At 46.6% G+C, this 71,862-nt stretch overlaps 1 protein-coding gene across 1 annotated transcript; it reads left to right on the top strand.

Annotated features, from left to right (window-relative positions):
- Positions 1-21,909: 21,909 nt before the first annotated feature.
- On the top strand, positions 21,910-44,398 carry LOC123376183 (flavin-containing monooxygenase 5-like). The gene is made up of 8 exons (XM_045028002.1): positions 21,910-22,041; positions 30,129-30,317; positions 32,639-32,801; positions 34,217-34,359; positions 35,851-36,050; positions 38,225-38,580; positions 40,351-40,423; positions 44,044-44,398. The coding sequence occupies exons 1-8, from the start codon at positions 21,910-21,912 to the stop codon at positions 44,396-44,398; spliced, it is 1,611 nt and encodes a 536-aa protein (XP_044883937.1).
- Positions 44,399-71,862: the final 27,464 nt, after the last annotated feature.

The raw sequence follows: 71,862 nt of genomic DNA on the forward strand, positions 1-71,862 counted from the left end.
ACAATTTCCTGGTGCAAGTGCTGGAGGAACCAACTAGGGGAAAAGCTCTTCTTGACCTGCTGCTCACAAACAGGGAAGAAATAGTAGAGGAAGCAATAGTGGATGGGAACCTGGGAGGCAGTGACCATGAGATGGTTGAGTTCAGGATCCTGACACAAGGAAAAAAGGACAGCAGTAGAACAGAGACCCTGGACTTCAGAAAAGCAGACTTCGACTCCCTCAGGGAACTGATGGGCAAGGTCCCCTGGGAGAATAACATGACGGGGAAAGGAGTCGAGGAAAGCTGGCTGTATTTTAAAGAAACCTTATTGAGGTTGCAGGAACAAACCATCCCGATGTGTAGGAAGAAAAGTAAATATGGCAGGCGACCAGCTTGGCTTAACAGTGAAATCCTTGCTCGTCTTAAACACAAAAAAACAGCTTACAAGAAGTGGAAGATTGGACAAATAACCAGGGAGGAGTATAAAAGTATTGCTCAGGCATGCAGGTGTGAAATTAGGAAGGCCAAATCACACTTGGAGTTGCAGCTAGCTGGAGATGTTAGGAGTAACAAGAAGAGTTTCTTCAGGTATGTTAGCAACAGGAAGAAAGTCAAGGAAAGTGTGGGCCCCTTGCTGAATGAGGGAGGGAACCTAGTTGTTGCCGGCACAGAATGCTCGAGGCAGCAACAGTGGTTCGTTGCCCGGTGTGCTTCGCTCCAATAAACACACCAAGGTGGAGAAGCAGACAAAGTTTATTTGAGCCCAAATAAGGTGCAAGGGAGACATAGCAATCTCAAATCCTGCACACCGATACAAGCCGTTTTTCCCTTCTTATACATGATTTCAGCTAAGCATTCCCATTACCCCCCACACTCCTCCCCCTTACCCCCCCTTCTTCCCCCTCCCGTCTATTTTTCTATAGCAAATACATCATGCAAGTAGCAATTACACTAAGCAGGTTAAATCATACTTGGCAAAAACCACTTTAGCTCGTTAGTAACTCTTCTGTGAACAGTTATCTTGTTTTACTTCTTTGAGCAAGCAGGCCTCATTATAGCAGGCCTCATTATTACCTTCTGGTACAGGTGTTGTAACTGATAACCATTCTTTGTTGCTGGCCTGTTAGGTCAATTAAAGTTCAAACATAAACATGGAAGCGCTTTGGTCAGACATGGAGTGACTTTAGTTCATTCAGGCCTAATACAGATGCCTGATGACACCAACAATTCCCCCCTTTGAGAATACTCAACAAACTTTTGGCTGAGTTTTCTCATACTTTGAGGCCAAAAAGCAATTAAGCTCTAGGGAGCTGGGGTTATTAATGAGGGGGTATTCAGTTCCACATGCATCCTCCCCATGGACCCAGCAGGATTTGGTATGTGGGAGCCCACACCCACCCTAACCGGTCCAAATGCTTGGAAGGAGCACTGTGAATGTCCACACTTCCACCCAGGAAGTGTCCAAGTATGTCTTCATGACCACAGATCAGATGGTACTCCTGATATGTCTGTAAGGGCAGTGGGCCAAGTCTGGTGCTCAAGATCACTCCGAATGGCCATCAGCTGGTCATTCAGGAAATCCTGAATTTCTAAACATACTAGATCCCACTGCAATGCCTTCCCAGCCTCAGTGATATTTAATACCATCTCTGTCAGTAACTTCTGGGTCATAGAACTAAGGGTGGAAATGACATGTAACTCACCAACTCCAGCCTGTACTTGGGATAGCTGAGCTTCAGAAATAAGGCTAGTGGCCCTTGCTAGTTGGCCCAATTTCTTATCATGTTCTTGGCCTTTAAGAATATTCCAAATGGCTGCTACACTATTGGCCCCAGCCCACAGGGATCTGCTCAATTTCCTCTTTTTTCAGAGGAAATAACCCAGGTTCTCTGTTGTGCTAATCTAATGTCAGCCCCTTGTGAGCAATTTGGGTATGTAGAAGTGATCTGAAAACTGGATAAGGGCAATGTCATTTAAAATTCAATTAGGGAGGGCAATACATGCTGAAAGATTTATCCAGAACACAGGGCGCAGCCTGTAGAATAAACCCCCAAATCCAATTAATACCACATTCCCAAGCATGGATCCCACAAGTTTCTTCCTGCCAGAGTATAATTCCTTGGGTTTCTTCACCAGGGTCAGTTCTCAATGTCCTTTCTGGTCAGGAATTCCTGGACTTTGGCAATGTTAGTGGAGTGAGTGTTCCTTCTAGAAAAGTTCAAAGGCACAGTAGATCTGTCAGTGGACAAGGAAGAGGTTAACAAGCATGTCACCTTGTCCTTTTTCCCTGCTGTCCAGAAGGCACAGTAAAACTAGAAAAAGGAATAGGCTAATCATGAGTAGGAGAATTCTTCTGAGGTGGAGGGGTCTTTTTGCAGTGAGAATCCTGGGTCCAGGCAATCAGTCTTTGGCACTTCACAGCGGTGTTGGTAGTCAGCAGGCCTTTCCAGCGTGGAGCCAAAGCAGTCTTTCGTTGGTGGACTTTTACATTGATCCGGTCTCCTGGTTTCAAGGAGTGGCAGGGCTGCTAGGGACTTCGGGTAGTGCTTCTTTTCCTGTGAGAAAAGAAACCTAACACATTTCATTAGTGTCTTTGCAGATTTTACAGCTGCTTGGGTATATTCAAGCCCCCCCTTTTCTTGGTTGTTAGCCAAGTCTTAGCTGTGAGCAGTGTCCTTGAACGGAGTCAGCGCCTTATCCTTAGACTGAGCATGTTAACTATTTTTTTTTCTCAGTTAACTTGTTCTTTTTCCTTTTCCCTTCTTGGCCCCCTTTTTTTTTAACCTACAAAGGAAACTTTTACTTTTTACTTATACACCTTTTGTTAACAATGAACACATACACATTGCCGTTATACAGTACATTAATCTTATTAGTTAATGTATGCCACATATACCCTTCTACTAAAATAACCTTATTACAGAGCTTTGGAACAACAAGCCAGGACAAGCACACCCACTTTGATGAGTTTATTCAATACAACCTCTAGTCCAATAGCTTCCCACCATCCCCAGCCCACTGGCTAGAAGTCTGAGGTAGCCAGAAGGATCCCATGCACAATATGGGGAGTGGGTTAACTCTTCATGTCCTTGCTTCCAAAGACTGTTAGTATGCAAATTTTAATAACAATTTTCAATTAAAAGATTTGGCCAATAAAGTTTCTCTTTCTCTTAAGGAAATATACTAGACTTTAGTATATCACATTTTTCCTGATGTATTCAAAAACTTTGTATTCTAAGTTGACCAAAACAAGTATCTGCATTCCAATCCAACCCTTTTACTTGATTTCAAACCAGACCATCCCATGAAAATATTAAACACAACAATTCTGGCCACGAGACAAACACCACAAGACAGAACATAGAACACAAAATATAATTTTTACTGTGCCAGCAAATCATGGTACGTTGAATGCTGTTCAGCTGGCATTAGTGTTCTCTGATTATCTGAAAGACAAAAACAGAGGTCTACCCCTTCTGGGCAGTCAATCATTGCTTAAAATATGCAAATACCCTTGTTGATTTCAGGCAAAACAGGGGAATTACCCCATATTTTCTTGTATTTTCCTATAACACATAGGCAGCCCAGGTTTCAGTGGCTTCTACCTTATCAGTTAGATAACTTGCATTAATACAGCTGCTTTCTGGCTTGCTTTTAAACACTGAAAGAAAACATCACCACTTATAATGCCTTAGAGCCTAATAAAATTCCAATTACATAGCACTATATACATTCTCTAGATAATTCAACAAAATTGTTCATAGCCAAATGATTGCAATCTAATAATTTCTTTGCCTGAATTTATTTACAAACATTTCAAAGACACCAAGAACTTTTCTCTTTAGCATTTTTACAAGGTTCAACTGCTGTTCCCTCCAGCAACTACAGAGTTAACTTTGCACTCTGCCTTAAATCACTTACTTGTTTCAACCTGTTTTCCAATCTTTCTGTCTGTTGCCTGCCCTCCTGGGCCCGATCCTGCTTTTCTCACTGAACCGTCCCTTCCATGGGTACTAACTTATTCCACTACCAGTTCAGCTAGGAGGGTGGGCTTTTCAACTAGCCCCCACCCTTCTGGTCTTTTCCCTAAAACATTTTTACTCACAAGACTATCCGAGTCCTCCCTTTTCTCCAACCACTTTATTGCCCAGTCCCGCTACGACTGGGGGTAGATCCACATGCCACCCTTCCCGGTCAACCAGGGTGGAGAGAGGAATGCTAAACCCCTCTCCAGTTCTCAGACTTACTGCGGCTGAGAGTGGGCACACCTTTAATCATACAATCCTCAACATATAACACCAACAGTACCAAACAAAGCAAACATAAAATAACAAGGGTAAAACAGATAGATGGTGTAAATTCTGCAGGGCTCCCCCATTCTCTATTGCTCACCAAACTGTGACAAATTTCTGTTACCAATCAATCCCTTATGTCAGGTGATCAGGCTGACACTGCAGGACGTTGGGGGAAGATAAAACACACCATATAACCGAATTTTAAAGCTTCATTAAAAATAATAAAACAACAATGGAGAGTGTTGGGAACGCTCCCACATCTCTCAAAAAAAGTATAAATGCCCCAAGCCTTAAGCCACTTTAATACTCACACATATCCAGACTGTTCACGTCTGTATATAACATTTAGAGAAGGGCAATAGCCGGACGGAAGATTATCCTGTATACAGCTTGTCCAGAATTTCCAACATGCTTCCGCTCTTGGGAGGGCTGTTCTTTTACACCCTGGAATCTCCTGCGGCGTCTTTTTCAGAGATTCCAGTTCAGGTCAGCTGCCTGTGGCTTCTCCAGTGTCACCAAGCCACACCGGCTTCGGGGTTGCAAAGACTGTTGGATCTCACTGAACAGTTAAGCTTTGCAAATGCAATCTCAGTTCTGTAACTTGTATTGCCTTTGGTTTGCCTCTGTCTCTATTTTTCCACAGCCAGCTGGGGCCGAAAGCAGTTTTTCTTTGTACTTAGCATAGTCTGCGTTGATTCTTGACCTTGTACGCAGAGCAGCTTTCTCTTTATCTCTGGGCTTAGCCGAGTTTCAAATTAACCTGTTCCTAGACAAATTGCTCACACTGTGTCAGAGGCTTTTCTTTGGTGATTAAAAGCTCCTCTGAGATGTATGATCTTATTTAGATTGAAGGTACCTTCTAATGGGCATTGTTTAGATGTAAAGATTCCAATTCTCTAAATACCTGCAGGTTTTAGGACCATAATGTACGTACATGTAACATGCTGGGGTACCCTTAGGGGGTGAGGTGAAATGTTTAGACTGTCCCTCCCCCATTTTCCACTTACACACACAGAGAGGGTGCCCTGTCCGCGTTAGCGGCACATAAACTAAGGATCTCTCCCTACAGGGCACTCACACAGGAGAGACTAACGAGGATGACCACGACTCTCCTACACCTCCATTCAGCAAAGAGCATCGGCTAGTCTCTGGGAGACGGCGCCGCTTACTCTGATTGCGTCCAGTGAGATGATCAGACTGTCAGTAGCCCACACAGAAAGGAGAGGGGAGGGAAGAAGGGTTCACACACTCCTAGACCCAGGAAGCTTCCTCGCCGGACGATGCCAGGCCGAGTCAGCCCACCGTGGGTCGCATCTCCTAAAGATCCACTAGTTACCAGGCTTGCGTTAGAGTAGTCCTGATCACGAGCTTTCGCTTCACAGGGTACTCTGGGCGTCTTCCGGTAACAGTCACTCACACTGGTATACACACACACACACACACACACACACCAAGGCCATTATTTCCTATTACCACGATGCATCTTATCTTGCTGCACAGTCAATAAGTTCAGATTGCGTGAGCCCAACAGAGACAGACGTCCCCATGGACAGTTCTCCTCCCAGTGCAGCCCTGGGGCATATGATGGGGGATTTTTACAAGAGCTCTCCATACAAACAGCTTCAAAAGCTACCTGTTCGCTGACAAAACAGGAGTAATTGAAGAATCGTGTTATAATTAAGTGATCCTTCCAGTGGCCACCTTTCCTGGCTCTCTAGCTGATATTGAGGCCAGTCAACTGTACAGAACCTCTTTAGTTTAGTCTTAGTCAATGGATTTGATTCAAACACTTTCCAATTCATCAGAATGCATTCTAAGGGTGTACACCGTGCCCTGCCTATACTCTGTTCCTGCCCCATACCTATGGGAAGACACTGGGCGTCCCCAGATCTTAACAGGCAAACAAAAGGTTAACAGCACTGGACTGTTCCTACCTTATCCACGGGACCGGTTCCTCACCGTCGCCCACAACAGCTTCTCCACTACTCGAGCGCGTTGCACCGTTGTGTCTTCCAAGGTCGGCCTGACGCGTCTCTGCCGAGGCCCCCGGTAAAGGCACTGGTGCGCGCTGGGCTTCGGCTGTGACCATCGTCCGCCGCCATTGGAGGAGTCTGGGCAAGGCACAATTTTGCCTCGAGCCCACCCAGGGACGCCAAAACTGTTGCCGGCACAGAATGCTCGAGGCAGCAACAGTGGTTCGTTGCCCGGTGTGCTTCGCTCCAATAAACACACCAACGTGGAGAAGCAGACAACGTTTATTTGAGCCCAAATAAGGTGCAAGGGAGACATAGCAATCTCAAATCCTGCACACCGATACAAGCCGTTTTTCCCTTCTTATACATTATTTCAGCTAAGCATTCCCATTACCCCCCACACTCCTCCCCCTTACCCCCCCCTTCTTCCCCCTCCCGTCTATTTTTCTATAGCAAATACATCATGCAAGTAGCAATTACACTAAGCAGGTTAAATCATACTTGGCAAAAACCACTTTAGCTCCTTAGTAACTCTTCTGTGAACAGTTATCTTGTTTTACTTCTTTGAGCAAGCAGGCCTCATTATAGTAGGCCTCATTATTACCTTCTGGTACAGGTATTGTAACTGATAACCATTCTTTGTTGCCGGCCTGTTAGGTCAATTAAAGTTCAAACATAAACATGGAAGCGCTTTGGTCAGACATGGAGTGACTTTAGTTCATTCAGGCCTAATACAGATGCCTGATGACACCAACATAGTGACAGAGGATGTGGAGAAAGCTAGTGTACTCAATGCTTTTTTTGCCTCTGTCTTCACAGACAAGGTCAGCTCCCAGACAGCTGCACTCTGCAGCATGGTATGGGGAGGAGGTGACCAGCTCTCTGTGGAGAAAGAAGTAGTTCGGGACTATTTAGAAAAGCTGGACGAGCACAAGTCCATGGGGCCGGATGCGCTGCATCCGAGGGTGCTAAAGGAGTTGGCCGATGAGATTGCAGAGCCATTGGCCATTATCTTTGAAAAATCATGGCGATCGGGGGAGGTCCTGGATGACTGGAAAAAAGTTAATGTAGTGCCCATCTTTAAAAAAGGGAAGAAGGAAGATCCAGGGAACTACAGGCCAGTCAGTCTCACCTCAGTCCCTGGAAAAATCATGGAACAAGTCTTCAAGGAATCAATCCTGAACCACTTAAAGGAGGGGAAAGTGATCAGGAACAGTCAGCATGGATTCACCAAGGGCAAGTCATGCCTGACTAACCTAATTACCTTCTATGAGGAGATAACCGGCTCTGTGGATGAGGGGAAAGCAGTGGATGTGCTATTTCTGGACATTAGCAAAGCTTTTGATACAGTCTCCCACAGTATTCTTGCCAGCAAGTTAAATAAGTATGGGCTGGATGAATGGACAGTAAGGTGGATAGAAAACTGGCTAGATGGTCGGGCTCAACGGGTAGTGATCAATGGTTTCATGTCTAGTTGGCAGCCAGTATCAAGTGGAGTGCCCCAAGGGTCGGTGCTGGGGCCGGTTTTATTCAATATCTTCATTAACGTTCTGGAGGATGGTGTGGACTGCACCCTTAGCAAGTTTGCAGATAACACTAAACTGGGAGGAGTGGTTGATATGCTGGAGGGTAGGGATAGGATACAGAGGGACCTAGACAAATTAGAGGATTGGGCTAAAAGAAATATGATGAGGTTCAACAAGGATAAGTGCAGAGTCCTGCACTTAGGACGGAAGAATCCCATGCACTGCTACAGACTAGGGACCGAATGGCTGGGCAGCAGTTCTGCAGAAAAGGACCTAGGGGTTACGGTGGACGAAAAGCTGAATATGAGTCAACAGTGTGCCCTTGTTGCCAAGAAGGCTAATGGCATTTTGGGTTGTATAAGTAGGGGCATTTCCAGCAGATCGAGGGATGTGATCATTCCCCTCTACTCAGCACTGGTAAGGCCTCATTTGGAGTACTGTGTCCAGTTTTGGGCCCCACACTACAAGAAGGATGTGGATAAATTGGAGAGAGTCCAGCGGAGGGCAACAAAGATGATTAGGGGGCTGGAGCACATGACTTATGAGGAGAGGCTGAGGGAACTGGGATTGTTTAGTCTGCAGAAGAGAAGAATGAGGGGGGATTTGATAGCTGCTTTCAACTACCTCAAAGGGGGTTCCAAAGAGGATGGATCTAGACTGTTCTCAGTGGTAGAAGATGACAGAACAAGGAGTAATGGTCTCAAGTTGCAGAGGGGGAGGTTTAGGTTGGACATTAGGAGAAACTTTTTCACTAGTAGGGTGGTGAAGAACTGGAATGGGTTACCTAGGGAGGTAGTGGAATCTCCTTCCTTAGAGGTTTTTAAGGTCAGGCTTGACAAAGCCCTGACTGGGATGATTTAGTTGGGTTTGGTCCTGCTTTGAGCAGGGGGTTGGACTACATGACCTCCTGAGGTCCCTTCCAACTCTGAGATTCTATGATTCTATGATACTTTAGTGGAAATACATTGCCAAAATGGCTTAAAATAAGTGTCCGAAATATTTTAAATTGAGAGGTCTGATCCACTAAAAGGATTTGCTTTTGCTGTATGATGTAAAACTTGTTAAAGCAACACAGATGCTGTATGCGATCAAGGCTGAAAGCAAGTAGTAAAAGCCGGACAACAATTCTCTCTTACACACCTGTCTGAATCCGGCCCAGGTTGATACCAAAAGCTGAGTGCTGTATGGAGGCCTAGGTGAAATGAATTCTCTCTCCAGTTTCTAATGGTGAATTATCCCTGTCATAAGAAAGAGGATTGTATAATTAGCTATAAGGGAGACCTGTAGGACATACAGACCAATAGTAATGTATACATCACATACAAACTTTAAATTGCCAAATTTTAATAAGTTTGTTAATGGATTTAACAAGTAGTTTGGAAGCAGCTTGGGGCTGAATTTTGATAAAGTGAAAGAACCTTTCATGCACTTCCCCAATTTTTCAAACGGGGTGACAGTTCTGAAATTTCTAACTGTGGTCATGAGGTATCATAGACCCTGAGAAAACGTGAACATGAAAAGTGAGAATGGATAGGGAACAATCTTTCTAAGTCACAGGACAATGGGTCATAAGTTATGACCTGGAAAAGTACCAGGCCCTAGTAGTCAAGAAGCCATTTAGGAGCCTTGACTGTTCACCCAAATAAGGAGGGTTGAGATTGTTTTGGTGGAGTCATGACCTCCTGTTATTCCCCTAATATTGCTTGCTTGGGAAAAAATCATGGACTTGTGAACGTGACAAAGAACCAGTATCCTAGGAAGGAGGGCCCTATGAGTGGACCAAAAGTCAGACTGACCTCACTTGATCAGGATTGGATGATTCAGTTGGGATGCAGAACCTGTGATCTCCTGATTCGGTGAGAAGGTCACCAGGGAGGTCTTGTGGAATGATACCAGCCTGAGTTTCATCCATAAAAGACCAGGTAAACGAGGAAGAAAGTGTGCTCTTCCTGAGGTCGCCTGGACGACAGCCAGATGGCTGATACTCCTACTTTCCCTCCCACAGAAAGTAGAGACAAAGACATTGTAGACTGGCCAGTTGACTGGAGGATGATGCCCTCTAGCGTGATGGTACCTCAGCCAGAAGACATCACCTGGTTCCCGAGAATGCAGTTCCTGACCAACTCTGAGGTTCCAAAGGCCAAGCAAGCTGAAGAGCAGAACCTTTTTCTCTTTCTAATTAACTTATTTTTGTTTCCTTGATGGGATATTTGCATACCTGTGTAGGGATGCTGTTCAGGAAAGACTTGTCCTAGCCTTTTGTGGGGAGGGGATGCACGTGTGTGTGTGTATGTAGTACCAATAATAGCATCTGCACATAAGCCCATATATAGGTTGCCAGTTGGCATTAATCTAGGTTCTAAGCAAACCTTGCCACAGCTCACTAAAGGTCCAATTCTTAACCCCTTGTTTCCACAAGGGAAAGTATAAGCTGCTAAGTAAGGTGCATAGAGATAGAAAGACTAAGTAAGCCATTCAATCATTTGTGATTTGATTACTGATACTGCTCATACAATGGTTTGACAAATTGTTGGTCTCAAATGGTTCTCTTCGTAGCTGACCAATTCTAATTTGTATTATTGTTAACTCCTTGAATTGAGAAGCTTGATTTACCTTGTAATTTCAATTGAATTTTCATCTTGTTTAGCACTTAATGGAAATGTAAGAAAATAGTTAACTTTCTAGTTGCTTATGCTCTTGAATAAAAGTTATAAAAATAACCCAAATTGGTTTTCTCTGCTCAAATGATGACAAGGTAAAAACAACCTTAATTAAAGAGACTTTTTAGTTAACTAATAATAAAACATTTGACTCAAGTCCTGAAACTCTTATTACTGTTACAGAGCCTTGTTGGCAATCTTGCGTAAGGCGGTATGAAGGATGGGCATGGATGATGATTGCAGAGGATGAACTACAGGAAATAAAATCCCGAACAACTTTAAAAGCACTGAGTTCTCTGGGAGTCTCTTAGTGAGTTCTCAGAAATTGTTCAGCTATTTCCTAGCCCATTGCAGAAAAATACGCCGTAGAGTTGGGGGCAAGAACAGGAAGAAGCAGTGAAGGAGTTTAAAAGAAAAGCATACCCCAGGTTTGCCTGGCATGTCCCAAGAGAGGGAAACCCTTTCCTAGTGAAGTGGATCACACCAACTGCTGTGTCAGTGCTGTACAGTACGTAAAGCATGAAACTGAAGAGAAAGTGATTGCTTATGTCAGCAAGAACTTCTGTGTAGTCGAGAGGAAGTATCTGGATTATGAGCTGTTTGCTGCTGCCTGGGCTGTTCAACTTTTTCAGGGATATTTTCAAGGGCATCATTTCAGAAAAATTCAGGGGAGAGGGGGCAAAAATGCATTGGCATCTCCACTTCTTTCTCTCCAGTGAGGCTGTAGCTGCTCATGGCAGGTTAGTAGGCCAGGCCAAACCCAGAGGAGAGCTGGGGAAGTGGCAGGTCAGTCCTTTTCAGGGAGGTGGAGATGGAGGGCCACGGATGTGCATCTCTCATTGGTGGCTGGTTGAGGACAGAGATTGGAGCCTGACTTACTCCACACTCAGCTCTGGCCCAGGCTGCCGCCATTGATCCCTGTCTGGCTGGCAGGGATAGGGGCACAGCACTGACAATGCAACAATTAGGAGCCCTGGCTTCACAGCCCTGGGAAGACCCTTCAGAACCAGCTGGCAAGGAGCTATGAAAGTCTGGGGGAGGCAAACCAAAGTCTCGGGGGAGGCAACGAACCCCCCCATCCCATAGCAAATGATGCCTCTGGGTATGATGGAGGAGAAAGAGTTGTAGTAGAAACCTGCCACTAGCCTACTAGTAGTCTGGTTAGTGATAAAATAGAGTGGAAAGGTTTCCAGAAGTTGTATTGGAACCTGGACATTAGCCCTTAGAGATCCACTTCACCAGAAGCAAGAAACTGCAAGTGGCATAGGATGGAGCTGAAGTTTGATTGCTGACGGCACAGGGGTTAACTGAAGTTCATGGCTACAGAGCAGACCCTCAGAGGCGAGGAAATAACCCTCATGTCTGAACTGCCTGCAACACTGACCAGACACTTCTATTATGATACGGAATCTGTGAGAAATTTCCTATACCTTATATAGACAGTTGTTCATACCTGCCTGGTGGTAAACCAGTTGCAGGAGTAGGCCTGGTATGGGCGAATCAGGGCACAGTCCCTGACTCTCAGTACACACTGGGCCAGCATGCAGAGATGGCTGGAGTTCTGATTCCACTACAGTTTATTGCAAGTCACTTCCTTAACAGCCTAGTTGTCTGTTCCAATTCCACCTACATGACACATTTTTAGCATAATTAGCTGAATGGAAAAAGTGTGACATGAAAAGGGCTCATGGCAAGGAAATTATGCACATTGAGTTAATAGAGGTTTAATGCAAGAAGCACACCTAACAATGACCTGGGAAAGGTCATTCTAAGGAGCAGGATCCTGTTGCACTAGGAAATAATCCAGCTGACCAATTGTACAGGCAACTGGCCCTGCAGACTCCGACTGATGCTGCCAGCCTGATTCTTTACTGGACAAGCTGGTGTCAACTTCCCTTGCAAATATGGCAAAGTTGACTAGAGGGTGCACAGATCGTGCTTGGTGGCAGCTTGTTTTAAACTGGTCATCAGAGTCGACCTCCAGGATTCCTTATCTTTCCTACACAATGTCTTGATGATGTTGCAAAGTCAAACCCATTCAGTCTTTGCTTTTTCTCTTGACAATTGTGTCTTTTTACCATCAGATGAGAGAAAATTAACACCAAGTGTCATATAATTACATTGCTAATAGTGTTGTCAGTTGCGTAATTGTTACTAATAACTTTATAATTAAGTGTTAGACTAACTATTAGTTTAAGAATGAGACATTAATCATGCAATTTGAAATACTAATGTGTTGCGTTTGAAGTTTATCTTGTCTGATGTAATGAGAAATTCTCAAAGTAGCCTCCTTATTCCACCAGTGAAGACCTATGGTAATATAAACATTAAGTATACATTTTTTCACATTTTCAGATGTTTATGTTAATAGATTTTACAAGTGGTTTTGAAGCAGCTTGGCTTTGAGCTGTGATAGAGTGAAACAACTTTTCATGCAGTTCCCACAGTTTTCCGGACAGGGTGATAGTTCCGTAATTTGTCACTGTGGTCATGAATTCTCATAGGCCTTGAGGAAATGTGAATGTGAGATGTGTGAATGGGTAGGGAACAACCTCTCTAAGTAAAAGGACAATGGGTCATAAGTTTATGACCAGGAAAGCAACACACCCTAACAGTCAAGAAGCCATGTGGAAGCATTGAGTGTTCGCCAACATAAGAGGGGAATGAGGTTACTTTGGTGTAGTCATGACCTCCTCTTATTCCCCTAATATTGCTTGCTTGACAAAAACACATGGATTGTGGATGTGACAAAGAAACAGTACACTAGGAAGGAGGGTCCTAAGAGTGGACCAAAAGTCAGACTAACATCATTTGATCATGATTGGATGACGCAGTTTGGGTGTGAAACCTGTGAGCCCCTGATTTGATGAGCAGATCACCAGAGGGGTCTTGTAGGATGATACCATTCTGAGTTTCATCAATAAAAGACCAGTCAAATGAGGAAGAAAGTGTGCTTCTCCCGAGGTCACCACGACAACGGCCAGGTGATTGATACACCTACTTCTCTTTCAGGGAAAGTAGAGACAAAGACATCGCAGACCAGCCGGTTGACCAGAGGACAGCACCCACTTGTGTGACGGTACCTCAGGCAGAAGACATCAGTCGGTTCCTACACTGCAGTTCCTGACCGACTCTGCGGCTCCACAGATCAAGCAAGCTGAAAAACCGATCTGCTTTCTCTTTCTAAGTAAATTTCTTCTTTTGGTTTCCTTAGCAGGTTATTTGAATTCCTGTGCAGAGACACCTGAGAGGAAAGACTTATCTGAGCCTTTTTAAGGTGGGTGGGCGGGTGGACAGAAATAGCACATTCACATAAGCCCATAGTATAAATTGCATTGGGCATTAATTAACTTAGGTTCAAAGCAAACCTTGCCACATATCACTAAAGTTCACTGAGGGATTGTAAAGATCCAAACCTTAACCTATTGTTTCCACAAGGGAAGGTAGAATTAGATAAGAAAATGGCATAGACATAGACTGAGTGTAGGTCCACACTTACAGTGGCATATAGAATACAGACACTGCATGCCCACCCTCCCCTGCATGGGTATACATAGCAGTGTAGACACTGAGGCACTGCTTTGGTGAATAGAGTAGAGATATGCCAAAATCCTAAGGTGCCACCCACATCTACATGGCTACACTTAGCAGTGAAGTGTCCTGCTGCCTCCCCGCTGCAGGAGCCTTTCCCTGCTGCTGGAGCCTTTCCCCACTGCTGGAGCCTTTCACTGCAGCATGTAGCTGCATGTATCCTACATGCCACTGCAAGTTTGCACAAGGCCTAATTAGCCATTCTATCATTGGTGCATGTTAACTTTGTGATTTAATTATTGAGTGTGCTCATGGGCTGACGCTAGGGGCCCATTATTGGGAGGGCAAGTGGGTATTCTGGGGGCCCTGGATGTCAGTATTTAAAAAATAAACAACCTCCCAGGTGTCCATGGACTAGTTGGACCCTTGGAAAATCTTGGATTGTAAGAGTTTTTAAAAAGTCAGTATTTTGCTGTGATTTATAATTTATATAAAGGATGCACATAATGTCTGCCTTTTGGCCTTTCTGACAATAATTTGGGGCCTTCTGAGATCGTTTGGGGGGTGGGCATATTTCCCCTTTTCCACTCCTCAGTGGAGCTCCAGGTCTCTACTCACGCAATGATTTGACCAATTGCTGTTGTCAAATTGTTCTCTTTTTAGTTAACCAGTTCTAATTTGTATAATTAATGCCTTGATTGGACTAACTTGATTTATATTGTAACTTCTATCTATGGTAATTTTCATATTGTTTAGTACTTCAGGGAAGTATAAGAAATTAGCTAACCTTCTAGTTGTTTATGTTCTCAAATACGTTATCAAACCACCCCAAATTGGATTTTTCTGTTCAAATGGTGATAAGGCAAAAACCACTTTAGTTAAAGGAATTTTAATGAAATATTAATAAAGCATTTGACTCAAGTTGCAAAAACCCTATTATTACAAATTGTCATTGTTGACAGGCTACTGTATCAGTCATTAGGAGAGACATCCTTTCAAGGTGCGTAAAGGTGTCTTTGATCAGTGTACCTGTGACCCCTCTCTCTAAGATAAACAGTTTGGTAAAGAGTTAATAAGTTCCAAGCTGAAAGTTGGTCAGTGAGTGAGAAAAGAAGAAGTTGCTTTCTGATCACTGTGTTCCTAAAGCTCACTCTGTGAGGAAGTGAAACTCCCTGGTGAGAGTGCCGAAAGAGGGAAGAGGGGGCAGGGGCACACACTTCAATCAAACCAGACACAGAAGTCTGGAATAGAAGATTCCCTAAGAGTTTGATAAAGTTGTGGAGGTGAAAAACTTCCCTTTGTATTTTTTGCATTCGCCTGCAGGAAAGCTATTGTTTCAGGTTACGGAGAAGCTGAAATTTCTCCCTCCCGCCCCCTTCCTCAGAGGAAGACCTGTCGCCTGAAGCCACACCAGAAGAAGGCCTGTGGTTACCACACCTGGAAGAATCAAACAGTGAGTGAAGTTTTTCAGTTGTCCTTCCACCTAGTGTCCTACATCCAACACCACATTGTGATAAAGTGAATTAATTCCAGTCCCTAAAGGTGAGTCCACCAATTCATATGGAACATGAAGCCGAGGTAACTTCCTCTCTTCTAGGCCATCTAACTAGGGAGATGAGTGGGGAGAGAGGTTGGCAAGTCACAATGGGAAAGACAAGATTTCAATCAGTTTGCAAGAGACCCTCAGCTGAATCCTGAAAGATGCATTGGCAGGCATTGTATCCTAGGAAGATAGGTCCTAGTATATTGCTTATGGTTCCACCCTACTGAACAGAGAGTTGGAGAATTTGTCAAAGGAAAGAGACATGCTAAACTCTGAGAAGTAAAAAGCTCGAGGCCTAGCAAAAGATGTGGGCAGCCTATAGGTAGAAATAGATAAAGTGGCCAAGACTCTCAGAGGGATAAATGAAGGTTAGATAGTCAAACTGTGGAATGCAGAAGAGTGGGTGATGAAAATCATGAGTTGTTTTCAGAAAGAGTTACTCTTAAGTGGAGGTTAGGAAGATTCTTGGCAGCACCTAGACTCCCCAGTGCCCCAGAGGTTCCTGAGGTAGAGAGAACTCTTCCTGAGGATGGTCGCCCTGGACCTTAAGGTCTGGATAAATAAGAATCAAAGAAGCTAAATAGACTTTGAGAATCTTGCACCCATACGAAGGGAGCTCGACTTCATGAGCATATTACTATAGTTAAAACTTCCCTAGCAAATGTTGAAGGAGTTTCAGAAAAGGATACAATGAGGTTTCCAAAGAGGACTTTAACTACAAACCCCAGAGTCTTGTTGGAAACGTTATCCCCAGACATCAACCAGAATTTTGAAAAATTATGCCTTGAGCTCATCACTTATTATGCACAGGTGATGAGCTCCACCACTTTGGTTTACAAGCCTAGGTTGCATAAGGATGACACCCCCAAGTCCTTTTATCCAGTGATGAGATAGGTTTGCTTCAAATCTAGTGGTGCTGTGGGTCTGGACCAGCACTCCCATCTGAGAAAATTTTATATCTGGTATAGTTACCAGCCTATATCAGAGAAAGAATAGAGTAGATTATAGAGCCAGATAAAACCACCATGAGGCAAATTGTCATGCTAGCCCAGAAGGTGTGGGTGACAAAAGGCATGTCCCAGCGAGGCAGAGAAAAGACCTCTGATTTGCCAAAAAGGACAGAGGCCATGGAGTGAACAGGCTTGTTTTAATCCCTTTTAGCAATTGCTTTCACTGGGTTGAGACCCTGAGGATATCCTTTCCTGAAAATTCAGTCCAGGGCCGTTACCTCCTGGTGACCAGTTTCACCCTACAGAGATATGTCTCTCTGCTCACAGTGAAATTGGCCATCTAATTGTTGTTTTTGAGCTCAACATTCCTATGATTGGGGTGTTGCCAGAAGCGATGTTACAGGGTAGAAACCTGGGAGAGACAGTGCAGAAGTACCCCTCCATGATCCCATTCCTCTGAAACCCCTTTGGGAAGATACTACCATAAAGTAACTAGTAGTGATGTGGGGAGGGATGGCATGATGCTTTCAGGAAAATATTTCTTAGTCAACCACCCAACACACACACACACACCTGAAAATCAATGCAATGCAAAAAGACCTCAGTCACCCATCCTTGGCCTTTGAACAATAAGTAGAGGGAAAGGTACAATTGGCATATGCTGTAGAGCAGGGGTGGCCAGCCTGTGGCTCTGGAGCCACATGCAGCTCTTCAGAAGTTAATATGCGGCTCCTTGTATAGGAACCGACTCCGGGGCTGGAGCTACAGGTGCCAACTTTCCAATGTGCCGGGGGGTGCTCACTGCTCAACTCCTGGCTCTGCCACAGGCCCTGCCCCCATTCTACCCCTTCCCTCCCCCTCCCCTGAGCCTGCCGTGCCCTCACTCCTGCTCCTCCCCCCCCCCCCAGCCTCCTGCACTCCATGAAACAGCTGATCGGGAGGTGCAGGGAGGGAGGGGGAGGCACTGATCGGCGGGGCTGCCGGTGGATCGAAGGCACTGGGACCGGGGTGGGGGAGCTTGTGGGGGGCTGCTGACATGTTACTGTAGCTCTTTGGCAATGTACATTGTTAAATTCTGGCTCCTTCTCAGGCTCAGGTTGGCCACCCTTGCTCTAGAGAATGATTGGCAGAGGGAAGAATTGACATAGGTATCGACAGAATTCTGTGAAATCTCTTCAAAGGACTCTTGTGACTGGAGAAACTAGCCTACAGGAAATTAAGATCTCCAAAGAACCAGGAGCTGTTTTCATAAGGCAGTATAGAATACATTGGCCATTTATGAGTGTATGCAAAAGACATTAGATACACCCATATATTGTTTTCCTTTCTAAGAGTATAATTCCTCCTTTAATAGCCCAGTCTGGCCTATTGTAAAGCCCAGTGGGACCTGGTAGACTCTAGACAGCTTAATAAATGAGTACCATTATCCCAGTGACCAATGGGGTACACAGATCAGAGGAAAGCTCTCGTGTCCGAGACAAAAATCTTCTCTGCTCTGGATATAGCAAATGAGTTTTGGACGCTAAAAACAGATTCAGGTGATCAACATAAATTGGCCTTTTCATTCAATCACCAAGAGTTCACCTGGAAAAGGTGCATCTTCGGATACTTTAATGCCCCTGCAGAATATACAGTAACTCCTCGCTTAACATTGTAGTTATGTTCCTGCAAAAAGCTACTTTAAGCGAAACGATGTCAAGCAAATCCAATTTCCCCATAATAATTAATGTAAATGGGGAGATTAGGTTCCAGGGACATTTTTTTTGTCAGACAAAAGCCATTATATACATATACCGTATAAGTTTTAAATAAATTTAAACCAACTACTTAATACTGTACTCACCAATGATGATTATGAAGCTTGGTTGAGGCGGGGCATAGTGGGGTCAGGGCACGGGGGCTTGCCCCACTCCACCCATCCAGCGTGCCTGCTGGGGGCAGGGTCGGGGGCTTGCCCGCTCCACAGCTGGAATGCTGGGTGGGTGGAATGGGACAAGCTCCCACTCCCCGACCCTGCTCCCCAGCTGGAATGCCAGGTGGGGAGAATGGGGCAAGCTCCTGCCCCCCAACCCCACTCCCCAGCAGGAGTGCTGGGCGGGCGGCGTGGGGTGAGCCAAACAACCTTATAATGGAACGTTGCACGACTTTAAACAAGTATGTTCTCTAATAGCTCTAATAATGAAACAATGTGAACCGGGATGACTTTAAGTGAGGAATTACTGTAACTTGCTTCTGCACAAAGCTGTGCCATGTGATATATGTGGATGGCAGGCTGATCAGGACCCTTTCCTGGGAAAAACATTGCAAAGAAAGAAGATACATGTTGTTTCAGGACAGAGTGGAGCTAAGATTTTGTTGCCTAGAGGGCATTGATGCAGGAAAAGGGTGTGATACCTAAGAATAAAGTCCGGAAGAGATAGGCCACAAGTCAACAGGGTACAGACAATTCAGGAAACAAAATCCCCAGCAACTTTCATAGAATTAAAGATTTTTGGGCATCTGTAATTATTCTAGGCAGTTGATTAGTGAGTACTCGGAAATTGTTCAGTCTCTTCTTAGCCTGTTCCAGAAAGATACAGAGATTCTCAAACTGTGGTCTGTGGACCACCAGTGGTCTGCAAGCTCCATTCAGATGGTCCGCGGATAGTTCCCTCTAAGGTATGTGCCTGGGCAGCTGCACACAAGACAATGAAGGGCCACCCACCTAATTAGTGGAGCCGTGCAGGCATGGCTCCACTAATTAGGTGCCTGGACCCTGGAGAAGATGCACATATAAGGTGAGGTGGTGGCCTGGGGGGGAATAGAGGGTAGGTGGGAGGGGACAGTGAAGTGATAAGAGGGGATGGGGGGAATTTGAGATGTGCAGGGCTACGGTGGCCAGAGAAAGAGGAGACTTTCCCCAGCTCCAGGGCTGCAGCTGCAGGGAGAGATGGCCCTCCTTCCTACCCTCAGATCTGTGGCGGGGGAGAGAACCTCCTCCTTCCAGCCGCAGCTCAGGGGCTGCTGCGGTGGGGGAGAGAGGGAGAGACACCCCGCCTCCTTCCCAGCCCCAGGGCTGCCATGGTGGGTTAGAAAGGTAAGACTAATGATATTAAAATATCATATTAATATTAAAATGTCATTAATATATTAAAATATATTAATATTTGGAAAGATCATTAAGTGATCAGCAATTTTCAAGTGGTCCGTGAAAACAAATGTTTGAGAACCACTGAGATACACACTTGGGGATGAGAACAGGAAGAAGCAGTTGAAGGAGTTCAAGAAGAGGATATCCCAGGCTCCACGCCTAGCTTATCCCAAGAGAGAGGAAACATTGAAGTGGGTCCCACTGACTAGTGTGGCAGCGCTGTACTGCATCAAAAGCATGATATTGATGACAGAGTGACAGTTAAAGCCAGGAAAAACTTCAGTGGAGTAAGAGGAAGTAATCAGATCCTGAGGTGGCGTTGCTTGCTACTGTTTGTGCTGTCCAAAATTTTCAGGAACACGTTGGTGGAGAAAGAGTTGTGTTAGCAACTTTCTACCAGTCAACTAGATTTCTGGTTAGTGATAAGATAGAGTGGAATGGTTTCCAAAACTTGCATTGTAACCTGGACATTAGCTCTGTAGGGAATACCCTGAGAGAGCTACTGCACCAGAAACAAGAAACTGCTAAGTGCACAGTTCATGGCTGCATGGCTGCAGAGCAGACCCTCAGAGGAGAGGAAGTAACCTTCATGTCTGAACTGCCTGCAACATGGACCAGACACTTCTGTTATGATGATGAATGTGTGAGAAGTTCCCCCTGGCTTATACAGATGGCTGTTCATATCAGCCTGGTAGTAAACCAGTTTCAGGGGTAGTCCTAATATGGGCGAATCAGGGCACTACATGTTGGACCGACAGACCAGTCAGCATGCAGAGATGGCTGGAGTCCTGATTCTGCTACAGTTCATTGCAAATCACCTTAACAACCTTATTTTCTGTACCGATTCCCCCTGCATAAGGCAGATTTTTTTTTAACAGTAAGAGCATATTCACATAAGCGCATAATATAAGTTACCTTAGGTCAGTGTTTCTCAAATGCGGCCACCAGTGGCTTTTCTTGCAGCCACAGTCTCCTTGGCTGTGATTGTGGGATGGGGGACAAAGCAGCATCCCTTCCCGCTCCCTGTTGCTCCTGGATGCACCGCCTTGGTGTTGGCTGCTGGCGCTGCAAGTAGGGGTTGGGCCCTGGAGACAGCTGGGGCACAACGCTGGAGGAGCAGGCAGCGAGTGAGTTTCCCATCTTCCCAGGGGTGGTGGGGTTTCACCGCTGGAATGGTGGGACAGCAGGCTCAGACTGCACAGCTTCAGGCTCCATCCCTGTTCCCTGGCTACGGGGCTGCAGATTCGGCCCCCCACTATCTCCCCTGCCCCCCACAACTCCATTGCCCTTGGCCCCTACTGCCTACCCCGACCCCCCATCCAGGGCTTAATTTGTCCCCAGGCTTGCCGGGGCTGAGTAAGTCTTCGGTGAAAAGTGATACTTTGATGTTTGTTAATATTGCTTTTTACAACAGATTTACTAGCTAGCAATAAATAAATTACAATGATTTGGACGTGTATATTTATTTGTTTTTCTTAAAGCTAATTAAGTATTTTAGGGAAAAGTGTGAGAGTGGCCACCAGCAAGAGTTGGGGGCTGCACTCTGAGGTCACCAAAAAATTTGTCCTGAGAACCCCTGCCCTAGGTTCAAAGCAAACCTTGCCACAGACCCTGAGATGACTTTTCATGATATGGAAAGTTCCAAACCTTAACTGATTTTTTTCCAACAAGCCATTTCAATCACTGATGTATGTTAACTTTGTCATCTGATTACTGATTGTACTCATGCAATGGTTTGACCAATTGCTGTTCTCCTATTATTCTCCCTTTAGTTAACCACTCGTAGTTTGTATTATTGTCAACTCCTGGAATTGGCTAGCTTGATTTATGTTAGAGAGACAAGGTGGGTGAGCTAATATCCTTTATTGGACCAACTTCTGTTGGCTGAGAGAGACAAGCTTTCAAGCTACACTGAGCTCTACTTCAAGTCTGGAAAAGGTGCTGAGAGTGTCGCAGCTAAATACCAGATTGAACATTGTAATTTCAATCTAATTTTCATGTTGTTTAGTACTTTAGGGAAGCATAAAAAATAAGTTAACCTTCTAGCTGTTCATGCTCTTTAATAAAAGCTATAAAACCACCCCACATTGGTTTTCTCTGCTCAAATGGTGATGAGGTAAAAACAACCTTAATTAGAGGGACTTTAATTAAGTATTAATTAAAATATTTGACTGAAGTCCTGAAAAGCCTATTGTTGCTACAGCCGCCCATTGGCAAACTCAGGTAAGGCAGCGTGAAGACTGGGCTTGGATGATGAGAATGGAGGCTGAACTACTCAGGGGTGGATTGACTCTGCTTTATCCTCCCCAGCACAGAAGGCTATGGCAAAAAGAGTTGCAGTTATTGGAGCAGGGGCCAGTGGCCTAACAGCCCTTAAATGCTGTTTAGATGAAGGACTCCAGCCAACATGTTTTGAGAGAAGTGAAGACATCGGGGGACTGTGGCGGTTCCAGGTAAGTTGAGTTTGTCTCCAGGGTCTTGCATTATAGACAGCATAGTAAGCCAAGGGGTTCAGAATACTCCAGTTCTTTCTGCAGAACTAGACATGTCCCTTCTCAAATAGAAATGAGCAGAGAGATTGCTGACTGCAATGGAAAATGCCTGTTCTCCATGGGGCAATACACAGCAATGTTGTTCCTCAAATCAGAGTGGGCTTCCCAGACAAAGGAGACTGCTTGCTGCATGATTTTTCTCTGCATATACCTTTTTAATATCATAAATGGAGGAGGGAAGAGAGGATTCTGAGGATAAGAGAGATCCACCAATGCCTAAGAACCATGCCATTATGGGAAGTGAATTGAGTAAGGTACGCCTACTAGGGCTGGTCAAACATTTTCTATCAATATGGTTTTAAATTGGGGTTTTGACTGTGGTGGTGATCAACAGCAAGGATGAAGCAGTGAGATGGAGTTCAGAGGGATTTTAACAAAATACCAAGGTTGATTTTAAATTAAAAAGGGCAGGGGGAGGGAGCACCAACTAGGAATACCTTCCATAACACAACTCCAGCAGGCCCAGCTTCCTCCAGATGACACTTCCCACTGCAACTCTGACTCCCAGCTGGAAGGCAGGGAGTTTTATAGAGGGCTTCATCACCCAGAATCCTTTGCAGGCAATGGCAAGCCCCCGCCTGGTCTCTCTGGGTGACTGACAGCCCATCCAGTGAATCAGCTCTTTCCCTCACTCCTTGCTCTCTAGGCGCGTCACCCCATCACATTCACTAAATGATTTGTTGTGAAAATGTCATGGGGAGCAGGGAGGATAAAAAGCACTGTCCAGCAAGGTCTAATGCATACCCTATTGGCATTAACCTAGGAGGGTCATGTGGCTAGAGCATAGGCATGGGAATCAGGATGTTGGAGTTTTGATCCCTGCTCTCCCGCACATTTCCTGTGTGATCATGTTTTGCCTCCGTTTCCCCACCAGCTGCAATCATAGAATCATAGAAATGTTGGGTTGGAAGGAACCTTAAGAAGTCATCAAGTCCAGCCCCTTTTGCTGAGGCAGGTTCAAGTAAACCTAGATCGTCTCCAATAGGTGTTTATCCAACACTTTCTTAAAAACCTCCAATGACAGGGATTCCACAACCTCCATTGAAAGCCTATTCCAGTGCTTAAGTACCCTTATAGTTAGAAAGTTTTTCCTACTATCTAACCTAAATTTCTCTTGCAGCAGATCTAAGTCCATTACAACTTGTCCTACCTTCAGTGGACATGGAGAACAATTGCTCTGTGTCTTCTTTATAACAGCCCTTAACATAGTTGAAGGCTGTTATTAGGTTCCCCCCTAAGTCATCTTTTCTCAAGACTAAACATGGCCAGTTTTTTAAATCTTTCCTCATAGGTCAGGTTTTCTAAACCAGTGATCATTTTTGTTTCCTCTCCTCTGGATTCTCTTCCATTTGGGCATATTTTTCATAACGTGCAGTGCCCAGAATTGGACACACTACCCCAGCTGAGGCCTCACCAATCCCAAGTACAGTAAGACAATTACCTCTCATGTCTTACTTATGGCACTCCTTTAATACATCCCAGAATATTAGATTTTTTTCACAGCTGCATCACATTGTTGACTCTCATTCAATTTGTGAACCCTAGATCCTTTTCAGCAGTATTACCATCTAGCCAGCTATTCTCCACTTTGTAGTTGGGCATTTGGTATTTCCTTCCTAAATGAAGTACCTTGTACTTGTCTTTATTGAATTTCATCTTGTTAATTTCAGACCAATTCTCCAATTTGTCAAGATCATGTTGAATTCTACTCATGTCCTTCAAAGTGCTTTCATCCCTCCCACTTTGGTGACATCTGCAAATTTTATAAGCATTGTATACACTCTGTTATTCAAGTCATTAATGAAAATATTGAATAATAGCAGAGCCAGGACTGACCCCTGAAAGATCCCACTAGATAGCCCTCCCAGTTTGACAGCACACCATTGATAACTTCTCCTTGAGTGTGGTCTTTCAACCAGTTCAGCACCCACTTCATAGCAATTTAATTTAGATCACATTTCCCTAGGTTGCTTATCAGAATGTCATGTGGGACTGAGTCAAAAGCCTTACTAAAATCATGTTAAAGACGAAAATTAAGTTGGTTTGGTATGATTTGTTCTTGACAAATCCATGCTGGCTATTCTTTATAACCCTATTGTCCTCTAGATGCTTATAACTTGATTGTTTAAACATTTGTTCCACTATCTTTCTTGATATCAAAGGTAGGCTGACCAGTCTATAATTCCCAAGGTCTTCTTTGTTTCCCTTTTTAAAGATAGGTATTACATTTGCCTTCTCCAGTCCTCTGGGACCTGATCTGTCCTCCATGAGCTCTCAAAGATAATTGCTAATGGTTCTGAGATTGCTTCAGCTAGTTCCTTAAGTACCGTTGACTGAATTCCATTAGACCCTGCTGACTAGACAACATGTAACTTTATTGAAATATTCTTTAACCTGTTCTTTCCCTGTTTTGGCTTGCATTCCTTCCCCCTTGATGATGATAATTGTTCTGAATATCTGGTCACCATTAACCTTTTTAGCAAAGACTGAAGCAAAATAGGCATTGAACACCTCAACCATTTTGACGTCATCAGTTATTAGCAATCTTTCCCCACTAAATAGAGAATCTACATTTTCCTTCATCTTTCTCTTGCCCCTATTGTATTTAAAGAATCTCTTCTTATTTCCTTTTATGTCACTTGCTAACTCCTTTTGTGCCTTTTCTGATTTTGTCCCTTCATGCAGGGCTGGCTCCAGGCACCAGCCGAGCAAGCTCGTGCTTGGGGTGGCAGATTGCAAGGGGTGGCATTCGCTGCTTCGGCCACCCCCGCAGGTTTTTTTCTTTTTTCTGTTTGGTTCGCTGCTCCTGCCGCCCTGTAGGGGGCAGCAGTGCAGAGGAGAGGCACGCCCTGCTGGGAGCGGTGCCAGGTCTGTAGCAAGCACGGCAGGGCAGCCCGCATCCTTCCCTGCCCGCCGACCCGAGCGGCACGGAACCCTCCTGGCAGCGCCCCACTGAAGGAAGCCCTGGCTTCCCCTTTTCTCTCTCCCCCCCCACCCCCACTGCCCGGGGCACATCTGCAGGGCCGGGAGTCCTCCTGCACCCGCGCTCCATCCGCCCTGCAGGTTTGTTTGTCCCCCCCCCCACTTCGCTGCTCCAGCCGGCCCACAGGTTTGTTTGTCCCGCCCCCACTTCACTGCTCCAGCCGGCCTGCAGGTTTGTTTGTCCCCGCCCTTTACTGCTCCGGCCGGCCCACAGGTGTTTTTTTGCTTGGGGCGGCAAAAATGCCAGAGCCGGCCCTGCCTTCATGCTTGTACTATTCTTTTGTACTCCTCTTTAACAATGAGGATAATATTTCCCTACCTTCCAGGAGTGAGATGAGGTTTTATTTTTTGATGGTCAGGAAACACTGAGATCCTTGAATGAAAGTGAAAATTGCAAGTATCCATGTCCTGTCAGTATGCTCCAGGGGACATTCCTTCTCAGCTCCAAACATGGAGATCAGTTCACCTCTTAAAACGTGAACAATAACTAGGCATATTGTTTATATCCAGATACACTGATTTCTACTAAATAATGGGCCCTTTCTCTGTTTTCCTGTGTTTGGAGAGCTGCAAATGACTTTTACAATCTAGAAGCAGCAAAGAATCCTGTGGCACCTATTAGACTAACAGACGTTTTGCAGCATGAGCTTTCGTGGGTGAATACCCACTTCTTTGGATGCAAGTAGTGGAAATTTCCAGGGGCAGGTTTGTATATGCATGCAAGAAGCAAGCTAGAGATAACGAGATTAGTTCAATCAGGGAGGATGAGGCCCTGTTCTAGCAGTTGAGTGAAAACCAAGGGAGGAGAAACTGGTTCTGTAGTTGGCAAGCCATTCACAGTCTTTGTTTAATCCTGAGCTGATGGTGTCAAATTTGCAGATGAACTGGAGCTCAGCAATTTCTCTTTGAAGTCTGGTCCTGAAGTTTTTTTACTGCAGGATGGCCACATTAAGATCTGCTATTGTGTGGCCAGGGAGGTTGAAGTGTTCTCCTACAGGTTTTTGAATATTGCCATTCCTAATATCTGATTTGTGTCCATTTATCCTTTTCCTTAGAGACTGTCCAGTTTGGCCGATGTACATAGCAGAGGGGCATTGCTGGCATATGATGTCATATATTACATTGGTGGACATGCAGGTGAATGAACCGGTGATGGTGTGGCTGATCTGGTTAGGTCCTGTGATGGTGTCGCTGGTGTAGATATGTGGGCAGAGTTGGCATCGAGGTTTGTTGCATGGATTGGTTCCTGAGTTAGAGTTACTATGGTGCGGTGTGCAGTTACTGGTGAGAATATGCTTCAGGTTGGCAGGCTGTCTGTGGGCGAGGACTGGCCTGCCACCCAAGGCCTGTGAAAGTGTGGGATCATTGTCCAGGATGGGTTGTAGATCCCTGATGATGCGCTGGAGGGGTTTTAGCTGGGGACTGTATGTGATAGTCAGTGGAGTCCTGTTGGTTTCTTTCTTGGGTTTGTCTTGCAGTAGGAGGCTTCTGGGTACACGTCTGGCTCTGTTGATCTGTTTCCTTATTTCCTCGTGCGGGTACTGTAGTTTTGAGAATGCTTGGTGGAGATTTTGTAGGTGTTGGTCTCTGTCTGTGGCGTTAGAGCAGATGCGGTTGTACCTCAGTGCTTGGCTGTAGACAATGGATCTTGTGGTGTGCCCGGGATGGAAGCTGGAGGCATGAAGGTAGGCATAGCAGTCGGTAGGTTTTCGGTATAGGGTGGTGTTAATGTGACCATCAATTATTTGCACTGTAGTGTCTAGGAAGTGGACCTCCCGTGTAGATTGGTCCAGGCTGAGGTTGATGGTGGGGTGGAAGCTGTTGAAATCGTGGTGGAATTTTTCCAGAGTCTCCTTCCCATGGGTCCAGATGATGAAGATGTCATCAATGTAGCGTAGGTAGAGAAGGGGCGTGAGTGGACGGGAGCTGAGGAAGCGTTGTTCCAGGTCAGCCATAAAAATATTGGCATATTGTGGGGCCATGCGGGTGCCCATAGCGGTGCCACTGATCTGGAGATATATATTGTCATCAGATTTGAAATAGTTGTGTGTGAGGATAAAGGCACAGAGCTCAGCAACCAGTTGTGCTGTGGCATCATCAGGGATACTGTTCCTGACAGCTTGTATTCCATCAGCGTGTGGGATGTTTGTGTAGAGAGCCTCTACATCCATGGTGGCTAGGATGGTGTTTTCTGGAAGGTCACCAATGCATTGTAGTTTCCGCAGGAAATCAGTGGTGTCACGGAGATAGCTGGGAGTGCTGGTGGCATAGGGTCTGAGTAGAGAGTCCACATATCCAGACAGTCCTTCAGTGAGAGTTCCAATGCCCGAGATGATGGGGCGTCCAGGATTTCCAGGTTTGTGGATTTGGGGCAGTAGATAGAATAGCCCTGGTCGGGGCTCTAAGGGTATGTTGATTTGTTCCAGTGTTGGTGTAGGGAGTGTCCTGAGTAGATGGTGCAGTTTCTTAGTGTATTCCTCAGTGGGATCTGAGGGAAGTGGCCTGTAGAATTTGGTGTTGGAGAGTTGTCTGGCGGCCTTCTTTTGGTAGTCAGACCTGTTCATGATGACAACAGCACCTCCTTTATCAGCCTCTTTGATTATAATGTCAGGATGGTTTCTGAGGCTGTGGATGGCATTGCGTTCTGCATGACTTAGGTTATGAGGCAAGCGATGTTGTTTTTCCACAATTTCTGCCTGTGCACGTCGGCGGAAGCATTCAATGTATAGGTCCAGACTGTCATTTCCACCCTCAGGAGGAGTCCATGTGGAGTTCTTCTTTTTGTGCTGTTGGTGGGAGGGTAACTGTGTATCAGTGCGCTGTTCGGTGTTGTCCTGAAAGTATTCTTTGAGTCGGAGACGGCGAAAGTAGGCTTCCAGATCGCCGCAGAACTGTATCATGTTGGTGGGGGTGGCAGGGCAGAAAGAGAGTCCCCGAGATAGGACAGACGTTTCTTCTGGGCTGAGTGTGTGGTTGGATAGATTGACGATATTGCTGGGTGGGTTAGGGGTACCACAGTTGTGGCCCCATGTAGCAGGTAGGAGTTTAGACAGCTTACAGTCCTTTTTCCTTTGTAGAGAGGTGAAGTGAGTAATGTAGATCTCCTGTCTTATTTTAGTGAAGTCGGTTTGTATGGAAGTTTGGTTATTGATGAGAGTCTCCAGGTTGGAGAGCTCTTTTTTGATGTTTTCTTGTTTGCTGTATAGGATGCTGATCAGGTGGTTCCTCAGTTTCTTTGATAGAGTATGGCATAATCTCTCACTGTGGTCTGTGTAGTATGTAGATAGCAGTGGATTTTTTACCTTTTAGTCCATTAGGTACGATGTCCATCCGTTTACATTTGGAAAGGAAGATGATATCTGTCTGTATTTGTGCAAGTTTCTTCATGAGGTTGATGGATTTCCACTCCATACGGCTAAATGCAGTGCCTTGCATGGTGTCAAGTATCAGAGGGGTAGCCGTGTTAGTCTGGTTCTGTAGAAGCAGCAAAGAATCCTGTGGCACACTTCAACCTCCCTGGCCACACAATAGCAGATCTTAAGGTGGCCATCCTGCAGCAAAAAAACTTCAGGACCCGACTTCAAAGAGAAACTGCTGAGCTCCAGTTCATCTGCAAATTTGACACCATCAGCTCAGGATTAAACAAAGACTGTGAATGGCTTGCCAACTACAGAACCAGTTTCTCCTCCCTTGGTTTTCACTCAACTGTTAGAACAGGGCCTCATCCTCCCTGATTGAACTAACCTCGTTATCTCTAGCTTGCTTCTTGCTTGCATATATAAACCTGCCCCTGGAAATTTCCACTACTTGCATCCGAAGAAGTGGGTATTCACCCACGAAAGCTCATGCTGCAAAACGTCTGTTAGTCTATAAGGTGCCACAGGATTCTTTGTTGCTTCTACAGAACCAGACTAACACGGCTACCCCTCTGATATTTTACAATCTAGAAAACTCTAGCTAAAACAAAACATCTGTCTTGATTTCATTCTAAAGGTGATCATTGTAAGTATATTCTACGTGAAATATAGTAGATACCACCTGGCTGAATAAGATTTCTGAGACAATAATGTAGCACAGCCAAATTGTTTGGAATATTTAGTATCTATCAACTGGAAGCTGTAGTGAACAATACTGCTCTTTACTTTCAGGAAGGCATAATTTTGAGGGGAATTTCAAATCCCACAGCATACATGTGGGCTTGAAAATTCCTGACCTTCACCTGTTGTGGTTTAAGTCCTGTTGAGTACTACCCCTGTAAGATTGGCTTGAGTGGAGGGGAAGCTGAATGACTATTTTTGTCAAGAATGATATAAGGAGTTTTCAGAATTCATATATAAGGGGGGGGGCATAAATTCCTGTTCGCTATTGACAAATTCTGCCAATGACTCCAATTTTTCCCTCTGTTGTAAAAATATGGTGTCCACAATCTTGACTGAAATCTTCAGGTTTCACTCCATTTCCAAGGGTAGTATTCACAGTGAAAGGTGAACAGTGTCCATTGAACCAAAACTCCCATTCCCTCGAAAACATTACACAAATCACATCCAAGCCAGACAGGTTTAGAAATGTTTGCTCGTTCTTTTTTTGCATTGCTTCTTCCCTTCTGGGTTCCAGCTGGGGTTGGAATTGGAAGTAGTGAAATAGTATAAGCATATCTGTCCTCATAAAATTTCTAGCCTAGATTTTCAGCCTCATGAATGAGGTTGAGTTAACCTCAGTGGTTTGAGCATTGGCCTGCTAAACCTAAGGTTGTGAGTTCAATCCTTGAGGAGGCCACTTAGGAATCTGGGGCAAAAATTGGTCCTGCTAGTGAAGGCAGGAGGCTGGACTCAATGACCTTTCAAGGTCCCTTCCAGTTCTAGGAGATTGGTATATCTCCAATTATTTTTTTTTATCCCAACTTTGGGATGTTTTTATGTCACGCAAACTTGAATGGTGAAATTTTTTGTATTGCCTCTGGACTACATTATTTGAAAATCCTGTCCTGGTTTGGTTGTTTCCTGCAGGAGTGTGATACGGATTGGAAAGCTAGTATTTATAAATCTGTGACCATTAACACTTCCAAGGAAATGATGGGTTACAGCGATTTCCCCATCCCAGAGGACTACCCCAACTACATGCACAACAGCAAAGTCATGGACTACTTCAGAATGTACACCAAACATTTTGATCTTCTCCAATACATACGCTTTCAGGTAAGAAATGACATCTCTTTGGAGGTGTGGAAGTAAAGTGCAGCTCTGGGGGCTAACTGCTCCCCCAATGCAATAAATTTGATGACATTGCATGGGATGCTGCGATATTATCACACATGACATTATGTGACACGGACACCAAACAATGCCTTGTGTGGTGATATTTCAGCAAAGCTGAATTAGATCAGCTCTCCTGGAAGGCTGGATAGTAGCAATAGATAGGACATCTAGAGCTACTCAAAAAGATTTTCCTGCCCTGCTCCTCTGTCAAGTTGTCCTGCAGTAGTTCATGAGCATGAGTACCAACCTCAGAGCAACTGTTAAGTAGCAGGGCACAAACCCCAAACTGGCTCATCAACCATGTATCAAGTGTAAACTCCTCAGGCATTTTAACAGCCTTAACATGAAGCCACAGACAGTCCCCTTGGGTACTCCAATCTATCTTGCCACCTCGGCAAGCTTGCCTTTTGCCTTCCACCAAAAATCACAACAATATTCAGGTAACTCCCTGGATCAGTCACTTACCCAGATCAGTTGCACCTTCGATCTCACACCAAAGCCAACATTTATAGCCAATCCTATAATAAACCATCTAAAGATTTATTACAAGGTTAATGCAGGTAAACATAAACACACAAATGAGTTCCAATCTTAAGTTTCAAAAAGTAATAGCAGCTTTTATGATAAAAAGCTTGATATGTCCTTTAGGGTTAACCCAGGCCTGGGGATCTTTTGCTCATGCGTAGTAATCCTTGCCCTTCAAAGCACAAGAAGCATAAAAGATACAGTTCCTCCTTGTTAGGGCTTTTTATTCCTTCCCTCATCTGTGTTGAGTTGCAAATTCAACTGTTGGGAGGAATTCAATTGCACATCTCTTCATTAGGGAGGGTAATTAACACAGTCTTTTGTCCTCTGATGTTCCACAATGGTTTGTCTGGTATTGATGAATAAATATTACCTTACGACATGGAATACAGATGTTATAAGTGAGATGAATGCAGGCAGCAACTTGCAATCATTCAATAAAATCCAAGCACTAAACACATTCTTATAACTCTGATGTCTATTTTAACAATACTAACACACAGGTGAGCCAGACTGGTTTCCAGTTATGCATTTGTCAGTGTTCAGTTGGCCTTAGGGCCTTGGCATGAGCGGGCACCTGGCCTGCCAGCATCACACCCCCAAGCAAAACGTCAGTGACAAATAACTTTTCTGATGAGAAGTGAAAACCAAGCCCCAGACCAACTGTGGTTATCAGCAATTCCATGACACAGTTCTCAAGAGCAAGTGGTTAGCTTTGATGTCCTGAATTACTCACATTGTCCTTACCCTCAGACAGATATTTACAACCACATGCAGTATCTTGGGGGACTGTTGTATTAACTTCCTCAATGTTATCTGTACATATTATCTTGATCTCTGTGAGCCAAGGATTGTCATCTGGCTGGTTGGGCAGGTCTACCAAACTCTGGCCAGGAACTAGAATCAAGGAGGGGGTGGGTAATTATGAAGTCCCAGGAGCTGTAAATAGCTCCAGCAAAGAACCAGCCGCTTGGGTGGTTTTCATATACTGGTTTGAGTCAGGCTCAAGAGAGCCAGGAGTCAGAGCTTGGGATATAGAGGGCCAGCTTGACTTGATAGACAAGCCTTCATTTTAATCCAGCAAATGGATGTAACCATATGTACAAGGGGGTGGGGGGGACCAAACCCATAGGAAGGGCTGGAAGGACTGGAATCTGCCAGGACTGATGGGGAAACTGGCAAGCTTAAATATGCATTTAGACTCTTTCATTTCTTTTATATGTACTCTGTAATGCTTTTATCCTAAAATAAATGTACTCTGCTTTGAAAGAGCTATCCAGTTACTGGTAACCGCTGGCATATGCTGGTCATAGCCCCTGGAGAGGGAGCAAAGCACAAGGGCTGGACTTTAGTCAGACCTGCTGAGCAAAACACAGGGAAGTGCAGACGGGCTGTAGCCTAAAGTTCATGGTCAGAAGGAAGGACACGGGTCTCTGCCCAGAGGGAGGTGACATGGGGTATTCCTGGAGCAGACCGTGAAGGGGGGTGTCAAAGGTGCAGTTACCCCAAAACTGTGATGGCTGGTTCCCGGTATATTAGTATGTATACTGGTTTCCCTGTACTTTTCTCCATGCCTCCAAATACACCTGCATACGCTGTCATTCAGTCAGTTCTCCTTTGCTTGACTGGCTTTGGGGTGTGTGGCTTCTTGGCTTTCTCAGACCACATGCTTCAGCATGAATAGAGGAACAAAATAAAGCCAAGCCAAAGTAAGGGGCTGTCTGCTTTTCTTCTAGACAAGCGTGCTCAGTATAAGAAAATGCTCCGATTTTTCCACCACTGGCCAGTGGGATGTTGTCACAGAGACAGACGGGAAGCAGAATTCGGCCATCTTCGATGCCATTTTGGTTTGCACTGGCCACCACATAGATCCTTACTTACCCCTGGAATGCTTCCCAGGTCAGTGGCATACTAAGTATCAAGACTATTAGTGATTGGGATGTGACCTGCTCTAACTGGGAATGAACAGACTGGAGTGGTTCAGATAAGAGGGCTATTAAGGGTGGCTAAGCAGCCCTAGAGCTTGTGAATCTTTTCAAAGGAATTCAGCTCATGGACTCAGACTTTAAGGCCAGAAGGGACCGTCATGGTCTTCTAGTTTGACCTCTTGCACATTGCAGGCTACAAAACCTCACCCACCCACTCCTGTAATAGACCCCTAACCTCTGGCTGAGTTACTGAAGTCCTCAAATCATGATGTAAAGACTTCAAGTTACAGAGAATTCACCATTTACACTAGTTTAAACCTGCAAGTGACCCATGCCCAATGCAACAGAGGAAGGCGAACCCCTCTACGCCCAGGGTATCTGCCAATCCCAACCCCAAATATGGTGATTAGTTAGACCCTGAGCATGTGGGCAAGACCCACCAGGAAGATACCTGGGAAAGAATTCTCTGTAGTAACTCAGAGTCCTCCCCATCTAGTGTCCCGTCTCCAGCAGTTGGGGATTTTTGCTATTGGCAATCACCAATGGGCCAGATGTCACTGTAAGCTGTCTCATCATATCATCGTCTCCATATACTTATCAAGCTCAGTCTTGAAGCCAGATAGATTTTTTTTGCCCCCGTTGAACCCCTTGGGAGGCTGTTCCAGAACTTCACTCTTCAGATGGTTAGAAATCTTCATCTCATTTTGAGCCTAGTCAAACTATAGAAGCAGCAAAGAGTCTTGTGGCACCTTATAGACTAACAGACATCTGTTAGTCTATAAGGTGCCACAAGACTCTTTGCTGCTTTTACAGATCCAAACTAACACAGCTACCCCTCTGATACTCAAACTATAGAGGGAGGCAGGGTCAGCAGAAGCACACTCTGCTCATGTATATTGTCCTTCCCTAGGTCTTGTCCCATTTTGTGCTGAGGGCAAAAATCTTTGAGTCCTTAACCCAAAAGCAACATCCAGTTAGAAGGACTCTGCTCTTGGACACTGAGGGAGCTGGGGGCGGGAGGGTGGGGGGTGGGATGGATTACAAGCCTTTGAACCAGAAGCAAAGTTTTGGGCGCCCACGTCTCTGGGCAACATTCAGCTATAGTTAGGTCTGAGAGGTGTTTCAGTTATGGCCTGATGCTCTCCTCCCTTAGGGCACGTAGACCTGCTGTGTGTGGATCTAAAAACCATACACACACCCTCGTAGTGACCCTACAGACACTGTTCTCCTTCATGGAGATATTCCCTTATCCAGAGCCTCTCCATGGACTTTCTCACACCCTCTCCAGGCACTGGAGATGCATCTTGGCCAGGTGTAGAAGTGCTCCTTTTTATATAATGACTTCCTGGCTGAGGTTTCACCTTCTGGTTTCTTCTCCCCTTGCAGGTGTAGAGAAGTTTAAAGGAAAAATAATGCACAGCCGGGAATACAAGTATCCAGAAGAATTTCGGGACAAGAGAATGGTTGTGGTTGGCTTGGGAAATTCTGGAGTAGATATTAGTTTGGATCTCAGTCACACAACCAAACAGGTACTGTTGGCTATCACCTTCCAGCAATTTCAGCCTCAGAGGCTGGATGGTGCTGAGTTGTTTTATTTAGCTACTGGGTATGAATAAGACTTGTTATTATCCGAGTCTCTGCTGAAGACTTTCCTTCCTATGCTGACTCTGATATGACTGCACAAGTTCCATTCACAATGAGTCTTCATCTTGCAGCATGTAAGGATAGTACTGACAGTAATGGCCCAATAATATAATTGCAAGCTGTAGAGCTAAATTTATTCCTGATGTACACCACGTGTGCCCAGCCCAGCCCCATGCTAACAGTGCATGCAACTCAGTATGGACCCACTGCCATGCAAATGGTAAGAAGGCAGAAATTGTAACTGATCTCACTTTACAAATACATCTTAGCCTTAGAGTCACTTTAGAGCATAACACAGCTTGGACGCAACCTGAGTCCCATTGAAGTCAGTGGAAAGGCTCCCACTGACTTCAATGAGCTTCGGATCAGGGTCTACTGTAAGAGGCAGTGTTTTGGACCATCACTGTAGGATACCAAATGACCTCTGAAGGTCTTCAGAATGCAATTTGTGTCCAGGAAGCTGTAAATAAAAGAAAAGGGGCAGTGTCTTAAACTGAAGTGATTTCAGATACTCAGCATGGCTTATTGTCCACTTGTTTGATTCCCAGAACTACCACAGACATTCACTGGGTTTCCCCTGGACTGGGAGAGGGAAGCAGAGAGCCTAAGGAATTGCTAGGCATTTATCTGGGAAAACCGATTTAGTTACAGCCGCACTTAAAAGGGAGAGTAACAAATTGGGGCAAACGTCTACTGTTGGGTCAACTCAGTGGATCTCCTCTCTGCTGCTCTGCTCACCCTAATTTTGTAGGAAATCCTTGGTGAGAATTACTGGGTGAATCTGAGAAGAATTTTGTCCTTAGTCTTTTAAAATGGGCCCCAATCCTGCAGTTTCCTAATCTTTACTTAGCCATCTCAACGAGAGTTTTCCATAAGCAAGTGGCAAGCAGAAATTACAGTCTGATACTCAAAACCTGTTCATCTTACTGTTACCTTATCCCACCTCCCCCCCTTTCCACATGTCTCGTCACTGATCGTGTGTTGTCCTCGTTCTAAACTGCAAGCTCTCTGGAGTGAAAACTGTCTTCATCACTTTTGTTTGTACAGCACCTAGCGCAAGAGAGCCCAGATCCTTGAGTTGGGCCCCAAAGCAGCACTGGAATACAAATGATGATAATAAATTAATTCAGTGGGATTTTTGCCTGAGAAAGGATTGTAGGATTGGATCCATTTTGTCTTTTTTTATGTAAAACATATTCATTTTTATTCGCATAAAAGAGAGGCGAAGCCATCCCACCATGATATCCCCAAATGATACTACTTGCTTAGCAATGAAACTAACCCCAAGCAACCAGCACCTTGCAAGCAGACAGGTACAGGCACAGAACAAAGAGCAAAAGCCCTGACCTGTTGCATTTCTGCATCTCTTCCGGCAGGTATTTCTCAGCACCAGGACAGGCGCCTGGGTGGTGAATCGCGTCTCTGACGACGGCTTCCCCCTCGACGTGGTACACTTCACACGCTTTAAAAATATGCTGCGCCACATCATCCCTTTGTACCTGATGAACCGGTGGGGGGAGAACAAGCTGAATGCCAGGTTTAACCATGAAAACTATGGACTGAAACCTCAATTCAGGTAATGCCTCTATTTCAGGACTCTCACAGCCCTGGGCATTTTATGGGTAAAATTTTCCAAAAATCCTAAGTGACTTAGTTTCTTAAGTCCCATTTTCAAAAGTGACTTAGGTACTTCGGAGCCAAAGTCTCACTGAAAGTCAATGGGATTTTAGGCTTTAGGGTGCAGTTGGGTCACGTTTTCCAGCTTTTCCTCATACCATGAGGACTAGAGATGTACTTTTTCTTAAGGAAAGCTGAGGTTCCCACCTGATCCCTTAACTCCTGCAGCTGTGACTTGTAGAAAAACCTCTAATATCGTGAGACTTGCAATAAAATCATGAGAGCTGGTGACACTGTAACATGTGACTTTGCACTTCAGGCTGGGGAGGTAATTCCCAGCTCAGGTAGATGTACCCGTGCTAGCTCTGGTCAAATTACAATGCTAAAAATAGAGTGTCACCTCAGCAGTGGGAGGGGCTGGCCACGTGAGCATTTGCATAGTGTCTTGGACTTGTACTGGGCGTGGTTGAATGAGGCCTCACAAACTTCCTGTGAGGGAAGTGAGTGGTGACGTTCCCATTTCACAGGCTGGTAAAATGATGCCCACAAGGTGGAGATCCACAGCCCAGGACAGGAATGCTCACAGACTCAAGATCCAGGGCTGAACTTTGCAGCTCAAGTCTGTCCCTCACAGACTTTTAAGTTGCTTGCCCAAGGTCACAAATCAAGTCACTGGCCAAGCCAGGAACAGAAATCAGGAGTCCTCTCTCTAAATTCCCTGCACTAAGCACTAGACAACTATCATGTCTACAAGAACTTAGGCAGAGAAGCCCCACCAGGGGGCTTAGACACTCTACCCCCTTGGCACAGGGTGTGCCACAGGGTGGCCAGCCCCTGTAAGTGAAGTGGGTCCGCTCCCCTGATGACTGAGGCTGAGCCCTAATGAGGGGCATGGAGACACTGGAGTTAAGAGCAAGAAGAAAGCTGCAGGGAGGGAAGAATGCGGCAAATGAGCAGCTCCAGAAAGGGGCTAGGATAGGCCCTGGGGCAAGGCTAGGCTCCTGGGAGGTGGCCCACGGCTTGTGTCTCCAGAAATAAAGAACCAGAAGTAGCAGGAGGAAGCTGCCTGGAACCCACTGGAAAGAAGGTAGCGCCAAGGAGGGGCAGATATGGACTGGGAAAGACTGTGATTACCCTGGGATGGGAGCTATCATTTTAGTTGACTTTCATTGGCAAAGGAGCAATGAGGGTCTTTGCCCAGGAAGAGGGAGTTGAGTCCCTGAAGAACTCGGTGCAGAGAAGTGGTACATTAAGGTTTGCTTGAAGATTGTGGACAGTTATTTGGAAGACTAGTAAATAAACTTACACATGGGTGCTTTCTGTGCTCAAATGGTGTCGGAGTACTAAGTACTGGGACCCTCAACCAGTAGACGGTGCTCAGGGACCACTGCCCCCTGTGACAGGGTGCCTAATAAATCTAGGTATCTTTGACAATTTTACCCTTAGCACATGCCTACACTGAAAGTGCAGGTTTGGCTGTAGCCCAGGTAGGCATACCCGCACTAGCTTTAATCTAGCAGGCAGATGTAACAACGGTAGTGAAGATATGGCAGACAAGGCTTCAGGACAGGCTGGCTGGCAGCCTGAGTAAGTACCCAAGGTAAGTAAGGGTGCAATCCTGCGCCACCCTGCTTTCACTGCTATTGTTACTCGTTCTATGTCTACACTGCCATTGGGAGCTGTGATTGCAGCTTAGGCGGGCAGATCTGAGCTAGCTTTGCTCTAGCTAGATCACCACAAGCAATGGAAGAATGTGGCAAACGGACAGGTAGCAATAGCAATGTTGCCATGGCAGTGGGGGCAGTGAAGGGGCTAGCCTTCTGAGTACAATCCCCACCCCAGGACCCCAGGTACATACCTGAACAGGTTGCCCATACTGCTACCCCGCATTGCTGAAGCTACCCCGGTATTATTACATTAGTGAGCTTTGAACTTGCTAGAGCAAAGCTAGCTCAGGTATCTCTACATGTGCTGCAGTCACACATCTCAACTGCAGCATAGACATACCACTAGATTAAAGCTAGGACAGGTATAGCTATTCACACTGCAATCGTACCCTCTTTTGAGTCTCCACCATTCTAACCCAGCACAGCCTATTCACACTCAGTTCTCTGCTCCTTCCTGACCTTACAGGTTTCTCAGCAAGTACCCGATCGTAGGGGATGACCTGCCCAATGCCATCATTTCTGGCCGGGTGCTGATGAAGCCCAACGTGAAGGAGTTCACCGACACAGCTGTGATTTTTGAGGACGGGAGCCGGGAGGAGAACATCGACATCGTGCTCTTTGCTACAGGATACAACTTCTCCTTCCCCTTCTTGGAGGAGAATGTCCTCAGAGTCAACAACAACCGTGTCCCCCTGTATAAGTTCGTCTTCCCTCCACACCTGGAGAAGCCTACACTGGCTATCATCGGGCTCCTCCAGCCACTGGGGGCCATCATGCCCATTGCGGAGCTTCAAGCTCGCTGGGCCACCAGGGTCTTTAAGGGTAAGAAAAATGAGCACCAGAGGTTCTCTGCTTGCCACTCTGCTAACACTTCCCAGCAGCATTCCATACATTTCTCAGCCTCTCCCATACTTATGGTGACAACCCAGTCTGAGAACCTATATAGACCAGCATAGACCCAATACAAGAGCTAAGCAGGGATGCAAGGCTGATTTGAAGAAGGCTGAAATCCATGCTTGATAGTGCCCAATGGGCCAGGGTATCAAATCAAGAGAGGCAGTGTGGCCTAGTGGCTAGAGTGGTGGCCGGGGACTCAGGAATGCTGGATTCCATCACAGCCCTGTCAGTGACCTGGGGCACATCATTTTGTCTCTCTGGGGCGGAGTTTACCCCTTTGCAGAATATAACGATGAAAAGTGCTGCGTAAGAGTGACTGTTGTTCTTACAGATATCAGTGTGGGGTCATCGAGGGGTAAATACTGCCTTTACTTACTAACTTAATGTTCAGTTATATGCTCAGTGCCTTATTGCCATGTTCATCACTCAGTCAATCTACTTCCTGGTAGGCCACTGCTACTCCTGTTCCTTGTTTCTCTTCCTGCCTCATCCTCCATTAGCTATTTCTCTCCCCTTTCATGTCTCTCTTCTGTTCTTCCATCTGCACCTCCTTCCCTGCAACTAATCTCAATTCCCACCCTGCTTGGCTTCTCACCGCCTTTTGCCCCTTCCATTTCCTCAATGAGCGGCCATGCAATAGTTAATGTTGACTCTGAAGGGTCATCACTGGGTTTTATAGCTGGCATGACAAGGTGATTAGCAGGGGAGTTTACCCCTCTCAGTCATTGTTTCAGACTGGCTGCAGATATTGCTGCACTGGTTACATTCGGATTACGATTGGAAAGTACCTCTGCAGTCACAAGGGTTAGAAACTTATTTCATTTAAAGTTGAGATTCAAGCAATCTGGATATATCACGTCAGCCTAATCAATACCAGCTACAGGCCATATACTTAGCAGGCTACTCTCTAGCCTAGGGGAACCATCTGAACTGGATAGGAAGCTAGGCTGTAGCTAAGCTACTATCTTGGCAGGCTCTGAGCACAATGGGGGCAAGAGGAGGCACAGCCAGGCCGCTTTTATACCCTGGGGATTTGTGCATTCTGCTAAAGCTACTGACGCAGGGTCAGTAGGGTCTCAGCAGCTCCCAAACAGGGTAAATATAAGCCACTTGCCATCTGCCCCTGCATTGGCAGTTTCAAAACTTAACAAAGGAACCGTGTTATAAAGCAGATGATGCACCTGAGTTGAACTATGTGGTGAAAGGAAGGGAACAAACAAAAAGTTTCCCAGTCTTGGGAAGTGGGGGAAGATTCTTGTTCAGTGGTGCCCTATTAGAAGGGAAGTGTGGTCCTGTGAGCAGAGCAGTACAGTGGAAGTCAGGATCCCTGGCTTTTTTCCCCAGCTCCACCTGTCTGTCTTGCTTATATTTTTGTGCTTCCACCCATCACCCTAGTAGCTGGGTGTATAAAATAGATGAGCGATAACATGGTTCCTAGTCAACGCCATGGAATCTCTGGTTCATCTCCCTGTTCAGGTTATAGGAAGCTCAGTTTAAGGACAACTGTGCCACCGCTTCGATGTGTCACCTTGAGAAAGTCACTTAACTGCTCTCCACTTCATTTTACCAATCTGTAAAGGGCAAGTAAAAATAGACACCATGGTGTTGTGAAGCATCCCTTATCTGAAGTTGTAAAATGCTTGGAGATCCAGAAAGAATCACCCTGTCTAAACACAAAATATCCTGCTTTCTCAGGTCTGCTTCAGTTACCTTCACTAGATGACATGATGGCCGACATTGCCAAGAAGATAAAGGAGAATGAGAAACGGTAGGAGACTATTATATAGAATGATAAAATGTTGATCATGGTGAGCAGTGGTGACCAAGGCAACCGTAGCTTCTTTCTGTAATGCAGCCGTGTATCTCTGCCTCCCCCTAGTGGCTGGACTGTCTAAAGGGGTTTGAGTTTCTTCCCACCTACAAGCTAAGGCATGCAGTCCTTTGGCTCAAGTAATAGAGCCTTTTGTTTTAGGTTCCCTGGTTCAATCCCTACAGATGGACCTGCCCAGGCGTATTGTGTGTCTCTCACTAGTGCTGCTCTTTTCCAGCACCCGTGCGGAATCTCTACAACTTCCGCAGTGTCCGAATTTGGGTTTTGTATTGCCCATGACTGACTGGTGCTATTATTAGCTATCAAGTACCAAACAAATAAAAATGTGCTTCAGCTTGGTCATACACTAGGAAAAAAAGGAGGAGGAGGAAGATACCCAGATCTCTATTTCTGTGTGCCCTAGGAAGGAAATTTGGATATGCTGTGATGGCATATGTTAATCTTCTGAGGACTCAGGGCCCAGAGACTGGTTGATAGAGGTTTAAAGCCTGATTCTCATCTTGCTTACGCTGCTTTTACTCCAGTGTCACTCCATTGACTCAGTGGGGTTACTCCTGATTCACACCAGAGAAAATTAGAAGAAAATCAGGCCCAATCTGTTAAGTGTTAAGTGCTGATGTACAGAGATGCACAGAGGAAGCTATTTCCAGTGCTCAGTATGTTTTATTGAGCCTACAAAACACAGGACCTATGCTACATATTCTTGAGTGCCACCTAGTGGCACCTCATCTATTAACTGACTATTTACTAGAGTTGGCCGGAAATATTTCCACAAAACAGATTTTAATTGGAAAATTCAGATTCATCAAAACCGAAACTTCACCAAAATGTAGCAGTTTCAATGAAAAGTTCATCAGGAAGTTTTCTCAGCTCCAGGATGGCACTTATGGTGAAGAAAGCCCAGGATAGCCAATAGCCCTTTGGTCTCCTAACCTGAGATGCAGGAGACTCAGATTTGGAGCAGGGACATGAACATGGCTTACTATAACCTCTTTATTCCATGCGGAACATAGGATCTTCACCACTGCCTTCCATCTTTGCAATCTCCTGCTGCAGTCTTAGTGTCTTGCTATGCCATTCTGATGACTTTCAGTTCTTCTCCTGTTGTGTGTTTCCAAGTTGTCCTTAGATACCCCTTTGCTTCTTGCCTGGAGATCTCAGTTCAGTGCCTATCTTGTTATTTTATTCAGTTCCTTCCCCATATGTGTCCTAACTAGCTCCATTTTGTACCATGATTTCCTGTCCTATCAGTCTCTGTTTCATCCTCTTCCAAAGCTCTTCATCTGATAATTTTTTTTCTGGCCATCTGATATTAAGGATTTGTTTAAGGCAGCTGTTTATACACATTTGGAGTTCAGCTAGTAGAGTCTTGATCAGTCTCCAAGTTTCAGCACAGTACACTAAAAGACAGGCTTTACTGTGGTGTTAAATATTCAGAGTTTAGTTTGGAGATCAACATTTCTGTTTCTTCAGATCGGCTTTAGGGTTGTGAAGGCATGACCGACTTTTGCTGTTTTAGCTTTAATGGTTTAATGTCCTTATCTGTTCCACCTGTTTTGCGTACAATGCTGCCAAGATATGTGAATTGTTGGACATCCCCTCTCAATCCCGGAAAGTGTCATTGCTGTTGTGTATCGATTCTTGTGATTTTCGTTTTCTCTGTATTGATTTTCAGTCCTACTAACTACACATAGGCCGAAGAGCATGTGTTTAAGCTTGCATATCTCTGTGGGCGTGGGACCACACTTTGATATTGCCTGCAAAAATCAAGAAAATTGTTCCTCCAACAAGCAGGTCATTCATTCCACAAAATCAGCAAACACCTCACCATTTTCATTCATTTCACCAAGGCCTTGTTTCCCCATCAATATTATTCTCCATCCAGAGATCTGAACCAAATCTCCCACATTCCAAGCAAGTGTTCTCACCACTGAGCTAGTGGCTATTCTGGGTGGGGAATGGGAGTTCTCATTTTTTGGTAAAACCTGTAGAAAGGACCAGTTTTTCATTCTATTGCAGAACACAAACAAATGTTGAAAGCTCTGATTTCTTTTTCATAAGAAGGAAATTTTGTTTTCCGGCCAGCCCTACTATTCACGTGTATATGGCTATCGCACAACTCTCAAACAAGCAACACTTTCTCCTATCCATTCAGTGGGCTGGAAAAGCAAACGTCCCAAGGTTTAACAAAGTAGCTTTTCCCTCCTCCTCATAACTACATTAGATAACCAAGCTCATTAAAAAGAAAATGCTCAGCAGTAGGCAGTTTGGTCTTTCTTGCTATTTACTTAGTTAACGGCCTACTAATAATTATGGCTTTCTGACATCCACATTTGGGCTGAGATGAAAAGCTGAGGTCCTGCCCATCTGTAGTTGTTAACATCATATGGCACTTTTCACAACAATGGGGGTATCAGTTTAGGGGTCCTGCCTAGACGTGAAAGGATAACAGATTAGGCCTTGCTTATGTGAAGTATGCTGGAAGATGCCTGCTTTATGGGTAGCTAATTGTTTAGAAGCTGGTTGTTCTAAGTAACTCAACTGTTTAGTACTGTTTTTGCTAAGGGTTTGATTGTCTTCAATTAAAGGAACCCAATTAACTTGAAAATGACATCTCTAGCCACATTTATATCCACTCTTACATGTAACACCTCAGAGCAGTGGCTGAAAGAAAGGGGAGAAAACTAGTTTGTTCTTCGGTTTTTGCATTTCACATCATGATATGTCTGTCAGTTTCACTGCTTCCATTGCATAGTCAGTTAGGACCTGATCCTGCAAAGGTTTCTTGTTTAATACCATGCCTGCTCAGAGAAGCTACACAGAGTGAAGAAACAGCATGGCAAGTGTACATGAGCTCACCAACTGAAACAAGTGGCTGGTTAGTGTCTTTTAGGACTGATGAGCTACATGTGCCTCTGTAAAGGCTCATTGACTGAGATTTCCTGTAGTATAGGTTCTGATCCAAAGCCCACTGAAGTCAGTGTGTGTATATATTTCCATTAATTTCTGTGGGCTTTGGATCAAGCCCATAATGCATCCAGTCAGGTGCAAGATGATGCTTGCAGAATATTTGTTTGATTATTTTGATTGGAACTAGAGAAGAGCCAAATCAGTTCTGGATCTTGTTAAGTTTCACAGCACACAGAGAAGTTAGATAAAAACATAAAATATTCCTGCTGGAAGGTAGCAATGTAACAAAACTTTATTTTTAAGAATCTAGGACCATAACACATGAAGCCAAAAGCAGAATGAGACAAAGCAGGCTGCTCCCAAAGGCAGAGAGGCTCAACTCACCTGCCTTGTTCTAGTCTGGCTCTTTGCAGACTAATTCTGATCACTTGCTTCCCTCAGAACTCCCAGCTTGCAAGCAGGACCAGGAAATGCTCCCTGACATTTAAAGTAGTAGATTATAGTTTTCAACATGCCACAGGTCTCAACATTTTTACCTCAGGGGAAGGTCAGAGCTGGATCTCATCCTAATAGTCTCAGACATGTCTAAGTAAACATTCAGCCTCAAACCGATGCCGGTCTATATGGCTTTTCTCCTTTGTCCCAAGGTACATTCCGAGCCAGCACATTACCCTGCAGGTGCAGTACGTTGATCATGTGGATGAACTCGCCTCCCTATTGAGTGTGAAACCCAACCTGCTGTTTCTCTTCCTGACGGATCCGAAGCTGGCCCTGGAAGTGTTCTTTGGCCCATGCACACCAGCCCAGTTCCGTCTGACTGGACCGGGGAAGTGGGATGGTGCTAGGAATAGCATCCTGACCCAGAGACAGCGCATCATAAGGGCCACAAAAACTCGGGCTCTGAAAACCCACTCTGAGAACGACAGCTGCCTGGTCTCCTCTCTGTGCATTAAAATAATGGGCCTGTTCGTTTTTATTGCTGCCATTTGTGCTTATTTTTAAGTGTCCATGTGTCGGTCTCCAAGGCCACTATGCAGCTGCAGAGTGAGAAGAGCCGTAATGTTAAACTGGCCTTTGCTTTGCATCACTATCTCGCTTGCTCTCCATGGCTTGTTGTTTGCTTCCTGCTCAAAGCAGCCCGGCCTAGAGGTGTCATGGTAATGTTAGAGGTGAGTACGCTACAAATAGGAGATTTGCAAGAGTCACTGGATCCATCTTTGGGAACCAGGGAGTGCTAGACTAACTCCTCACCACTGTGTGCCATACTAACCTGGTCTTGTTCTCTGTACACCTGGACTTTGGAAACGGTCATCTCTACCTTCTCTCCTCTGCACCGCAGCTGCTAAAGAGGAGGCAAAGACCCAAATCCTGATCTCTGTGCAATGGGCTGTGCTCAGTGGAGTCCTTGGGGGTCACAGTAGCCCAGAGACTACTGTGTCCTCCCCTCCTCCACAGGTGGACTTAGCAACTGGATCCACACTGATCCACCAGCCGTGCCCACTGCAAGTCAGGTCTGATAGGATCCTCTCGGAGCATGCAGCTAGCTTTAACATCATGCTTTCCATCCATCCCTAACATGCCCACTGAGGAGAAGAAGATATAGGGGCTGGCTATGCAGGTTCTTCATGCACTCTAGACTCCCCAATGCCAGGAGAACCCCTCAGCAGGAGACCTGTGGGTGGTTTGCACTCATTTTCCATGCTGGGGTGGTTCAAAGGGAGCAGAGCAGTGCAAGGAATCTGCCCCAAAGTATTGATTGTGGCTCCTTCACCTTCTTGAAATAAAATGTTCAGCCCTCCGGCTAGACACCACTGCTCTAGGCGCTACGCCAGTATGAGCAACAAGAATGACTGATTGCAGTGTAGTAGCCATGTTGGTCCCAGGGTCTCGCTGAAACAAAGGTAGGTGAGGCAATCCAGTAAAAGATATGACCGTGCCGACCTTGACTCTCTAATAATGATGATCTCATTGCAAAATCAAGGGAGATCATGCACTCCGCTAGAAGCAACTATCTTTTCCCCTTAAGCCAAGGGGCTGTGCTACCTTTCATAAAATAGTGGCAGGATCTGCCCTCAGGCTAACAAAAAGTCCCTTGAAAAATAAAAGTTCCTTAGAGAATACATCAGACAGAGCTGTGACAGGACCCTGGGCTTTAAATTCTACTCCCTTGTTCCTTTAGTTTGGAGGGCTGTGGAATTCTCTAAATCACCCACCCCCCACCCCCACACAGACGCAATATTCTGGAATTGCTTGCTCTCAGTCAATCAACTAAATCTGTCTGTAAATGGAGAATTAAGTCCCCTCTGCTTTGGGTTTTTATGAGCTAAAAGGAGCCAATGCAAGGAGCCTATTTTTCTGCCTAGTGGCCTAATTCGATCTCAACACTGCAAAATATTTGTTTGAAATGTTTGCTCTTCGGCCTATTGGTGAAGATGTTGGCGTGAGACTATTGTCTTGGTGTCAAAGACAGTTAATCTGCTGCACCCAGGAGTACTGGAGCAATTTGTATAGCGTGGGTGCTGAGAGACATTGAACCAAACTGTAAACCCTGTATATGATGGAAACCACCTCAAGCCAGGAGGTGCAGCAGCACCCACAGCGCCCCTAGTTCCAGCACTTATGGCTCCACCTGGCAGCACCCAGACTGGCACTCTTTACTTCCATTGGCTTCGGAGGCAGTTTGGTGAGTGTAAGAAGTGCCAGATGTGGGCTGTAATACTGGGGTCTAATTTCAGTTGTTGGGCTTAGAGTGAAGGTATTGGGTGGTATTGATGGCCTGTGAGACACAGGAGGTCAGACTGGATGATCTAGTGGTCCCTTCTGGCCTACAACTCTATAACTCTGATTGGGTCCTTGCCATTGCTTAGGAAACTATTGTGATGTCACAAAAGATCATGATGTCAGATGGAGAATAAGCAGCAGTACCGGCTGGATTCTTACAAAAATTCTGCTTCCATTTACCAACATGTAACCCTATTGATGTCAATGTGGTAATCATTGGAGGCAGGACTTTGCCACCTGTTTTTATGCAAGTATCTGTTGCCTTGTAGATTGAGATTGAAAAGCCAGAATGAACCACTGTGATCATCTAGTATGACCTCCTACGTAACACAGACCAGAGAACTTCCCTGATATAATTCCCAGAGCATAACTTGAACTAGAGCATAATTTACACATCCACTTTTGATTTAACTCTTGTAAAATAGGACGCCATAGCTTACAACTGCAGAATTGTTTCCAAACTGATTATTTTTTCCATATTACCTCAGTAGCTGTTTGTGTCTCTATGCACTTTTGTTATCATAAGTAAAAAGCTCAGTTTATAACTCAGCTGTATGTATTCCTGGCTGAAATCTGATGTACAATGTCCTGATAATGAAAGCAATAACTGAGTAGTTTCATCTTGAGCTGGCTATTGTGAACAGCATGCAAAACCATGTGTGACCAACCATTATCGACTTCCTGTGCCATCTGTACCAACCTACAAAGTATATCTGTATTAAGTTGGCAGCATGCCAGCAGGCTCACATTGTATTTCTGAAAATAAATATCTCCCAAAACAAATATTTACTTTTTAGCAATTATTTAAAAACCCTACGTAAGTGCAACATGAATAATAAGCAGAGAAGTCACTAAATCAGGTGCCTTTTTAAGTCCTCAAAATGACAAGCAAGTCTTTGCTGAAAATGATTTATGAATATAATTCTATTTTGCTTGGTGGGCCCCACTCTTGTGTACATCAGTTAGCCTGACTTAGGGAAAAGGAAGCTCTATGAATTTCAGCTTCTTTTTTTATAGAATCATAGGGTTGGAAGGGACCTCAGGAGGTCATCTAGTCCAACCCCCTGCTCAAAGCAAGACCAATCTCCAGATTTTTTTACCCCAGTTTTCCAAGTGGCCCCCTCAAGGATTGAACTCACAACCCTGGATTTAGCAAGCCAATGCTCAAACCACTGAGCTATCCCTCCCCCTATAGCTATGTCTAGAGGCCCCAAGATTGGGTCCCCCACTGTGCAAAGCAACAACAGACAGGTCCCCCTGTATCAATTCATCTTTCCTCCACATCTAGCTAGCCCACGCTGGCTATGACTGGCCTCCTCCAGCCACTGGAGCCATCATGCCCATCTCAGAGGTTGAAGCTGCTGGGCCAACTGGGGTCTTTAAGGGTCTGTCTACAGTGCAGACTTGCGCTAGCAGTGCTGACATAGTGCATTAAAAATAGTACTATGGGCACTCTGGATCTCGAGCCCACCTGAGCCCCTACTGCTCAGGTCAGGAGCATCCTTACTGACATTTTTAGCCTGCTAAGTCAGGCCCCACTAGCACAAGTCTGTCTGCCCAGGTTGGGAGGCTTGGTCGCAGCCACAGTGTAGGCACACACTAAGGGGAAGGGAAATGGGCAGCAGAAACTTTTGTTCTGCTAACATTTCCCAGCAGCAATCTAGACATTTCTGAGCACCTCGGATATGACGGTGACCAGCACAGCCTGAGAACCCGCATAGAACAGACCAAATGCAGGTGCTAGAGAAGGGGTGTCGGGCTGATTGGGAGGTGGGGGCCAGGTTCCATGCATGATAGCGACCTACAGGCCATGATTTCAGTTGGTGGGGAGGGGCTACAAGAAAGGCAGTGTGACCTAGGGGCTAGGGCACTGGTCTGTGACTGAAGTGAACTGTTCTGTTCCCACTCAGCCACTGGCTGACCATGGGCAAGTCACCTCACCACCCTCTGCCGCACTTGCCCCATCTGTCAAAGGGGATAATGAGAGTGACCGATGTAAAGTGCTTTGAGATGGACGGATAAGTGCTGTATTCAAACTATCATATTAGCGCACACTGCCCACCATCTGCAGCAGAATGCCCCAGCATGTCACTGAGGGGCTAGCTGATCTGGGGCTCAATACGACTGCTACAAAGTAACGAACATTCAGTTAACTTCCAGCCTCTTATCGGCACGTTCATCACTCAGTGAACAATCTGGGTCCTCCTAGGCCACTGCTACTCCTGCCTGTTGTTCCTCTTCCTTCCTCATCCTCCTTTAGCTGGTTCTTTCCTTTCCCCATTTCTCCTCTGCTGTTCCCTCTGCACAACCTTCCCTGAAGCAAATCCTAAGCCCCACCCTGCTTGGCTTCTCACCCAGTCCCTTTTGCCCAGGCTAGTTCCTAAAATGAGGGCAGTGCAGGGTCGCCATTGGGTTTTAGAGCTGTCATGTCAATGAGATAATTAGGGGAGAGGGGCGTTCACTCCTCTAAGTCCACCTGCCTGCAGACTCAGGCGGATATTCAGGTTATGGTTGGAAAGTATCTCTGCAGCCACAAGGGTTAGAAACTTACTTTTTATTTTGTAGTTAAAGTTGAGATTCAAGCAACCTGGATATATCATGTCAGCCACAAAAATACCCCCTGCAGGCCAGATACGGGACACCTCTCCGCTACATGAATTGGGTAGGAAGATGGGGCTTTAGCTGAGCTATCTTGGCAGGCTCTGAGCATATAAGGGGCAGGAGGAGGCATGGCCAGGTTGTTTCTATACCCTGGGGATTTCATCACCCCTGCTAAAGGCATTGATGCAGGGTCACTGGGGTCTCAGCAGCTCCCAAACGAGGCAGATATAAGCCACTTGCCATCTGCCCCTGCACTGGCCCAGAGCAGTTTCAAAATGTAAAGAAGGAACCGCATTATAAAGCAGATGATGCACCTGAGCTGAGCTATGCGGCGAAAAGAAGGGAACAAACAAAAAGCTTCCCCGTCTTGTGACACGGAGGAAGATTTCTTGTTCAACGGTGCCCTATTAGAAGGGAAGTGTGGTCTTGTGAGCAGAGCAGCAAAATGGAAGTCAGGATCCCTGGCTTTTTTTCCTCAACTCTGCCTGTCTAGCTTATATTTTTGTGCAGCCACCCATCACCCTGAGGCTGAGCACCTCCTATATAAAATAGATGGGTGGTTGCATGGTTCCTAGTCGACTCCATGGAATCTGTGGTTCGTCTTTTTGTTCAGGTTATAGAAAGCTCAGTCTAGGGACAGCTGTGCCACTGCTTTGCTGTGAGACCATGAGAAGGTCACTTAACCATGCGCTGCTTGTTTTTCCCAGCTGTAAAGCACATGTAAAAATTTCCACAAGAGCATTCTAAAGCATCACTCATCACCAGCTGCAAAATGCTTTCAGAGCTCCAAAGAATCATTTTGTGTAAATACAAAATATTCTCACGGCTTGGGTCTGGTTAAGTTACCTCCAGCAGCTGTCATGATTGCTGACATTGCAAGAAGATGGAGACTATTATACAGACTTATAAAATGTTGACCAGTGTGGACAATGGTCGAAGACCAAACCTTTGCTGCTTTGTGTAATACACTGGCCAAGTGTCTGTCTCCCCTAGGGGCTGGACTACCTAAAGAGGTTTGAGTTTGCTGCTGCCTCTAAGCTAAGGCAGGTGGTCCTTTAGCTCAAGGAGTAGAGGCTTTTGTTTTCAGATTCACATGTTCCCAGGTTCAATCCCTGCAGATGGACCTGCCCAGCCATATCGTGTTTGTCTCAATATTACTATTCTTTGTCATCACCCAGGTAGAACCCTATAACTTTGCACAGTGTCAGAGTCAGGCCTTTATTATCCATGACTGACATTAGATTTCAAAGTGCTAACAGGATAAGGATTTCCCTCAGCCCATCGATATGCTAGGAAAGAGAAGAAGGAGGCTATGCAAACACCTATTTCTATGATCACCTAGGAAGAAATCTGAATATGCTGTGGCCTGTGGTAACTTTCCAAGGCCCTGGGGCCTGGCTATTGACCGATAGACGTACACAGCCTGCTTCTGATCTGACTTACTCCAGTCTCATTCCATTGATTTCATGGGAGTACTCCTAACTCACAGCCTAGCAAACAAGGGGAAGCAGACCCATACTGCATACAGTGCTGGAAGCTATTGTACAGAGCTGCACAGAGGAAGCCATTTACAAGAGCTCCAGATTTTATCGCTCCTATACAACCCAGGAACTAAGCTACCTTTTCTTGAGCACCATCTACTGCCACTTTTATCTATTAACTATTTACTCCTAGGTAGCTATCACACATTCTCATAACACACAGCACTGCCTCTTATACGCCAGTGTATAGTGCTGCCGGAGCAGTGTCACCTGAAATCCAGGATAGCGCTACGCTCCGGCACTTCAGAAAGCTGCAGTCCAGCAGCTCTGCCTTGTCATTTCTGAGCCTCAGGCTACACTGCAGCTGGGAGGTGTTTCCCGGTGCAGGGAGATGAATGCGTGTTAGGGCCAGTCGAGTGTACCAAAAAAAAAAAGTAATTACTTTTAGTAACATCTTAAAAATGTGTGTATGAGCAAGATGACTAATAAGCAGATGTCACTAAATGTGGGTGGCTTTTTGAAGTCCCCAAAATCAAAAAGAAATCGTTGTTGAAAACGGTTTATTACTAGGAGTTGATTATGCTCAGAGGGCCCCATTCTGTGTTATGTCATCTAACCCCTACTTAGAGGAAGCTCTATTATTTGAAAGAGCAGCAAAGAATCCTGTGGCACCTTATAGACTAACAGACGTTTTGCAGCCTGAGCTTTCGTGGGTGAATACCCACTTCTTCGGATGCAAGTAGTGGAAATTTCCTGGGGCAGGTATATATAAGCAAGCAAGAAGCAAGCTAGAGATAACGAGGTTAGATCAATCAGGGAGGATGAGGCCCTGTTCTAGCAGTTGAAGTGTGAAAACCAAGGGAGGAGAAACTGGTTCTGTAATTGGCAAGCCATTCACAGTCTTTGTTTAGTCCTGAGCTGATGGTGTCAAATTTGCAGATGAACTGGAGCTCAGCAGTTTCTCTTTGAAGTCTGGTCCTAAAGTTTTTTTTGCTGCAGGATGGCCACCTTAAGATCTGCTATTGTGTGGCCAGGGAGGTTGAAGTGTTCTCCTACAGGTTTTTGTATATTGCCATTCCTAATGTCTGATTTTGTGTCCATTTATCCTTTTCCTTAGAGACTGTCCAGTTTGGCCGATGTACATAGCAGAGGGGCATTGCTGGCATATGATGGCATATATTACATTGGTGGACGTGCAGGTGAATGAACCGGTGATGGTGTGGCTGATCTGGTTAGGTCCTGTGATGGTGTTGCTGGTGTAGATATGTGGGCAGAGTTGGCATCGAGGTTTGTTGCATGGATTGGTTCCTGAGTTAGAGTTACTATGGTGCGGTGTGCAGTTGCTGGTGAGAATATGCTTCAGGTTGGCAGGTTGTCTGTGGGCGAGGACTGGCCTGCCACCCAAGGCCTGTGAAAGTGTGGGATCATTGTCCAGGATGGGTTGTAGATCCCTGATGATGCGTTGTAGGGGTTTTAGCTGGGGACTGTATGTGATGGCCAGTGGAGTCCTGTTGGTTTCTTTCTTGGGTTTGTCTTGCAGTAGGAGGCTTCTGGGTACACGTCTGGCTCTGTTGATCTGTTTCCTTATTTCCTCGTGTGGGTACTGTAGTCTTGAGAATGCTTGGTGGAGATTTTCTAGGTGTTGGTCTCTGTCTGCGGGGTTAGAGCAGTGCTTGTACCTCAGTGCTTGGCTGTACCTCAGTGCTTGGCTGTATACAATGGATCTTGTGGTGTGTCCGGGATGGAAGCTGGAGGCATGAAGGTAGGAATAGTGGTCAGTAGGTTTTCGGTATAGGGTGGTGTTGATGTGACCATCACTTATTTGCACCGTGGTGTCTAGGAAGTGGACCTCCCATGTAGATTGGTCCAGGCTGAAGTTGATGGAGGGGTGGAAGCTGTTGAAATCATGGTGGAATTTTTTCAGAGTCTCCTTCCCATGGGTCCAGATGATGAAGATGTCATCGATGTAGCGTAGGTAGAGAAGGGGCGTGAGTGGACGGGAGCTGAGGAAGCGTTGTTCCAGGTCGGCCATAAAAATATTGGCATATTGTGGGGCCATACGGGTGCCCATAGCGGTGCCACTGATCTGGAGATATATATTGTCAGCAAATTTGAAATAGTTGTGTGTGAGGATAAAGCCACAGAGCTCAGCAACCAGTTGTGCTGTGGCATCATCAGGGATACTGTTCCTGACAGCTTTAATTCCATCAGTGTGTGGGATGTTTGTGTAGAGAGCCTCTACATCCATGGTGGCCAGGATGGTGTTTTCTGGAAGGTCACCAATGCATTGTAGTTTCCTCAGGAAATCAGTGGTGTCACGGAGATAGCTGGGAGTGCTGGTAGCATAGGGTCTGAGTAGAGAGTCTACGTATCCAGACAGTCCTTCAGTGAGAGTTCCAATGCCCGAGATGATGGGGCGTCCAGGATTTCCGGGTTTGTGGATCTTGGGTAGTAGATAGAATAACCCTGGTCGGGGCTCCAAGGGTATGTTGATTTGTTCTGGTGTTAGTGTAGGGAGTGGGTATGTTGATTTGTTCTGGTGTTAGTGTAGGGAGTGTCCTGAGTAGATGGTGCAGTTTCTTAGCGTATTCCTCAGTGGGATCTGAGGGAAGTAGCCTGTAAAATTTAGTATTGGAGAGTTGTCTGGCGGCCTCCTTTTGGTAGTCAGACCTGTTCATGATGACCTCATGAAGAAACTTGCACAAATACAGACGGATATCATCTTCCTTTCCAAATGCAAACGGATGGACATCATACCTAATGGACTAAAGGTAAAAAATCCACTACTATCTACATACTACACAGACCACAGTGAGAGATTATGCCATACTCTATCAAAGAAACTGAGGAACCACCTGATCAGCATCCTATACAGCAAACAGGAAAACATCAAAAAAGAGCTCTCCAACCTGGAGACTCTCATCAATAACCAAACTTCCATACAAACGGACTTCACTAAAATAAGACAGGAGATCTACATTACTCACTTCACCAGGAGTAGTAGATACGCTGGAGGGTAGGGATAGCAGACACAGGGACCTAGACAAATTAGAGGATTGGGCCAAAAGAAATCTGATGAGGTTCACCAAGGACAAGTGCAGAGTCCTGCACTTAGGACGGAAGAACCCCATGTACTGCTACAGACTAGGAGACAAATGACTAGGCAGCAGTTCTGCAGAAAAGGACCTAGGGGTTACAGGGGACAAGAAGCTGGATATAACTCAACAGTGTGCCCTTGTTGCCAAGAAAACTAAAGGCATTTTGGGCTGGATAAGTAGGGGCATTGCCAGCAGATCGAGGGACGTGATCATTCCCCTCTGTTCGACATTGGTGAGGCCTCATCTGGACTACTGTGTCCAGTTTTGGGCCCCACACTACAAGAAGGATGTGGAAAATTTGAAAGAGTCCAGCAGAGGGCAACAAAAATGATTAGGGGGCTGGAACACATGACTTATGAGGAGAGGCTGAGGGAACTGTGATTGTTTAGTCAGCAGAAGAGAAGAACGAGGAGGGATTTGATAGCTACTTTCAATTACCTGAAAGGGGGTTCCAAAGAGGATGGATCTAGACTGTTCTCAGTGGTAGCAGATGACAGAACAAGGAGTAATGGTCTCAAGTTGCAGTGGGGAAGGTTTAGGTTGGATATTAGGAAAAAACACTGGAATGGGTTACCTAAGGAGGTGGTGGAATCTCCTTCCTTAGAGGTTTTTAAGGTCAAGCTTGACAAAGCCCTGGCTGGGATGATTTAGTTGAGGATTGGTCCTGCTTTGAGCAGGGGGTTGGACTAGATGACCTCCTGAGGTCCCTTCCAACCCAGATATTCTATGATTCTATGAAGGTGGAGATGATGAAACAGAGGTGAAGTGACTTGCCCAAGGTTACATATCAGGTCAGTGGCAGAGCCAGGAATAGACTTTAGGTCTCCTGAGTCCCAGTCCAATGCTCTAGTTTCCTAGAAATTCAACTGGAAGGCCAGGATTTATTCCCTCCCCCTTCCCACAGAAAAGGCCAGAGATTCCATCCTTCTGAACTGGAGCAAGGGGGGCCTTCCAGTCAGGGGTGGCTCCAGGCACCAGCACGCCAAACGTGTGCCTGGGGCGGCAAGCCACAGGGGGCGCTCTGCCGGTCGCTGCGAGGGCAGCAGGCAGGGTGCCTTCGGTGGCATGCCTGCAGAGGATCCGCTGGTCCCGCGGCTTCGGCAGACCTCCCGCAGGCGTGCCCCCAAATCCGTGGGACCGGGGACCTCCCGCAGGCAAACCACCAAAGACAGCCTGCCTGCTATGCTTGGGGCGGCAAAATACCTAGAGCCGCCCCTGCTTCCAGTGCATTCTTTTAAACATCTGTGCTATGGTTTGCCTCAGGGAAGCACATTTGCCTAGCTCTCTACATTGAGATGGCTACTAAAGGAGAACCTGCAAGTCTCAACTGTGAGCCCGTAAAAGCATCCGCCCTGGCTGCATCACCTTTCCACAATAGGAAGATGCCACTAAACAACTTCATCCACAAGGTGGCGATGATGACCCACAGGAGAAAACGCTCTGTTCTCTTCCAGACTCCAGTAACTGCAAGTCACTCACAGTGGATCTGTACTCGGGATACTTCATGTAATACTAATTGTTTCCAGCATGTGTCTAAAGATTGGCTCTGTTTCTTGCTAAGAGAGCCAGCAATTTCTTTATAACGAGCGAATGAATTTCAGGGTCATAGAATGCCTTAGAGAGTCAGAATGGGAACACAGTGCAAAAATAGGCCACAAAATATTGCAGTGGCTTGCCCACGTGCTCTAGAAATGCTGAGTGTCCATGTGGTGCTGTGAGCTGGAACCCCTGCAGCTGCTGCTGAAGGTGGTGGAATTTAAAGCGACACATTTGACACTGAATTTGCTCACGCTGAGGAACTGCCCTGTTGTTTTTACAATGTGAGTCCCACATGACATTTTTTTTGTTCCTTTGGACCCATCTACACTGCAGCCCTCAGCCAATCATAATACTGTTTCAAATGAGTAATGCAATCCCTTTGCCTCACCACTGCAGTGTTCAGTGGGGAGCAGGCTGGAATAGTTCACTTGTTCCAGTTACAATCAGGGGCGGCTCTAGGATTTGCGCCGCCCCAAGCAGGGCAGCACGCCGCGGGAGGCGCTCTGGCGGTCGCCGGTCCCGCGGCTCCGGTGGACCTCCTGCAGACGTGCCTGCGGAGTGTCCGTTGGTCCCGTGGCTCCGGTGGACCTCCCACAGGCACGGCTGCGGATGCTCCATCGGAGCCGCGGGACCAGCGGACCCTCCGCAGACATGCCTGCGGGAGGTCCACTGGAGCCACCTGACGCCCTCCCGTGGGACGCTGCCCCAAGTGCGCGCTTGGCGCGCTGGGGTCTGGAGCCAGCCCTGGTTACAATCATAGAATCATAGAATATCAGGGTTGGAAGGGACCTCAGGAAGTCATCTAGTCCAACCCCCTGCTCAAAGCAGGACCAATCCCCAACTAAATCATCCCAGCAAGGGCTTTGTCAAACTGGGCCTTAAAAACCATTAAGGATGGAGATTCCACCATCTCCCTAGGTAATCCATTCCAATGCTTCATCACCTTCCTAGTGAAATAGTGTTTCCTAATATCCAGCCTAGACCTCCCCCACTGCAACTTGAGACCATTGCTCCTTGTTCTGTCAACTGCCACCACTGAGAACAGCCTAGCCTAGCTTCAACAGGTAGTTGAAGGCTGCTATCAAGTCCTTCCTCCCTCTTCTTGTCTGCAGAATAAACAAGACCAGTTCCCTCAGCCTCTCCTCATAAGTCATGTCCTCCAGCTGCCTAATCATTTTTGTTAACCTCTGCTGGACTTTTTCCAGTTTTTCCAGATGAGGCCTCACCAATGCCGAATAGAGGGGAACTGCCCTCCACTAGACACTCTCCAATTTGTCCACATCCTTTCTGTAGTGGGGTGCCTAAAACTGGACGCAATAATCCAGATGTGGCCTCACCAGTGCCAAATAGAGGGTAATAATCACTTCCCTTGATCCACTGGCAGTGCTCCTACTAATGCAGCCCAGTATGCCATTAATCTTCTTGGCAATAAGGGCACACTCTTGACTCATACCCAGCTTCTCGTCCAATGTAATACCCAGGTCCTTTTCTGCAGAACTGCCGCTTAGCCAGTCGGTCCCCAGCCTGTAGCAGTGCATGGGATTCTTCTGTCCTAAGTGCAGGACTCTGCACTTGTCCTTGTTGAACCTCAAATTTCTTTTGGCCCAACCTTCCAATTCGTCTAGATCACTATGGACAACTATCCGTACCCTCTAGTATATCTACCTTTCCCCCCAGCTTAGTGTCATCCATGAACTTGCTGACAGTGCAATCCATCCCATCATCCAGATCATTAATGAAGATGTTGAACAAAACTGGCCCCAGGACAGACCCCTGGGGCACTCCGCTTGATACCACCTGCCAACTAGACATCGAGCCGTTGATCACTACCCGTTGAGCCAGACGATCTAGACCACTTATTATCCATTTTATAATCCATTCATCCAATCCATACTTCTTGAACTTGCTGGCAAGAATACTGTGGGAGACCATACAAAAGGTTTGCTAAAGTCAAGGTATACCACGTCCACCACTTTCCCCATATCCACAGAGCCAGTTATCTCAACATAGAAGGCAATTGGGTTGGTCAAGCATGACTTGCCCTTGGTGAATCCATGTTGACTGTTCCTGATCACCTTCCTCTCCTTCAAGTTCTTCAAAATGGATTCCTTGAGCACCTGCTCCATGATTTTTCCAGGGACTGAGGTGAGGCTGATCAGTCTGTAGTTCCCCTGGTTCTCTTTCTTCCCTTTTTTAAAAATGGGCACTCTATTTGCCTTTTTCCAATCATCCAGGACCTACCTCCGATTGCCACGAGTTTTCAGAAATAATGGCCAATGGCTCTGCAATCATATCAGCCAACTCTCTCACCTCCCTCAGATGCATTGCATCCAGCCCCATAGACTTGTGCATGTCCAGATTTTCTAAGTAGTCCTTAATCTGTTATTTCACCACTGAGGGCTGCTTACCTCCTCCCCATACAGTGCTGCCCAGTGCAGCAGTCTGGGAGCTGACCTTGCCTGTGAAGGCTGAGGCAAAAAAAGCATTGAATACTTCAGCTTTTTCCACCTCTTCTGTCACTAGGTTGCCTCCCCCATTCAGTAAGGGTCCCACACTTTCCCTGACCTTCTTTTTGTTGCTAACATGCCTATAGAAACTCTTCTTGTTACCCTTCACACCCCTGGCTAGCTGCAACTCCAATTGTGCTTTGGCCTTCCTGATTATATCCCGGCATGCTTGAGCAATATTTTTATACTCCTCCCTAGTCATCTGTCCAAGTTTCCACTTCATGGAAGCTTCGTTTTTGTGTTTAAGCTCACCAAAGATTTCCCTGATAAGCCAAATTGGTCACCTGCCATATTTGCTATTCTTTCTGCACATCGGGATAGTTTGTTCCTGCACCCTTTAAAATACAGCCAGCTCTCCTGGACTCCTTTCCCCCTCATATTAGCCTCCCAGGGGATCCTACCCATCAGTTCCCCAAGGGAGTCAAAGTCTGCTTTTCTGAAGTACAGGGTCCGTATTTTGCTACTCTCCTTTCTTTCCTTTTCAGGATCCTGAACTCAACCATCTCATGGTCACTGCTGCCCAGGTTGCCACCCACTTCTACTTCCCCTACCAATTCTTCCGTTTGTGAGCAGCAGCTCAAGGGGAGCATGGGCCCTAGTCGGTTCCTCCAGCACTTACACCAGGAAGTTCTCCCCAATATTGTCCAAAAAGTGCCTGGATTGTCTGTGCACTGCTGTATTGCTCTCCCAGCAGATGTCAGGATGAATAAGGTCCCCCGTGAGAAGCAGGGCCTGTGATCTGGAAACTTCTCTTCAGGGTCGGCTCTAGGTTTTTTGCCGCCCCAAGCAAAAAAAAATTTGGCTGCCCCCCATCCCAGCCCAGGGCTCCCCCCCCCCCGCGTCCCCCTGCTGCCCCACCCCTGGGCTCTCCCCCACCCACACCCCCTGCCGCCCCAGCGCTGGGCTTCCCCCTTTCCCCCCCCACCAGTGCCCCCCACACACACTTCCTGCCACCCCAGCCCTGGGCTCTCCCCGCCCCCTCACCTGCACCCTCCTTCCACCGCAGCCCTGGGTCACTGGTAACTCGCTCCCAGGGCAGGTCATTCAGCAGGAATTTTAGATGTGCACAGAACACACACAGGATTGGTTCCCATATGGTTACAGAGCTGCAGTAAAGTGGAACAATTTTCAGCTTGTGTGATTGGAGGATATCTGGATGCATATCATAAGGCTGTCCTCCATAAATGAGGAAAAGTTGAGGTACCTTTATTATTCTTTTGTTCCACTCTTTCTTTCTATGGGGAATTTGCCAATGCAATATCACCGTCTTCCTTTTAAACAAACAAACAAAAAAAAGGCAATGGCTGTTGAAAATAGCAATTCCAGTCCTAATAACCACTGGGAAGCATTTCTTGCTCAATTTTATCCTACTTTTTCTACAGCAAGTTACAGTGGATCAGTATATTTGATTTGGGAGAAATGAAGTAACAGCTGCCCAAACTGAGCTTGAGCACTCCTGAATTTTGAGGTGTTCAAATCTGGAAGGCAGGTGCTGGGTGTGTGTGGGGGGGAGGGGCTGTGGGCTCCGCAGGGGAGCACAGCAGCATGTATGCGGCAGCGTGTCTGGCGCTGTGCGGAGCCAGACACGCTGGTCTGAGTGGCACGGTAAGGGGGCTGGGGGGCTGGAGAAGGGGTAGGGGATTCCGGGGGGGCAGTCAAGGGACAGGGAGCAGGGGGGGTTAGATGGGTCAGAGGTTCGGGGGGGGCAGTCAGGGGACAGGCAGCGGTTGGATAGGCATGGGAGTCCCAGGGGTTTGTCAGAGGACAGGTAAGGGGTGGGGTCCTAGGGGGAAGTTGGGGGGGGTCTCAGGAGGGGGCAGTTGGGGACAAGGAGAAGGGAAGCTTAGATGGGGGTGGGGTCCTGGGGGGTAGTTAGGGGCAGGGGTCCTGGGAGGGGGCAATCAGGGGACAGGGAGGGGGGGGAGTTGGATGGGTTGGGGTTTCTGTGGGGGGCAGTCGGAGGGAGTGGATGGTGGCAGGGTGGGGCTTCCCTCTCCATGGAGTGTCCTGTTTTTTGAATGTTAAAATATGGTCTCCCTACCATTCACAGCACTCACAGCACGCTGCCGCATGAGGTCCCCCTCCTTCCTTTCTGTTGGTAGTGACCAAGAGAATGCTGGAAAATGTAGTTCTTTCCCTGCTCCAGGGCTGGCTCTATAGGCAGGGAGCTAACCAAGGAACTACAGCTCCCAGGGCCCCCTGTTGGTTCTCAGCTCCCATGCCGCCCCTGCAAATGGGCTGCCCCAAGCAGGTGCTTGCTTTGCTGGTTCCTAGAGCCGCTCCTGCTTCTGTTAGTTGTCCAAAGAAAGCCTTGTCTTGCTCTGGTGGTCTATAGCAGACGCCCACCACAACATCACCCTTGTTGCTCTCGTCTCTAATCTTAACCCAAAGACTCTCAACAGGCTTTTCTCCAGTTTCACAATGGAGCTCTGAGCAATCATACTGCTCTCTTACATACAGTGCAACTCCTTTACCTTTTCTCCCCCGCCTGTCCTTCCTGAACAGTTTATACCCATCCATGACAGTGCTCCGGTCATGTGAGTTACCCCACCACATCTCAGTTATTCCAATCACATCATAGTTCCTTGACTGTGCCAGGACTTCCAATTCTTCCTGCTTGTTTCCCAGGCTTCTTGCATTTGTGTACAGGCACCTAAGATAACTAGCTGATTGCCCTACTTTCTCAGTATGAAACCCAAGGCCTCCTCTGTTGCATCCTCCTCCTTGTGTTTCCACCCAGTATCCCACTTCCTCACTTATCTCAGGGCTTAGGTCTCCATCCCCCAGCGAACCTAGTTTAAAGCCCTCCTCACTACGTTAGCCAGCCTGCCTATGAAGATGCTCTTCCCTCTCTTTGTTAGGTGGATCCCATCTCTTCCTAGCAATCCTTCTTCCTGGAACAACATCCCATGGTCAAAGAATCCAAAGCCCTCTCTCCTCCACCACCTACGTAACCACTCATTTACTTCCACAATTCGATGGTCCCTACCTGGGCCTTCACCTTCAACTGGAAAGATGGATGAGAACATGACTTGAGCCTCAAACTCCTTTATCCTTCTTCCCAGAGCTACATAGTCTGCAATGAACAGCTCAAGGTCACTCTTGGCAGTGTCATTGGTGCCCACGTGGAGAAGCAGGAAGGGGTAGTGGTCTGAAGCAGTGTTCCCTCTAATTTTTTACATCCATGTGCGGAATGAATTTTGTTATGTGCACCAATATGGAGATGGTGTGTGATACATCACCTTCATATTGGTGCACATAACAAAATTCATGTGGTGGAGATGGGGCAGAGGGGTTCAGAGTGTAGGAGGGGACTCAGGGCTGGGACAGAGGGTTGAGGTGTGGAGGGGGTGAGGGCTCTGGCTGGGGGTGTGGGCTCTGGGGTGGGGATGGGGGGTTCGGGATGCAGGAGGGGACTCAGTGTTGGGACAGAGGGTTGGGTGCAGGGGGTGAGGGCTCCAGCTAGGAGTGATGGCTCTGGGGTGGGGCCGGCAATGAGGGGTTCAGAATGTGGGAGAGGGCTCAGGGCTGGGGCAGAGGAGGGTGTGGGCTCTGGAGTGGAGCTGGGGATGATGGGTTTGGGGCCCAGGCTGCCCCAGGGCTCTGATGGGCAGGGAGGACTCCCCCAGACCTCTCTCGCCACAGCAGCTCGAGGCAAGGGGAGAGGTGTTCTCCCCAGCTGCAGCAGCACCGGCGGGGCTGGGCTGGGCCTAGGGAGGGTCTCCTCTCCCCCAGCTGTGGCAAGTCTGGGGCAGGTCTGTGCTGGGCCCGGCAGGGAGGGGTGCCTCTCCCCACCACGGCAGGTCCATGCTGGGGGAAAGGCATCTCTCCCCATTGCAGCCCTGAGCCTCTGTGTGGGGCTTAATAGGCAGCTGTGCAGCTGCACAGCCACGCAGCTTAGAGGGAACTTAGGTATGAGGGCTTGATCAGTCTCAGCAGATACTGTCACATCCTGAATTCTAGCTCCAGGCAAGCAGCACACTGCCAATTTTCTTCCCCTTTCTGCATTACCCTCTCTGATTCTTCAGCATGCTGTGACTGCAGTACAAAATGCTGAATTCTATCCAGAAAGTCTTCATTTTCTCTGATGCAATGCAGGTTTGATACTTGGGTCTCTGGTCCTTTAACCTTCTCTTCCAATATGGAGTCCAGCTTGCACATCGTACAGATGAAGTCACTTCTATCTTCTGGGAGAAAGACAAACATGGCACATCCTGTGCAGGTCACAACAGCTGATCGCTCACTATCAATATTGTATTACTTCCAAGAGCCTCTTCAGATGTTGTATTTACTGCTCACAGAAGCCTGAAAGGCAAAAAATTCTGTGGGAACTCCACAGGCAATCTCCCCGCGGGTGAACTCCTTCTGTTTGCTTCCACTCAGTTTGCAACTGGCTACTTTTTTATAAGTCTGCTGGCTTGAAGCAGTTGCCCTGGCTCAAAGCCTTCCCTCCAATCAACCACTCCAGGCCCACCTGGAACAAAGCACTCCAATGAAGTTTGTGGAAATCCTGTCATTGGAGGTTTTTAAGAACAGGTTGGACAAACATCTGTCAGGGATGGTCTAGGTTTACTTGGTCCTGACTCAGCACAGAGGACTGGACATAGTGACCTCTCAGGGTCCCTTCCTGCCTTACATTTTTATGATTCTAAACTCACCTGCTGGGTCTTGATTCATTGCTGCCTACTCCCGGCCCTTCTAGCCATTGGGGGACCATGTCTTATTGGCTTTGCCTGTACCAGAGCCTGAGTGACTTCTTGAGGCAATACTCAAAGGTCTGACTCATGGCCCTCTTTCACAGGTGACAATGTTTCTTTGAGCAGTTGTGGTAGGGTGGTAATTCTTCCAGCACGGGCAGAGAAGGCCTGACTCAGTCACAGATATATATCTTTGTCTCTACAAACCCTATTTTGTTTGTAAATACCTTTTTGATTGTAAACTTCATTTGTAAATTCACTGTTGCCATTTAACCTCCAACTTGGACTGGGATTATCAGAGACTCAGTTTGCTCCTAGCAGAGGGTTAACAATAAAGAACAATCAAGGGTCATTAACCTAGATGATCCACCATTCAAATGGAAGCACACTGGAACACTGAGCTGGCTGAAGTCCAGTTCTCCTAGGTAGGCTGTAACTAAGCAATGAATCGCCTGACAAGGAACTTGAAGCAACTCGGGAGTCAGCTGATAGTGGCGATTGAAAGTTTCTAAAAAGGACTCTCTCCAGCAAGTGGGGAGGGAGGGGATACCAGAACAAGAGGACAAGGCTGTGGAGAAGGAAAGGAAGAATCCAGGACCCCCTGGAAGGAGAATAAGACCCCAAGGGCTCTTAGGAGAGATGAAGAAACTGAGGCATGGATTTGCATGCAGGCTTTGTTATTTTTCCATTCTAACCCTTCTGTCAGCAGTGTCAGCAGTGACAAGGGCCAGGTTCACTCTCTCTCTTAACAATACAGAACAGAAATGCTGAGCATCCTCAATTCCACTGACTTCCATGAGAACTGAGAATGCAGAGCACTCCTGAAAATCAGGCCTGGTTAATTCATGAGCCTATGCCAAGTCATTCCCTGTGGGTCCCCTGTGAGTCCATGGACAGAATAGGCCCACTGCTCCTCCTGCATGTCATAAGTGGTGACTAAAAGGGGGTTGCCTGGAGAGAGATGGGCTCCACCAGGTTAGAAATTTGCCCAAGATGCACCATATGATGAGCAAGTTAACCACGTCCATACCGGATTGGTCGCAGCCTGGGTTAATAATGACCACGCCATCCATCTCCCACCAGGGCGGACGCAACAAGTATACTACTGGTATAACCCCAAGAAAGAGGATCCGTGGAAGAGACAACATCACCATAGCCACATGGAATGTAAGGACATTGAGAAAAATAGGGAGGCTGAAAGAATGTATGCAAGAGTCTAGGAAACAGTAGAGACAGATACCGATAGAGGGGAAGTGATCCTGAGTTACAGCCCAGCTCCATGAGGACTAATGGAGACTCCTGAATGTGGGAGAGGAAACTGACTTGAACTCTTATAGAGATCCCCAAAGAGCTCCTTGAGGGGCTGAAGCAAAGTTGTTTGTATGCTGTACCACAGCCTGGTAAGAACTATAAATCTTCCTGAGGTGTGTCTGTTGCATGTTGTGGAGACACTTCAGGTCAGCTGGCCGGCTCATGGGGCTTGGCAGGAGCCCAGAGAGACCTTATCAAGCTGGCAGGTCTTTTGATCCTCCTCTCAGTACTTGGCTCTCCCAGCCCCGCTTGTATTGAGCATCTTGAAGCTGCTGCTCCAAGTACCTGTTGGAATGTGGCATTCAACGGGGGCTATGCCAGGCAGAGAAAGAAAGACTCCTCATAATGTTTACTTTCCCATTAGCACACATGCACAGCAGCCTTGGGGAATGCACACCTGGGGCTGAAGTGCTCATGCCAGCAGGAGAGCATAGGGCTGTGGCCAGCACTGAGGAGGTGCGTAAATATGTTTGGAATCGAGTATCAGAGGGGTAGCCGTGTTAGTCTGGATCTGTAAAAGCAGCAAAGAGTCCTGTGGCACCTTATAGATTAACAGATGTATTGGAGCATGAGTTTTCGTGGGTGAATACATGCATCCGATGAAGGGGGTATTCACCCACGGAAGCTCATTCTCCAAAACGTCTGTTAGTCTATAAGGTGCCACAGGACTCTCTGCTGTTTGGAATGGCTCTGGGAATTGATAACAGACTGCAGAGTGGAGTGGAGTGTGAAAACCAGAAGGGAGTGGGAGGGGTGGGCAGAAAACGTCAATTTTTTGGCAAAAAACTAACATTGTGGCCCGAACCAAAATATTTCTATCTGGAAATGCTGCCATGGGGCCTCATGGAAGTTACAGTTTGGGGGCCTCCTGATCCCATGAGAGCTGCCATCCATCCAAGGAGACCACTTCATGGAGGAAAATGGAGATGTGAGGCCACTGAAATACAACTCCTATGAGGCACTGCAGCAACATTTGAAAACTGAAAGTCTCATTTTTTTGCATTCACTTTTTCATGAAAAAATTAATTCAGTCTCTCAAAGCACAGTTTTAGTGGAAGATGTTTGACCAGCCCTAGTGCAGACCCTTTCCCCACTAGGGACTTCGATCCAGCACAGATCAGCTGTATGAAAAGTTGTTAAAATTGGCAGAGTGTAACAATGGTGTAGCCTTCCCCCCTGAGGCATGCTTGCAACTTGGAGGGGCTTCTTCCCCCTCCTTACATGGGTTGGGTGTTAGGTTCTTTTTTTGTGATGCCAGATGCCTCCACCCAAGGTGACTCCGTTCTGTGCGCAAGGCCCAAGGGGGCTGTCCCCTGGGAAAATGCATGAGGCTACCACTACTGGTAAGGCATATAACACACAGTTACATGCCTTGGGCAGAAGGGGCAGGGATAGTGGGGGGTTAGAGCCAGCCCTGGCCCACCCTGTACCAGTAATTGCCCTCTCCCTCCCCCACCGGGGTAGCAGCAGCAGCCGGGGGCTCTGACAGCAGTTTAAAGGGCCCAGGGCTCGGCTGCCGCTACCGCCCCGGGCCCTTTAAACCGCTGCCGGAGCCCCCAGCTGCCGCTGCTACCCCAGGGCTCTGGAAGCAGGGCTCCGGGGGTCATTTAAAGAGCCGGGACTGTAGAGGCAGCGGGAGCCCTGGGCCCTTTAAATAGCCCCCGGAGCCCTGGGGTAGCGGCAGCGGGGCTCTGGCGGCTATTTAAAGGGCCCAGGGCAGTAGAGGCAGTGAGACCCCCAGCCCTTTAAATAACCCCTGGAGCCCTGCTGCCACTACCCCAGGGCTCCAGCAGTGTGGCTCTGGTGGCAATTTAAAGGGCCAGGGGCTCCAGCTGCTGCTGGTAGCCCCAAACCCTTTAAATTGCCGCCTGGGGAAGCTGGGATGCCCCGTAGGGCACACCGGCTCTTGCCAGTATGCTGTATCTGGGCGTAACGGCTTACTTTCACCTCTGGAAGTGACCCAGGGAAGGTGTTAGAAGCCAAAGCTTGAACCATTAATACAGGATTTACCAGCTTCATAGGGCCCTGGGTCAGAACTTGGTGGAGTAGGGTGGGCCTGGGTTCCCTTCCCTCTCCCCTCCCTCACCCCCCACCCCACACAGGCCACTGGGTGTGGCTCCCAGGGGCCCAGGTTAGGGTGACCAGATGTCCAGTTTTCAACCCGAACACCCAGTCGAAAAGGGACCCTGGCGGCTCCGGTCAGCACCACCAACCGGACTTTTAACAGCCTGGTCAGCCGTGCTGTGGAGCCAAGGCAGGCTAGTCCCTACCTGTCCTAGCTCTGTGCTGCACCCCAGAAGTGGCCAACAGGTCTGGTTCCTAGGTGGGGGGGCCATGGGACCCTTCACAGTGCAGCTCTCCATTCACAACAAGCTGCAGCATCAGGTCTCAGCTACCTCACTTCCTTTCCTGTTGGTAGTGGCCTGCTACAGCCTGTGGGATAACAGGGCTAGTTCTTTTAGCTCAGACAGAAGAGGTTCATGCCAATGCTAACATGTGTCCATTAAGAAAGGAAGCAGATCTCATTGCTAAATAATGCATGTGAAGCACAGAGCAAAGTGTCGGGTCATTAAAAAATGGGTTTATTTTCTTAATAAATAGAGGTGATTTCCAAACAGCTTAAGAGTTTTTAAGAGCACAAGTCCCACGAAACGGCAATGAGACTTGTGCTCCTAAATTCTTGATGTGCCTTTGAAAATTTCCCCATGAAAGCAGCTAGGAAAAGAGCATTTTTGTATGTGGATCTGCACACCTAATCTAACATGCAACGTCATGTTCAAAATCACAGGTTAAAAGGACATGGTCAACATATCCACGCTAAGGCAGAGGTAACATCTACCATTATTACAGTTGAAAGAAACCAGAGGTAAGAACGACACAGTCATCTCTATTTTTGGTAGCTTTGCTTTGTGCATTTGATAGCACTTTGGCCTAAATCCAGAAAGTTGTCTAGGCACCAAACTCCCACTGATTTCAATGGGAGTTAGGCACATAAATACCTTGAGTATCTGGGCCTTTATGTTTAGTCAGTTTCACTCTTTCTTCTGTAGAGTCAATTAAATTGGTCTGTTTCCTCTACTGGTTTGAGTGTGTCTTTCCCAAGGCAGAGAGAGAGAGAGAAACATGTTTATAAAACAGGAAACTGTGATTTGTTAAACCACAAAACCTGCTGGATGGAGGAAGGGAGGGGTGGGGGGCGGGGGTCCAGGATAAGTTTGGTACCAGACATTAACTTTGTTGTGTTCATGTACTAGAAGTCAAGCGGATGGTGTGTCCATTTAAACAAACAGTCTGCTCTTAATTGCTCACTGAGCAATACCCTCTTGCTCTGACATTTTTTTTTAAACCTAACTGAAAAAGAAATGTAGTTGATCAACTTAAATTCTGCTCTCCCAAAATAGTATTAAGGGAGCATGTAGGAACTCCAGGGAAGATTGGTGCGTCATTGTACTGGATCTTATACATACACACACAACTGCTTACAGGCTAAATAGACAAGATAGACAGTGTGTAGGAAGGGAAACAGAGGCACAGAGAGTTGAGGTCATACAGCAGGCCAGTGGAAGAACTGTGAGTAGGATCCATGCCTGCAGGAATCCCAGTCCGGTGCCCTACGCACTGTGATGGGGCAAGGCCAAATGGCTACAGTAAAGTAGAGAGGAACAGATATGTTAGCTCCAGGCTAAACAAATCCCTGGTACCATGTGTGACGTTATGAGTGTGATATAATATCTCATTGAAAGGTGACAGGGCCAGAAAGAGTTAATTAACTCATAGACTGACCTGACCCATGGGTGAACCTTGAGGACGGGTTAGGAAGATATGTAAATGACTAGAGCTTTGAAATGCAAGTCTGCATTGTTAGAGGTAGAAGGGGAGATGTTTGCTCAGGTCTTGTGATGTCAGCAAACAAGTCTTGTCTATTGCTATAGTTTTAATTCAAAGATCAAAAAAGGAATATTAACATTTATAATGATACTTGAGTGAAATTGTATTATTGTCTATGTGTCTCTTTGAAGGTTATGCTAACCTGTATCTGAACTGTTTAATGGATAAATTAGTCTGTGCTAATTGCCAGGATGTTTGGGAGAAGGAGTTAAGCCTATTGTTTTCTCAGGCCGAAAGGCTGCTGGAAATGTATAAGGAGCCTGGAACACGATTCCTTCTTCATCTCAGATCTGCTTTGGGTTTCAAGAGGGGGAAACCTTAAGCCATAAGGATTGAGATCCCCAGTCATTGACTGGAGCCACCCTGAATATGGACATTGGACTATAACCTCTGGACTATTTCTAAAAGGACTTTTGGCAACTACAAGCTCTTCTCTGCTGTGTATCCGAACCTCAAGAATTGAATTCAAATCTGTCTGTAGATTAATCTTTTAACCAACACTCTCTCTCTTTTCTTTGTTAATAAATTTTAGCTTAGTTAATAAGAATTGGCTATAGCGTGTATTTTGGGTAAAATCTAAGTTATAATTGGACCTGGGTATGTGGCTGATCCTTTGGGATTGGAAGAACCTTTTCTTTTATATGATGAAATAAGATCCTCAGGAATCATCATATCTGACAGGTGTGTCTGGACGGAGGCCTGAGGCTGGGCACTTTAAGGGAACTGCGTGGTTTGGACTTCTAGGTGACCAGTGAGGTACTGTAGAAGCTGTTTTGTGCTGGTTGGTAAATCTAAGTATTGGAATAACCACCAGCATTTGGGGTTTGTCTGCCCCTTTTGGTTTGCAGTTCACCCTGATTGAGTGACCTCAGCTGGCTCCCACGGGCAGCACCGTCACACCATGGTAACCAAATGGCAGTTGCTCCAGGTTAATCAAGACACCCGGGGCCAATTAAGATCTTTCTAGAAGGCAGTGGAGATAGCTACCTTGATTGGGACACCTGAAGCCAATCAAGGGCTGGCTGGAACTAGTTAAAAGCCTCCCAGTTAGTCAGTGAGGTGTGTGTGAGGAGCTGGGAGCAAGAGGTGCAAGGAGCGGAGAGGGAGAGGGAGAGGGAGAGCTGCTGGAGGATTGAGGAGTACAAGCATTATCAGACACCAGGAGGAAGGTCCTGTGGTGAGGATAAAGAAGGTGTTTGGAGGAGGCCATGGGGAAGTAGCCCAGGGAGTTGTAGCTGTCATGCAGCTGTTACAGGAGGCACTATAGACAGCTGCGATCCACAGGGCCCTGGGCTGGAACCCGGAGTAGAGGGCGGGCCCCGGTTCCCCCCAAACCTCCCAACTCCTGATCAGACACAGGAGGAGTTGACCCAGACTGTGAGTTCCACCAGAGGGGAAGATCACTGAGGTGAGCAAATCCTCCAATAAGTGCAGGACCCACCAAGGTAGAGGAGGAACTTTGTCACACCACTAGATCACAATGTGTATCTGGGCCAGATCTTCAGCTGATGTAAATAGATATAGCTCCATTGACTTCAATAGGGCTACACCAGTTTGCATCAGCTGCAGATCTGGTCCTCTGTAACACCTGAACTATCTGAGGCTTTACTGAAGTTCAGGACTCTGCTAATGTCCCCCCTATTACAAACCAGAATGTTGCTTTAACTGTGTTGTAACTGAGCCTTCTGACACAGATGCCTATCTGGGCCTGAGGGTGAGCTGCCTGTCACTGACCTTGCTGATTTCTCTCTTGGGCTGGGGAAGGTTGTATGAGGAATGGGCAGGCCAGGGTAACTACTACAGTTTGTTTGCTTTAGGGCAGGGGGGGAAATTCCACTTGATTTCATAACTGAATTCTTGCTGCCCAGCTGTGTTCAGGGCCTCATTTGGCAATTAGACTGATTTGGAACTAGGATAAGGGATTCTTAAAAAAAAAAAACCCCAATCTGGTAGTTGACAGTTTCCAGCTTTGTCCCTCCAGCAGAGCAGATCACAGCGCTTGTGTCACTGTAGGATGGCCTGTCTCCTGCATGCTGATGTAAGCAGAGTCAGGATGAGATCTACCCTGACATCTGGTGGTACATTATGAGGAGTGGGCAAAGGAATTTTAGGAATGTGCATTTGCATTGGTAAACCCACTCCACTTAGCATAACACACAGCAGCATGGGATGGTTATTTTCACACTGTGGAATCCCCAATTTCTTTGTTATTGGGGCAGGAAGGGAAAAAAAAGGGCTGTTACCTTAATTATGTGAATGAGGAACTATGAGACTGCTTTATGACAGAAATGACTCAACCTACATTAAGTAGCACTTGCTAGACAAGGGACATGGGTTCCAAAACCCAGTGAAGGGAGAGAGGCTGGGGACTAGTGTGTGTACCTGATGGTATGGGCCCCTTTTGAGGGCCTGGAACACCAATTGTACATCCTCCTCTCTTTAAAGAGCAGAGCTAATTTTGAATCCTTTAGGAGTCCATCTGGAGGCTGCTGATCTGAATTCACGTTGGGCCAAGGTGGCACTGGGGCTCCTTTACTACAAGGTGAAACCACTAAGAGCTGAAATCACTAAAAGAGCTAAGCTTACTGAGCTGAGATCACTGAGTGGGGGAGCCTGAAGATCGATCGCTAAGCAGCTGGCAGAGCGGAGCAGTCTGCAGCACGTTGGCGCAGCCCGTGGAACAGTGAGCAGTGTGGAGCGGTTCGTGTGGACGGCTGATGCGGTTCACAGGTTGGCTGGAGGAGCGGCACAGCTGATGGAGTGGAGCCAGTCGTGGTGAAGGCTACAGCAGAACTCCACGGAGAAGCGGGGCAGTCGGCCCTGGCCCACGTAAGGTGTCCCTTAACACCCTGCGTGTGCCCCCCCCCATTTCCACCCAGGCTGGGGGGGTAAAACTCTGCAGATAAACTTTTGAACTCTGGGGTGGCACTGACCAGAGACAGAGACTCTTGGGTTGTTGGACTTTGGGGTGATGGGACTTAAGACCCTAAGGGGGAAAGGACAGTGCCAAATGTACTTGGAGGTGGGTTTTTTGCTTATGGTTTGTGTATAGTCCTGTTTGTGGTGTCTCTCCAACGTGATGCCGCATTGTTTCCCTCCTTTATTAAAAGGATTTTGCTACACTCGGACTCTGTACTTGCGAGAGGGGAAGTATTGCCTCCTAGAGGCGCCCGGGGGGGGGGTAGGTAATTGTCCCAGGTCACTGGGTGGGGGCTCAAGCCGGTTTTGCATTGTGTTATTGAAACGGAACCCCTGGATACTGAACCTGGCTCTTGTTGCTGCCAACTCAGAGGGGCAGAAGGGTTAGATGGGCTGTGTTTAGTCTCATAGAAAATGGGGAATGAGAGAGATGAGAAATAGCCACAGGATGGAGCTGAAATCCAGGCCTGCAGTAACCAGGGGAAGGAATGAAGGGAAACCTTGCATTGAGGGTGGCTTGGAGGGGCACCTGTCCAGCTGGAGCACCTGGGATGGATTGAAGCATAGGTCCCACAGAATAGTCTGTATTCATGCAACGATAACTCCCTAGATTCTCCTTATATCAGGCATGATCCATGTGCAGTGGGTTCAACCACATATATGTGGGGCGGGGCAGGGGATTGTTATCTCTCTCAGAACCTGCGGCCTGCAGACAGGCTCCAGGCTTGATACAGAGCCTCGTCACCCAGGGAGGGGTCAGATTAAGCTTTAAAGAGGACTTGTTTCATCCCCACTAATATTTGTAGTTGTGCAAGTTTGGATGCAGTAATGACGAATCTCATGCTTTGGACACAAACCCAGCCCCTGTAAGGGTCAGGAGGGAAATGGCCCCCATTCATAGTATGTAGCATAGAGCCTCTGTTCTATGGAGAATGGGGCCCTAGTTTCCCGGGAAGCACCAGCTTTTGGCCTTTGCTGGAGAAAGAAGATACGACTGGATGGATCCACAATCTGGTATGTCAAATCTGAGTCCTGCAGCATCTTCTATTGGAATGGCTGCCCCTCTCCTGGGCGGGTAGGCTAGTCAGGACCAGTGTTTCGTTAGTGAGTGGATCCTCTCTATTGTTTTGTGGGTGTGTTATTCTGACTGGTGTTTTTTCTTTCTTTAAGACCTTAGCAAACACTTACACAATCTTGTGCTTTGCAGAGCCGGATCACTTTCGCAGCAGGAGGCATGCAGATGCGCCAGGTGCAGGAGATTGGTCAGAACAGGAGACGCTTGGCCTCCTGGGACAAGTTGCAGGTTTCCAGAGTTAATCTCCTGTGGAGCATATATGCACTTGGACAGGGGCCCTCCAAGAAGCCCAAGCTACTTAGGCAAAATGGAGCAAACTCATCATGGGCATATGTAGGTTGACTTCAATGGAATTCTCCTAGGGATGAGTTTGCCCTGATGTGTGTTAGAAGAAAGACACAGTGAACAAGTCCAGCTCTTCCAGGTCTGTCCACTTATTGATGTCTTGGTGCTTTCAGCTGATGCAGCACATTTCCTACATTTCTTTCCAAGGTAGGTCCAATAGAAGACAATCCAGATCTACCCACATATGCATCGCTTTGAAAAGGGTGATTTTCCACAGGGAGCTC

The sequence above is a fragment of the Mauremys mutica genome, chromosome 8 (genome assembly GCF_020497125.1).
Source record: "Mauremys mutica isolate MM-2020 ecotype Southern chromosome 8, ASM2049712v1, whole genome shotgun sequence".
Lineage (NCBI taxonomy): Eukaryota > Metazoa > Chordata > Testudines > Geoemydidae > Mauremys > Mauremys mutica.

Excerpts from the sequence above, each read along its gene's own strand:
- LOC123376183 (XM_045028002.1), top strand. The coding sequence starts at position 21,910 with ATGGCAAAAAGAGTTGCAGTTATTGGAGCAGGGGCCAGTGGCCTAACA. Across the intron at positions 22,042-30,128 it reads GGGGACTGTGGCGGTTCCAG|GAGTGTGATACGGATTGGAA; the intron begins GTAAGTTGAGTT and ends TGTTTCCTGCAG. Across the intron at positions 32,802-34,216 it reads ACCCCTGGAATGCTTCCCAG|GTGTAGAGAAGTTTAAAGGA; the intron begins GTCAGTGGCATA and ends CTCCCCTTGCAG.